Consider the following 72089-nt stretch of genomic DNA (forward strand, 5'->3'; position numbering starts at 1 on the left):
CACAATTACCCGCATTTCATAATAAAGTAAAAAAAAAGTAAAGTAATCTTAAGGCTACTTAACTAATCACTAGAAAAAACTTATCTAAACAAAATGTATCGGATGTCTTTTCAAGAAAACAAAGCTTGAAAGCAGTTACGTGAAGCTTCTGGCCACCTATTATATCAGAAAGTACATTTATCAACCGACAATTGGTTAAACTGAAACGCAAATAGTTGGAAAGACTTGGAGAAATTACATAAAAATAGGCACATAAGAAAGGTGATAAATGAATGTTAGAACTTTTTAAAGCTGAAAAAGCGATAAGAGAAACAGAGCTACAGTCGAAACTCAACACTGAAATACTTGTAAATTCATCAAGCTAGAAACATGAAGCCACAAAACTTTCTTCTGCAATAATCTTATATTATTCAAAATGTAACTAAATTTCCCAAAGGCTTTGTAGCAAATGGCAATGCAAGCAGGCTGTGCAGGCCAACCATATAACTACGGGATCAAAATGAAATTCATGGTTCAATTGTAAGTAATAAATAAACCAAATTTCAAAGTTTGAATAAATCAAATTGAACTTCCAGTTAAGACAGCTTGACTGAAGCTTGCATACCAATTAGTACAGCTACTAATATACTACAAAAAATTATCAGTTCCAGATCATGCTTCTAATTATTAACGTTAACTACCTAAATCCCATACTTGAAACTTGATGTTGTTGTATTGACAGTTTCTGCATTAAACCCAATCGCTGCCAGAAAAAAAAAAACCGATTAAAACCCAAAATAAGAACAACAAGGAATTGAAAGAGAGGAGGCAAAGGCAAACCCACTTGGAATTGTAGAGACTACTTCACCCATCTGAAGCCGATCTGTCGGAAGATACCAAAATAATACAAATTACACCAATAAACAGCAACCCACTATCACCAAATAAAAGGGAAAACAAATCAAAAAGCGATATGTATTTTAGAACAGATCGAAATGTTACAGAGAATGGTAGTTTTGCCGGCATTGTCAAGGCCGAGTACGAGGATCGAGCTTCTCTGTTCCCGAAAAGAGAGGAGAACATCCGAGTAAGGCAATCCCATTTCCCCCCAATTGATTCCTTTAGCATTACTGCCTCTAATCACCACTATTAGTGTGCAGTGAGTAGCTGTTCCCTATATTTGTTTTGGTCATCAACTTGGTATCAGATGTAATTTTGTACCTATTTCCTAATACAATTTTTCTGTTTCAGTTATGTATCTCATTCAAATTGATTCAAGTTAATTCAAATAAATTATTTATTGTCAATATTAATTAGAATTAAAAAATAAATTTCAAATCGTTTTAAATCAATAAATTAAATTAATGTATAATTAGATCAAAAGTAAATTTGAGTATCAAATAAATTTTAAAAAAATCATGTACCAATTATGTATATAAGATTGAATTTAAAAATCAATTTTTAAAGATACATGACATCAATTGATTGATTAAAATATCATATTAATAAAAAATTAATTTTATTAAAATTTTAAATTTAAACAATTTTACGGGGCTAAATATAAAAAAAAAATTAAAACTAACTAAAAATTTTAGATTATTTTTTATTAATTTAAAGTAAATACAAAGTAATATTATTAGCGATGGAACCCATCTCATAAAATACTTTAGACTAAATTTAAAAGATAAAATATGAATTAACTCATAAAAGAATTCAGTACCAGGCCTTCAAATGCGTCGACCGACAAAATGAACCTAACTACACGAAAACATGAATGCCTCAGCTATTGTGCCCATCTAAGGGCCGAATAGGAGAAATAATAGTGGTACACCCCGAGCCCAAGGGTCTATTATGGACAACCGAGCTATGGTAGATCCATTCAATTTTATTAATCACTCCTCTCTTTTAGGGTAATTCAAAATTAATTAATGTTTATTAAATTGTCGTTGTAATTCATAACGAATTAGATGATATCATTTATTAAATATTTGAATTTTTTTATTTATCTTTAATAAATTTGTAAATTATCGCTTGTATGCAGGGATGGACTTAGGCAGGAGTAGGAGTGGGTGGTCGTTCCCTTAAAAAATATAAAATTATTATATATTTTAAGTTTTTTCTATGTATTTTCTATTGAAAATTTATTTTTACATCCTAGAATTTTATTCGAAAAATTTTATAAGTTCAAGTTCATTCTCTCAAAACAAAATCTTATATTCGTCCCTACTCGTGTGCATTGATGATGTACCAATATAAATTCAATTCAAGAAGATTTCATTATTCAACGATGTTTTAATCATTTGAAGAAAAAATTAAAAAAAGAGAATGAATTAAAAATCATACTTAAGAAAGAATAATCTTCCATTTCAGACAACCCTAATCTAGTGTCTATATCTGGAGTCCAACAACGTCCATGACAAATTATCGAAGTCGGTGACGTTCTCATCATTTATGAAGCTCGCGTCTCTCTGTTCCAAGTAACAGCTAGATTCCGCGAGACTTGAACATCGCACATTGCACTAATCGGGCGCATACTGAAATATCCCAACTTTGGAAATTGCGAAATACTAAAATATTGAGTTAATTTGAACGACACAAATGGTGGAGTCGAGTCACCGCGCAGTCGGGACACGGGCAGGGCACCATCCCCAGCCGCTTAATTACTTGTCCCCGCACTTGTCTCCTGCTTGCTACAGAAAACTGCTTGCAATGCAACTGCATACTTTGTGAATCAACGTCCCTCTGCCTCTTCGTCTTTCAATTTTCTTTTAACAACACTAAAACTATAACTCTGGAGGAATATGTGCTTTTGATTTCGATATATTTGTCTTTCCTTGATTCCTCTATTTATAATTCATAAAAAAAGGATCATTATTCCCATCATATTTTTATATCATATCTCACTTCTTTTTTCCTCTTGTTTCTCAGCCGATTTGTGCTTGGCAAATACACCACCAGGGACTTTGAGTAGTTGAAGTTGCTTTGTTTTATGGAATTTGAATGTGATTTGAGAAGAGAACTCGATTTTTCTCATCAAAATTTACATTTTCCGACTATCAAAATCGATCAAAACAAAAAGTGGAAGAAGAAAGAAGGGAAAAAATCAAAAACAGTGAAAAACCTCTCACTATCTCCAAAGAGAAACAAAACAAAAAAGAAAAAAGAAGAGAAACTGAGAGGTAAGAGCTAAGCTCACTGGTTTAATTTTGGTCTGGGGTTGGTTGGCTGGCATGGTTCTCGTGGTTTTCCGAGTTCTCTGTTATAGTTGACAATCGTTCTTCATCGTCCCTGCCCATCTCTTCTTTCACTTTCTCACCATTAGCAGGTTTCTCTGGTCCTTCATTTTCCTCGGGTTTACCATATTTATCACCGAACGTGGAAACTTTAGTGCATACAGGAGTAGCCAAGAACGTGGGATTCTCGTCGCCAGCCATTATAACCAGAATCTTCTCCTCATAAACCTTCACCGGCTTGGTTGATTCACTCTCATTTCCACCGCTTTCGACATCCCTTTCGGCGTGACCTCCTTCAGCGTGGTTGTCCAAGCGACCGGAAAGTCGCCAGTAGGAGCAAGCTAAGATCAAGAGAGCAAACGTAATGAGACCCAGCATGGCTGCTAGGCCTCCGAAGAGGTATGGCACGGGTGAGTGCCATGGAGAGCGAGGTTGCGCCTTTTCCGGCGGTGACAATGAAGGCATAGTTGCTGCTTCTGCTGTGTTACCGCTGCTAATAGGCCTCATCTTTAATGTTTCTTTATAGACTTCGATTTGTTGTCAATGGAGAAGGTAGTCGTTTGGTTAAGTAGAGGAGAAGAAGATGAAGAGTGTGAACCTGCAAAGCTGAGAAGGCGACGACTGCTATTTATAAGTGGGGAAACTGAGGGAAATCAAAAATTAAATTAAATTAAATTAAATTAAATTAATTTCTTTATAAAAATAAATCTGCTTTTGATTAGGTTTGGGTCACGGGCTTGGCCCCGTTTATATGTTGTTTTTCACCCACTCTAATAACGATGGTAGGGACCAGGGTGCGCTGTGATGTTGGCTCCGCTGCATCCGGGTAGAGACCCTAATGGACCATGGTGCGTTTGTGGTCGGGCCCGAAGGCTAAGGAGAATTGGATCCACAGTGCTGGTGTGGGTCCCGACGAGCCACCAATGGCGGCTATGTGTCATGGGAGTATAAGCATATTAGGCATTGGCATTTTCCATGGATAAATTTGTATTGGCCATTACGATTTTAAAAACAGTACACTAAGCTGAAAGAAGTTCCTTATAACTAACCTGATTTTAAAGTTGGTAGATGCTGATTCTATTATTTCATTTCAAATCTTTAAAGGTGCCCATTTTCGACTTTTAAACGACAAAAAAAAATCTAATAATTTAATAAAAATAATAATACAACAATTCATCGTTGATTGAATTTACGAAAATATTTATTTTATATATAAATTTAATCAGGTTGTTTAATTTAAATGGAGATGACATATGTTGACACGGCACTTGTATGTATCGTTTTATGATTTATTGAAATTATAAAAAAAACTATATAACTAATGTATATATTCTATTTTGAAAAATGCAAATCTCAATTTCTTCATACTAAACCCCACCAAAATTCACTATTGAAGGTAGATTAACGTTAATCCAAAAGGCATTGATGCTTCATGTGCAACTCAACATGAGTTGACGTAAATAAGATCAAAGTGACGAATCTCATGCTCCTGTTGTTATTATGGAATCAAAAATTAATCGATTTGGACATAATCCGATGATGTTGTTGTTACTTGACATAGAATGGGAAATTGATTCATTGTGCTTGATTGTGAAACAATATTCTTTAACCCCAATATATAATTTTAGTGTGGATCCCTAGCAGCATATTGACTTGTTTGCTGATGACGCTAACCATAATACTCGGGAAGATTGTGATCTGTAAATTGACCTTCCTTTTATCATGCCAAATTGTCAAACTACATCACAAAAAAAATGTTTAGATTACAAAGGTTTAATTAAAAGGAATATTAAATGCAAAACTCTATGTTTAATTAATTAAATACTGATTGAATAAAGATATTATCATTTGAATATATATTATTATAATAATCATCGTAGAATTTAAACAAATGATGATTAATTAAACATCATGTCATCATCGAAAGGCATAGTGTTATAACGTCAGTGCGGTGTCTTGACAATCTATTATTTTTTGCGTTTATAGAGAAAATTGATCGTAGTGGTATTCACTTTGAATACTTAACATTTTTTTTATTAAACTAAGTTGTTATAAAGTAGTATATCTTTTAAATATTCTCAATCATTTAATAATGACCATTGTATCATTCTGCAGCTGTTGATATTCGAACTCGTTACCTCTAGAAACAATAATTATTTCTTTAACCATTGAGATAAGTTGATTCGTGTTTGAAAACTTAATATGATTGGAGAGGAGTGTTGAATTAATCCACTGTGCCAGTTATTACAAGAGGGACGGAGGCACTCGGATCTTTCGTCTATAATTGGGGGGGTCCATACAATATTTTAGGGGCATTAAATCCAAATTGCTGAGATCAACCACAATCCACAATCATTTAATCAAATAATAAAAGGATAAACGATGAGAGCAATAGCTTTGTGGGGAAAGTGGGTGGCAATATTAGGATGCCATGAATGTATTGTGGCTTTCCATTCATTTCGTGATTAACAGCTTTGTCATTTAATCTCATCGTGTCTTCATCTCCATGGTCATCATTTAATCTCATCGTGTCTTCATCTCCATGGTCATCATTTAATCTTATCGTGTCTTCATCTCCATGGTCAAACTCAATTATAGGACTCCAAATGCTAAGTTTCTTGATGGGCAAAAAAGGGTCAGGTGTTTTCTTAAAATTGAAAATTATATATTCACCACACGATATGTCAATGCCAAAGTATGCGTTGGCATGCATGGTTTTAAAAAAAGGTCAATGACATGTGAACAGTTGAGTGCAAAGACCATATTTCCCTTCAAAAGTCAAACAACATTTGGTATGATCAAATGAGGTTTCGGCAAGGGGAAAGTTTGAAACCGAATTATTGAGTCCAACCTACGCATCACCAGGAAGAATAATGAGTCGGCCTGGACATTAAATGAACGAAATTTAGTTGGGTGACTCACAGGAAATAGGTTCACCCGTGAAATCTAGTTGGACCAACTCATCATTCTGAGAGTGATTTTGCATTGACTAGCATTTATTGACATCACAGCCACCACTGAGTTATTCACATTTTACAGGTAAGATATTTGATCAGTCAGCTATATTGCCTTTCAGCTTCAGCTTCAACTACGGTGGTAGTGGTAAATAATTGACAAATTGATGGGGTCGTTGTCCTGATGAAAGTTCCCCAACAACATAAATTATGGTAATGAGCGTCCCCTTCAAATTCCTAGTTGTCATATCCGTACATTAGTTATATTGATCAAGTCTTCCCAATTTTTCCTTTCCTTGCCCTTAGCAAGGCTACGGTGGAACCTGGAAACTATTCTTGCACGCAATAAATATAATACAATTATATTATAAAAATCAAATACAGGAAGCATCCCCATTTATTCATTTCCAGGCCATTATTTGGCAGTATTAAGTCTTTTCCTCTCTCTTCATCATTTGGCATCATTGAACTTTGATTGAAGTATGGATAATAAAACCAATGAACAAATTACTATAATACTGACATCATAAAATGTAAAATATAACTAAATTAAATAGATAGTAGCCTAAATAGATAATTTTACTTTTTTTATTGTAATTTTTTAATCGTTATTTCTTTTTTAATTTTTTTCACTAAATAGATAATATCCTAAATGTTTTGATCAAATTAAATAAAATTCAAATCATAATTAATAGAAATAAAAAAATTCCTATATTTATATTAAACCCTAAGATGTCAACTATAATTTTTTCTGATAAATCTAAAATATATATAAAATAATATCTATTAAAAAAACTCTAAATCGCTATGTCAACCACAACTTGATTTATTGAATATATATAAACCAGCATATGAGAACATAAAAACCAATTCAATAAATTAATGCTCAAAATGAATTTTGTTTGGGAATTATGATTTGAAGTTCAACGTCAATCAAAATCATATAAAAATGTATATTTTTTCTTCTTAATTGTCTTTTATTGGGACATCATTCATCTCTTTTCTTTTTAAATCTTTTTTTAATGATGACGATGTTAATTTTAATATTAATTGTTAAATGTCAACTATCAGTATTTTTTATTGTCATTTATTTTTTTATATCACATCTTTATTTTATTTTTTAATTTTCAATAAGTGTTCTTGTATGACACATTTTCATTTGTCATTATAGTGTTTTTTCTTTTACTTTCTCGTTTGATTGTTGTTTTTATTTATCCTTTTAAGGGTTGATTTAATATCTTCATGACTGATCAAGATGTCACTTATTTGTTATATTGTTGATTTTCTCTGCTTTAGACCTCGAATTGGATTTGGATACTTATTATGTATTTGTGGATATATTTTCACGTCGCTCGAGTTTGATTTGTGATTTGTCAATGGTCTTTCAGTAGTTTGATCTCCTTTTGTGATTCGTTTACCCATTGGATCAGATCTGCTAGGCTCTATCTTTATTTGAGTTTATTGGTTAGATTTTAATATTTTATTGTATAAGTCCCATGTGATTTTAAATTACTAGTTTTGTTTCAATAATTATAGGGAATTATATTAATCGTGTGTTTAATTTACGATTATGCTTATAAATATTTATTGTGATTTAAGATATTTTTTATTTTGAATCAAATTAGTGGTTTCTATAAAAAAAATTAATGCTCAAAATTATACATATTGGAGTTAGTGGGGGGTCTGATCAGAATTAAGTTCCCCCAAATTAAGCAAATGTAAATCTAGTTATGGTAAAATGCCATATTAAACTTGGCATGATAACACTAGATAGAAGGATCTATTAAGCAAAAAATAGGGAACTGATCAGGTGGAAGATGAGTCACGATGGGACCCAAGAAATAGTAGAGGATAAAGAGGATGTTGGAGATGTTGGCGTTAGGGATTAAAAAAAAATCTGATCTATTGAATTTTTGTCTAGATTTGATTTAATAGATTGACCATTTTAATTATTTTTTCAATTTTTTTGAAGTTAGGGTTGATTTTAACAATAATTTATTTTTGATTCATTATAAAATATTAACAAAGTATTATTATTATACATAAAATATTTAATATATTTACTAAAATATTAATTTTTTATTTTAGCATTCGTACTTTTAGTTACGAATATATATGCTTTTCAAGATGAAAATGTGTTCACTCTAAAATCTAATTTTTTTGTTAGTTGTTATTTTCACTTATGATGTTCATTTTAAAATTTTGTTTGAAATCAGTTGAAGTCAAATTAATTTAAAAGCACATTAAATCGAGTTAGAAAACAAAATCCAACTCATTTTCTGCCCTAACACAGTCCCTAATTGAAATACAATCACAACAGCATAAAACAAGTTAAATAAATAAATAAAGTTAGTTCACCTTAATTTAATAAAAAAATTGTTATAGAATCAGTAAAGTTAATTAGGAAAACTTGTTGTAGTTTAGTTCTTTGTACAATGTTATAAATCAACAAATATAAGATATATGTATTCATTCTTTTTATTATAAATTAGATATTACAAACAAAAGTGCATTATTCAATTTCTTTTAATTGTGATTATCTATTTTTTTATAAGGTGCACTCATAGATGGATCGAAGGAACTGATGGGATAATTGTATCTCTCAAAATTTAAAATTATTGTATATTTTAGATTTTTTATATATTTTTGATTAAAAAAATATTTTTTCCCTATAATTTAAAAAATGCATCTCCTAAAATCATAGAAGTTTATCCTTTAACATACAATTTTACTTCTATTGTTGAGTGTACTATGAAATAGTTGAAGACCCCACGAAGGTAGAGTAGTTCCATCCAACACCACCACCATGGAACACTTTATGCTTTGTCTGCCACCCTATCCGCCTGGCAGGTTTAATTGCTCTAGGGCTTTGGCGCATTTCACTTGCCCTCACCTAATTTCCCTTGTTGGATGGAAATGAATTCATAGCTAATCATCCAATAAATATTCCGTACAGCGACTGACCGACAAGGAGCCAGCCACCGCACTTGAACCTATGGGTCCCTTCATTAATCGTGAGCGACTGTTCCTCAATTATTTTCCTTACCTTTCTTCTGAATATATATATATGTCCTTTACATCTGTAATTAATTACCAAATAAGTGCCTTTTATATTTTTTTTCTCATCCAGGTGCCTAACGTTATAAACGTTAGTACTTTAGGAGTTCGGACCGTTAACGACATTGGTTTTCTCGTTAAGTGACACATGTCACAACCTGATAATTTTAAAAAATTTATATAAAATTAAAAAAATAAAATTATATATATATTTTAAGAAGAACACAAATTTTGAAATAACCCTTAAACTTTAAAAACTTTCATTTCAACCCCTAAATCCACGCCAACCGTAGCCCTTTGCTGTCGAAAAAGCTCCACCCGACCTCACCTCCTCCCCCCGGAGACCAAAACTGTAATACCCCAAATTTCGGTTAGTGACTAAAATGTAGTTTTTAAAAGTTTGGTGGCTAAAGTATAAATATTATAAAAGTTTAGGGACCAAAAATGTTAATTTTGAAAAATTATATATTTTAGCCCTTAAATGAACCATTTGTCTTAAAATAAGAATTTTCGTGGAAATTATATTTTTTGTACGATATTTGTATTAAAAGCTATAAAGCGATAAAGTTCGATATAGAAATCGGATAATCAGATCGAATCAAAATTTCAAGAAATTTTGAAGTATGTTAGATAAAGGTTGGAAATGTTATTTTCATATTTTAAATCAATGAAATTTAGTATGGATCAATGGAATCGAAGTTAATTTTTTAGATTTGGCCGAACAATGGAAATTTAGTGGACTAAAATGCAATTTTTGAAAATTGCAAGGCCAAAGTAGAAATTCAAAGTCAAATTGGTTCATCTTTGACTAAGTAATATTTTAATGGAATATATTGCAATGGCATATTGTAATTATCAAGTTTCATGAATGGTATTTTTGGAATTTCTCTTTAAATGAATTTAAAATTCATTTATATTAGATTAAATCAAGTGTTTTAATCCACAAATTACTAGAAAAATAAAGAAAATTTTCAGCCATTTCAAGTTTTCGTGAGCTCCGTCACCACCACAGTGAGATTTTAAAGCTATACACTGATTTTGAATTAAACTATTAGATAGATAATTAATCTACATGAAATTCTCTATCATTTGGTATAAATATTACATGGTGAACATACCTATTTTATGAGATTAAAAAATGAGGGTTTATGTAGGGTTTATGGATTTTGAAGAATTGATGAAGGATTTTTACGTTATTGAAGTTGTAGAATAATTCTAAGGCATGTGTGTTGATTAAAATAATGAGTAGAGCCGTATAGTGTTTCGGCAATGTCTAGGGTTTTATGAAATTTGTTGATTTTGGTTTAATTTGATGTTGTGATGGTTAGAATAGCATGAATTTGATGTAAGAAAGTTGAATTCATGCTTGAAATTGGATGGAAATCAAGCTCAAATGCACTATGTAGGTTCGAGCACAGGGGGGAAATTAGGGGGGAAATATTGAAAAATTTCCTATAGTCTAGAATTGATATCGAAAGTGTTCTATGTGCTCTGGAGATCAATTTGGAATTGTGGACATTATTGCATAATGTGTATTGAGGTTTTCAATTCTGAATTTAAGTTAGTTAATGATCAAGGGTCAAAGTACAAATTTGGTAACTATGGTGATGGAAATCAAATAGTCTCAATAGTTGGGACTTAATTGTGAATTTTTAAAAGTGATGGTATTATTTTGTTAAAAAAATTACAATGCTGGAAAATTTGTTAGCATGCTGATTTTTAGAGTTTAAATATTAGTTTGGGATCAAATTGCAAGTTGTTCAAATAGATGGTTGAATTCGAAAAGTCTAAGAAAATAGAGGATGAAATTGCAAGCTTTTAAATGTTAAGGTATTGAATTTAGTATATCAAGGTGCTGGAAATTTTAGTAAATTATGTGAAAATGCTCATAATGGTGAAGGGCCATTATGAATTAAATTGAAAAGTAGATATGAATTCTAAAAATAATTCATAAATTGTGACTCGATTGTGAATTGGCAAAAGGTGAAGGATGGACGATGAAAATAAATGTTTATGGAATCGAATTAGCATTTTTAAGAAGTTTGAAATTTTAATGGAGAATATGATCTAGTTCTTTACCGATTTAAGTATCAAATTTATATTTATCGAATTTTATATTTAAGCTTAGATTATGTTAGTTCAATACTGATATATAGTTTGAATATTTTATGTTATTATATGACATTGTCAGATCACGATAAATCTAGTGATCCTAGTAACTCTAAAGGGAAGGGAAAAAATGCGGGATTGAGAAGACTATCATGGAAAATGTTCGATAGCGAGGCAAATGTGAGTGCATATTTAATTTGTTTTTATGTTATTGAACGAACATTGGCTTGTGATGAACCAATGACAGAGGTACTATGGTAAGAAGTGATTCCTAAATATTATAAAATTTGTGATTCATGTATAAATATTCATTTTAAGTTAATAGAATTATGGAATAAGCTAAATATGTTAATTAAGGAAAGCTGCATAGAAATTATGATTTGAAGTTTAGAAAATCACTATAAATTATACATAAGTGATTAGAGGATGATCTCTATGCCGTTGGATTCGTATATCAGTCAAGTTTTGTTCAAAACAAACATATACTATTTTCGAGAAGTATATAAAATTATACGAAATTTTAATCGAGGATTGGTCTGAAAACAGGACAACAAATTCTGCTCAAAATAGTTTCTGTAAGTCAACTTTGAAAATTTGGTATAAATTGTATAAATTGAACTAGAAGAAGTGTCTTATATGGTTAGATTCTTACTCAAGTTTTTCTATTGGTATAAACATAATAATTTTTAAATATGTAGATTAATACATAATAATACTTCTTTGAATGTAGTGCAAACTGTCCGAGTATGGAATTTTGATAAATGTTGTAGTAAAGCTTAGTGAATTTATAAGTAAAGTGTCAAAGTGAGTGCAATTAGTTTATTTAATTAATATGATTTAGGACAACTTGTAATAAGTAAACGCCGTATTATTTTAACGTATGTTTTCTAATTTAAAATGTGAATTATTTCCATAATATTTATTTAAAAGTTTTACCATGGTTTAGGGTATGAAATGCTCAATGTATGATTTTATCATGATAAGTTGAAATGCTCTCATTTGAAAATGTTGATTATTAAATGAATATGTTATTATACTAAAACCCATTGTATGTTGTATTGAGAGTCGTAGGTACACATTGCATGGCAAGAAGTAGAGTCAATTTCAAGTTAAGACAAGTAGGTACATCCGTGTTCATTACGTATTGCACCGTTGGCACATATGTTATGATTTGCACTTGGAATGCATCTTATGATGATTATTACGATTGGCACAATGAAGTGCCTAGTGCGCACCTTATGTTCAACTCACGTACCTTGTATTCTCTTATATATATATTGAGCTATAAAAGTAAATATGAAAATTATGACAAGTATATGAAAGAAAAGAATATCAAAATGAAATGAACGTTCTGAAATATGTACGAATGAAAAGAATATGAATTGTTTATGATATTTGATGTTGAGTTACATGTTTTTTGATAAAATCACAAGATAATGATTTTCAGGTTTTCAAGAGGAAATCAACTTTAATAGCTCGATTTGAAAGTTTAAATGTTTTTATTTAAACTACAGTTTTATGTTATAATACTTTATAAAATTTATGTTTTATATCACATTAGCTATGTTACCGCCTCACTAAGTTTTACTTAGCACGTGTTAATTTTTATGCGTAGGTTTAGATAGGAAAGGAACGTGAAGTGAGGAGCCTCTTGAGCATCTTTTCAGTAAATCATACCTAATATCAGTATTAATAAGACATATTATCTCTGACTTTTTAGTGGCATGAATATCGTATTAGTCAATTTGTTTTTATCAGTTTTATTTTAAATGGCCTGTAATAGTAACTAGGACCATTTTATTTAGCTAGCTTAGTTATATCCGAGTTTATGTTTAACATATATTAAAATTATTTTTAAATTAAGCAATATTTAGGCAGTTTTAAATAGTTTGTGAAACAACACTAAATTGCCTAATTGTTGCCTAAAACTGGATAGTTTTTGAATGATTAAATATTATTTTATGATTTTACATTATTAATGAAATAGTTTAAAGTTGAAAAATGAAGGTTTTTGAAAAGAAACAAAATTTTAAGCATTTATGATCAATGAATGTCTGTAATGTTGCTGTAACATCTTTAACTCGTATCTTGAGACATATACGTGTTATGGGTGTTACAAAAACCCCTATGAAATTGTGACAGGTTGACGACCGATCGACTACAAATCAACGTTTTAAATCCTGCAAACCTTGGGATCAAAATCACGATCTCACGCGCTTTCGATGGTGAATCAGCAACAACTACGACGACATATAACTAAGATGATGACAATGAGTACGTCGGCGACTGATTAAAGTTAAGATTTGGATTTTGGGTTGTTTTATAATATAAGAAAATTTGTTTTTTTTTAAATATAATAATATTTTTAATATTTTAAAAAAATAAATTTAAAATTATCAGATTGTGACACATGTCACTTAACGAGAAAAACTAACACTGTTAATGGCCCGGGCACCTAAATGCTAACGTTTGTAAAATTAGACACTGGGATAGGTAAAAAAATGTAGACACTTATTTGACAGAAAATATATAGTTTGGGCATTAAGCCTTAATTATATTATTTACATTAAAAAAATTCTCTTCCTTTCTACTTGTCTTGCACTATTTTCATGCTTTGTTTTTTTACTTGTAATTGCTTAATCAATTATTATTCGTTTCTGTTCATCCTAAGCCACTTGAGCATGAAAAATGCCCATTATATTTTTATATTATTCTTGATTGAGTGAATATAATCAGATTCCACTTTTGTACTTATAGCCCCTCTCCCTTTATTAACCAAAATCTTCTGTTATCTTTAGATCACGAATTCATGATATTCTCAATTATATTTAATGGTTTTACCACTGGTTTAGAAAAGGTTAATGACAGTTACAAATACAATATATGACTATCATATATCTATACATCATACCATGTAATATATTACATGATAAGCATGAAATTACTCTTAACACTATACACGTAAGTTATATTTAAATCTTTATTATATGTGATATCTTATTATTAATATACAAAATTTTAGAATTATAATAATTCACACGAACATCGTCAACTGCTTTATGAGGTTCCGATGCTTAAACCAGCACATCTCGTTTTGGTGTCATCGAGCGATTAGCATGATAAGACATGTACTAATGAAGTACTCATTGAAAACATTAAAAAAAATTAGGGATTTGTTTGACGTTAAATATAGTTTATTATTATATTAGATAACGAGTAAAGTAGTGGATGGGGCACTTTGTATTGGGCCATATGCATTAATTCACTAATTCCAATCGAAGGTTAGCGTCCAAACTAATCTATTAAACTTAGACTTTAGGCTTGTTGGAATCTTTTGTCACAACACACAATAGAAGGAAAGAAAGAAAGGTAACATGGATCACTTAATTATTACTTAAGTTATAAATGGATATATTTTAGAAAAGTACATAATTTAATCATTCAATTAAAATATTGTCATAAACGGGATACTATGTTGTTAAATTTGAAACAAAAATCTAATGTGACGTGATATAATAACAATTTTAATTTCTAAAATTAATACGTTCTTTTAATTTGATCCTAGTTCATAATAATTCAATAAATTTAACCGTACTCCATATTTACAAATCTTATCAATTTAATAGTTTTTTACGGTACTTTAAAACGAAACAAGTCAACCAGATCGAAGTAGTAGTTGGATAACTGTAAGACATGTAATATAATATTAGGAATTTGAGCTTGTAAGATCAAGTTTGAATACTACCACCGTCATTCTTGGTGGACAATATGTAAATTTCTATGTAAATCTCAATTGAATTAGGTATACCCCGACCCTTGACTGGGAGAGCCACCCTAATCTAAACTTTTTTTGTAAAAAAAAAATAGATATTAAATTAATAATTTTTTTACATAAGATTATTAATTATTCTAAATTATGATGCATAAGTTTTGAGATTAAACTATTGTTATAAAATTATAAATTAATAAGTTTTGAGATTATTATTACGTTAATTGCTTATTATCTATTTACGTTTGTAATATTTTTTATTGAGAGACTAATTTATAATTTTAGAAAAACAATTAATTTATAATCAAAATATAATCAAATTACCTGAGGTGTGTCTATTATATCTGTCGCTTTCATGGGAGGTTCAAGTAAAATTAAAGGACCGACTTTATGACATAAGAGAATCGATTGAAAGGAAATGACATAATAATGGTTGCACAATTCTTTATTCTTTGTCACTCTAATTTGTTAAATTTAGTTTGCATCGACATGTGTATAGGCATGAAGCACTCGATTCTTATGCTCACCACCCTGCTACCTGCAGCGGCTTGTGTCTCTATCATGCTTTTACCGACGTACAGTGGTAGGCCACTTCAGGTTTCTGTTTATAGTTTATACACGTCTTTCATACATTTACCGGACAACCTGGAACTTTATAATTATAATCTCCTAAATGTGCCACTGCCTTGAATTGCAACTATCTCAAATTGGTTGCCCAAAAAAAATATCTCAAATTAGACTTTTTCGTACGTGAGTGACACATCTTCACGCACACAAATGTTCCATAATGTACTGTGAAGTGTTGGGATTGAGGCCCATTAGTTGAGTTCAAAAATGGACGTAATACATCTGATATCCCTATATTATATTTAAATAGTTATTTTGATTATTAAAATTTTAAGTTTACAAAGGAATAAGTAAAATTATTGAATGTTGTAAAATGATCATTGTAATATTATTATAATTTATAAACGTAAAATTTAAATAGATTTAAGGACTATTTTGTAAGATTTGATAAAATTTAGTGATCATTTTGTATTGGTTGAATAGAAGTTAATGACCCTTTTATAACGATTTGATTAATTTCATGAATATTTTATAATTTTTAATGTTAAACGACTAAAGATCATTTATTATAAATAAGTGATAAATCTATTAAACGATCTAGTGATAAAATGAAGTGTTCTCTTTAGAGGTTCCGGATTTAACTAGCTATCTGCAGGACGTGTGTACGTCCATAATTCAATTGATTAAATAAATCTAAACAAATATTATTTTATAATCATTTTAAACTAATGATAAAATTATAGATAAATGACTATAAAGTATTTTATCCGAAAAAGAACACTATTTTTTCCTCGTTCATTTTCCTATACATGGTCTGTTTTAGGGTCGGTCCAAGAATAATACCGAAGCTAACCCTATTTTGTTAAGAAAATATTTTCTACAGGCTAAAAACGAGCCACATATATTACCCTACTGTCGTTGCCATTACGCGCCATGTGTACTCCCTTCTCGTGCCAGCCTGAGTTATGAGAGAGACTTTTACCTCCGATTTGTGAATCGAACTTTCAGAAAATCCCAATCGACAAAGGAAAGCGAGCAGTGTTTTGGAATAAGCTCCATGGCTTCACGGTTGATTCATTCCAGACTCTCACTCTCTAGAATCTAGTAAGTTCGTATTCTCTCTTCTGCTTCATTGATTCGTGTTTTCATTTTTATATTTTTACGGTTAGATTGTTCTACTAGATACTGGAATTCGATCCTTCATAAAATGTTACAAACTATAGATTATTCTGTATTTTCTGTTTTTCCATTTTTGGAAATTCGAATTCCTCTGATCAGGCTATAATGTTAGGTTTGATTTTGTTCTGTGGAGATGAAAATGTTAAATTTATTTTCTATTGTTGTTGCTATATATGGATTGAGTAATTTATTTTTTGGACCTTCTCCTTTGTAATTATTCAGTGTAATGGCTGGGAACAAGAATGGGAGATTTCTTTCAACTGAGTCAAACAAGGTTAATGAACCTTTTAAAGTTGAAGAAGCAGTGACTGTAAATGTACCTCCTCCTCCTTCTGAGAAGGTGCTAGTTACAACTTAGACTGTTAATTTTGTAATGTTGGCTTCATTTTATTTTATTATTATGTATTGTTTCATTTCAGTTGCTTGTGTTGGGTGGAAATGGATTTGTTGGCTCTCATATCTGCAGGGAAGCTTTGAATCGTGGTCTGAGTGTCGCCAGCCTCAGCAGGTATTTCAATTTTCTTAAAAGTTCCTGCTAAAAATGACCTTTCCCCAGAAATCCTTTATAGTACGTTAAATTTATTTGAAATAATGTTTATTTCTCATGTGGGTCTGCTTCAGTAATGGAGCACTTGAACTATGGTGCTTACAACTATTTTATCTTGCAAAATGTAGATCAATAAAAATTTTAATTGTTGCTCAATTTGTTTTAAAACTTGAATTTTCAATTTATTTTAGAAAGTGACCAGTCCTTTAACTTTGTACACTTTAGCTGGAAATATTCATCTAGGTGCTTTCTGTTGTTATATGATCTATAATACAAATGTTGCTTATTTATTTTGCCCCTTATATTTCCTTTGCTTGTTGCAAATAAGCTCAACTCGATCTGCTGTGCTCTCTCCCGTTTTTCCATTTTCATCAATTACTTGTATTGCTTCAATTCATTAGTTTGATTTTCTTTCGATTAGGTCAGGCGGATCATCTTTACATGACTCTTGGGCTAAGGATGTAACATGGCATAAAGGTTTCTATTCACTTTGCTAGATGTTATTAGTTGCATGCTGTGACGTATCTAACATGTTAATTCTGTTCAGGGAGCCTTCTATCGTCCGAATCGTGGAAGGAAGCTCTTGAAGGAGTTACATCTGTTGTATGTAGTCCTTTGATTCTGCAGATGAATTAACATCCAAAAATCAATCTGAGCTACCTTTACTTTCACGCCATACACAATGGTTCCATAATTTAATTCTGGCATTCATATTAAAATATCCTTGTTTGCTTACAATTCAATTTGGATCTTACTCTCTTCTTTGATATTCTTTTTCCTGCTAATTAACTTCATCTTTTCTAGATCTCTTGCATTGGCGGTTTTGGGTCTAATTCATATATGTATAAGATTAATGGGACTGCAAATATCAATGCTATCAGAGCTGCTGCGGAGAAAGGTATATGAATCATTGATCTGTGATGTGTCTATATAGGGAAAGCTGATTTGTCTCCTTTTATGACAAACTTCATCCTTTCCGGAAAAAGAAAAGAGAAAGGGGGAAAATAGAAAAAACTTCGAAGTGTTTCAGTTTTTTTAATTCTTTGCGCTTTTCATTTTATTTTTCCTCTAGGCGTTTGCCACAAGATCGTGGACCTAGCCTTGTTTCTGTTGGGTTGACCCTTTATATGTTGTTTACAGGCGTGAAAAGGTTCGTTTATATCTCAGCTGCTGATTTTGGCTTGGCAAACTATTTCCTGAAAGGATATTATGAGGGGAAGGTACGCGTTTCTCTTTTGCTCATGGTTCCTAATTGCCATTTGTTCAGGCGTGTATTTTATGTACTAGTTGGCGGGTTTTATTCTTAGCTTTCTGCTCAAGATGTGGTAGGTTAGCACATTCGCTGAAAATTTTATTTTGACAAGTAATGTGATAATGGCTCAAGAAGTTTTGTGCTTATTATCTTCTCTCTGATATGGAGATTTCTTGTTCTTGTCTCGTTTTGGCAAACAGAGAGCTGCAGAGACAGAGTTGCTTACTAAATTTCCATATGGAGGTCGGTTTCCTGATTTACATTGCTTCTTATTCACTTATTGCTATGATAAGCTCTTGTAAATTTTAATTTGGATTGTATTCTAGTAATATCATATGAAATTATCACCATCTGGTAGTGTTATGGTTCTCTGCATCACTTAAGAATTTCCATTTCATATTGCAGGAGTGATTTTGAGGCCTGGCTTTATTCATGGGACTCGCAGTGTTGGAAGCATAAAGTTACCTCTAGGTGTTATTGGTTCACCTCTAGAAATGGTAAATGCATATATTCTAACTCTTTTTCTTTTGTCTGTTGTCTTCATTTGATCTATAACCTGACCTAAAACTGCAAAATAATCGACTCCAATGATGCATCCTAGTTTTTAAGGAGTTAGTGAAAGTAATCAGCATTCAACGTGTAACGAAATGTGCCTAGGTTAGCTTTAATGATGGCATGTCGTAAGCTTGAGCTTGAATGTCGCTGTTCAAGAAACTGTCTCAAAAGTCATAAAGCTAAGGTTTCTTCCTTCTCTGCAGGTTCTCCAACATGCAAAACCATTGAACCAGATACCACTGGTTGGTCCGTTGTTCACTCCTCCAGTTAATGTTACTGCTGTCGCCAAGGTTGCAGTGAGAGCGGCAACTGATCCTGTTTTCCCACCGGGCATCGTTGATGTCTACGGGATACGACGATTTAGCCAGCAAATGTCAAGATAGATTATTAGTTGAACTTGGGAGTTTTGCGTTTGTTTCCTATTATTCAAAAGAAAAGAGCTCGGTATCAAGAGGTTAAAGGTGTACGTGGCTGATTGTAAATTCGTGGGTGGTCGTTGCGTTAAGAGAGTGAACAAAACAAGGTCAATAGTTCACTGATACAATAAAATATGTCAGGGATTGACTTCTATTATAGTGATTGAATTTTTCTGAATCTTCTAATCTTGGAAGAGAGAGGCTGGTTCTTTCTGTCGATTTAACCTATGAATTAAGCACGTTTCATGGTTAGACAAAGGAAACACAGTTTCCCTCCTTTTAACTCGATACATAATTAATAAGAAGTAATGTGCACAAGACTTGTTCTAATATCATCAATTTAAAGCCATAATAGTTTCAAGTTTGATTTTTGAATAATCAGTACCTTCATTCTTTAATAGAATAGTAAGGACAGTTGTGCGCAATTTGAATCAGTTTGATTAATCGATTAGTGATCGGGGTTAGTAATTTTTTTAAAATGTAGTCAATCAGTAAATCTAATTTGAATTTAATTAATTAATCACTTAGTCAAAACTAATAATAACAGATATTAAATGTTACACGTATATAAACGAGACAAAATACAACACCCGTATAAATAGGTTATTTGGCCCAATTGAGCAAACAATTTAATAATTAGCTTAGTACATATATCTAATTCGTCATTGAGTGATGAGTTTTAATAAAAAATATTTTATTCAAATTTTTTACTCCGATGTGATAAAATTCAATAAGAAAATTATATTTTATTAAAACTGGTCACCTCGACGTGACGGTTTAAATGAAAAATATTTTTATTGAACTCGTAACGTCGAGATGAGAGAGTTTCATAAACACGGTAGAAAATGTCGTAGATCCCAAAATAAATTTCTGTTTGCTTTATTTTTCCCAAATAATTTACTTGTTTGCCCTAGGCCGAAAAAACTTTATATATATACGTAAGGGTCAAATATTTGGAGTTCGGAGTTTATTTTTTTACTGACTTATGGTGTATTTTACCGATGTATATAAGTAAAAAAAAAAAGCATTTTGCCTTAATTTTTTAGTGTAAAGAATAGCTTTGATAACTCATTCAAGAGGCATAATCTAGACATTGCAGAAAAAAATCATAGACGACATTTAACTTTACAATCTTATATTAATGAGATGGTAATGGCTGAGAAGAAGATGATGATACATCGACAAAACTTTCCTAACATACTGTCATTTTATACACACATGGCGTTAATTTACAAGGAGGAATCCATCATGGAAAATATTGTTCAAGACACTCTTTAAGTTTTTGGAAAGTTACAGGCTTCGATACAAACGAGTCCATGCCGTTTGCAAAACACTCGTCAGCACTCTCCGACAGTGCATTTGCAGTCATCTGCATTTATGCAGACATTTTTTGTATTAGTGTATGCATGAATTTGAGACTTATCTTCTATGATAATAAGAGCTAAACTTGATTATTCAAGGGCAGTAAAAGTGATGAACTTACTGCAATTATGGGGATACGCTTTGGAGGCGTACAATCTGGTTGAAATGAATCGGAGAGCAAAGTTTGTTCTATCCCTGCCTTTACTGCTGCGTCCCAGTTACCCGGTTTCTTCGAAGGAACGAATCAATCTCGTTGCTTGAAGGCCATCCATGACTGGCATGCACACATCCTGGGAGAAAATAATTTAGCAGCTTTCAGAACTCAATTGTGTATGATATTTCATCTTTTGGACGGTACAACTTTAGCAGATTTAGAACCAGACTCATGTATACAGGAGGGAAGCCTGGGAAGGAATTACCATCAGGACGAGATCATAACTGTGACACTGAACTGCACGGACAGCTTCGACACCATTGTTCACAACATCTATTGTGTGGCCCAACTGCTTCATCATGTTCTTCGTCACCATTACGTTAATCTTGTTATCTTCCACCAGTAGGATCTTAGGCTTTGAGATAGAATCTGGTACTCCTTGACTGCTGTTAATTATGGGCTGAGAACTGCTGTCAGATCTCTCCTGCCTCTTAGGCGGTAGCTGAGGCTCACTTATCTTCATTTTCACATCCATATCTCTGCTCGTCTCCGAGCAACCTGAGACATCTCTGGTAGAAGCTTTGTTCTCAGCATTTACGTCATTTTGATGATGCTTGTCTCTGCAAATTGCACCTCCGTTTTCGCGGTCTGGGCTATGACTAAATGAACTTTCAGGCACGGATGATATCTCAACCGCTTCAGCCACAGAACAAGCATCTTCAACTAAATCCGTTTCCTTTGTTCGACCATTACTCGTGGGGAATGAATAACAAGTCTCTGGCAACCCATTAAGTTTATGTGAACCTGCATAGCCGATATTATGTGGTAATAATTTTTGGGTTCTGCTGGGTCCAGTATGTGGCTGGAATTGGAAAAAACCGGCCATTGCATCATCATTTATAGCACCATGATCATCTCTATCTGAGAGATCATCAGGGTCATCAGAATGATCAGATGATAGAGAAACCTTGTAAGGGAGGATAAATGTAAATGTAGAACCACAATGCACCCGGCTAGACACTGTAAGACGGCCACCCATTAGCTCAACCTACACAAAACACATAGATTGTTACGATATCGAGTTTAAATTAGACCTACTGGGACTTATATCATAATTATCTGATCCGCTAAACTGGTTCATTAACCAGAACATAGAAGAGGGAAGGCTATTATATCAGTTGTAGTGGGGAATTTCAAAACCAAATAAAACATCATTGTTGATGGAAGGAAGAATTCACCAGCTGTTTACATATTGCAAGCCCCAGTCCTGTTCCACCATACTTTCGGGCATGATCAGCACTGACTTGCATGTACTTCTTAAAGAGTGTGGGTAAAGCATTTTCTGTCACACAAAGATAGGAAAATTCATTTAGTTTTCCCCATCCTGAATCAACTTATATATCTAACAAAATCTCAGATTTCTTGTGATAATGTAGATGATTAAAGACAAACATTCATGCGTACCTGGTATTCCAATCCCAGTGTCATATACGTCACAGCATATCCACACTGTTGTTTCAGGTAATTCTTCTTCTTCCTCAATTGCATCTATTGTTCCATTCCTTAATGAAGTACCAGGTTCACTTTGTGAATGGTTTTGGCAAGAACCTTTGTGTTTCTTACCATTATATCCTCTCTGATCACTGCTTGTTTGAGACAATGATGTACATATCTCTTCTTTGGCTACATTAGTTGTGGATTTCTTAGCAGTGGATCCATCAGATACAATCTGAGATGCTTCTTTTGCAAAAGGCGGCTCTGGAACTACGTTGAGTTTTACTCCTACCTTACCTTCATGTGTAAATTTTATCGCATTGCTGAAGAAGAAAGGTTGTTTTACTCAACATGCGAGAAATGGACGTTATGAATAGTAAATAATTCATAAATATCTTCTACGCATAATTGTTAGAGCCATTCATTTCCAAAATCCAAAACACACACGATTTTACAGTTGCAGGAACATGTCATTTAATTCTCAGAATAATCAGTTATATGGTCCATATTAAAGCTATCAAGTGCAACCTGTCCATTACAAACAGTGTTTTCATGATAATTCATAGGAAAATTGATACATAAATTGGGACTTGTCATAGTTCCATACCTGATCAAGTTGGTGAGAATTTGTCGAATTCTTAGCACATCTCCTATGACCTGAAATCAGTGAATAAAGCTCCTGAATATGTGGATGGTGAAAAAGGGACTTTAATGTTAAATATAATACTCGATGGAAATGTGTCATAAGACTCTCACCTCAATAGGAACATCATCTGCCACATTTCCTTCCAAGGTAAGAATCTTTTGCAATGATGCTGCAGCTGTCTGGAGAACATGCTTTACCACCTCTCTTGGTCGGAATTTTGTAGATTCCAACTTCATGACACCTGATGAAACGGAGAAGATAAATTTAGAAATTCCAACATCCGAGAATAATAACCTGTCCTGAGTGAGAGAATAAAATTTTCAGACAAAAAAAATTACGATGCGATTGTGAATCTGAAACAGAAATACAACTTTCTAAACATGCATTACGATGTAATTTTTGGACCAGATCTCTCATACTTGTTGCTATATATGGTAGTACACTGTTCAACTTCTAATCAGCTCTAAGAAAACAACATTCAAAGTTTTAAATTGAAAACGTCACGAGTATGAGCTTTCCATGCAATTTAGGGGCTAAAATCCATACCTGATTCAACCTTGGAAAGATCAAGGATGTCATTTATAAGTTGAAGGACCAAATCTCCTGAAGATAACATGACATTTAACAACTGTCTCTGCTCTCGATCAAGTTTCGTTGTGGCCAGGATCTCAGCTATGCTAACAACCCCAGATAGAGGAGATCTAATCTCATGAGACATGGTTGCCAACATCTGTTTTGCACGCATTGTCTCCTCTAGAGGATGTGTAAAAAGAAGGCAAAGTAGAGTTGCTTCAGTTCTTTAAAAAAGGGATAGCTTAAGAGAAATTCACAAACATTTAGCGGTCACCCTAGTAAAAAAAACCTGTTATATGTATGGTTCTGTTGAGTTCTGTTTCCTTGGCCTTTTGTACTGCAATCTCCTCTCGAACCTTTATCATCTTTTCTCTTTTCCTTACCTATTGTGCAATCAGAAACATAAATGCCCATTTTTCTCCATCTCAATTAATAACTTATACAACCAATATGAACAAACTGAATATACCTGATCTGTTATATCCATACCCATATAATTTATACCAATCGTCTCCCCTGCCTTGCTAAAAACAGGTTCCACATATATCAAAAATGTCTTTGACCCAAATAGTTCTGTCTCGAACGTGATTTCCCTTTTTGAAGGTAACCCTTTATCCAGCACTTCCTTTTTAAAATCCTGAGACTCCTTTACGCCAGATCCAGTAAAAATTTCCACATCTGTTTTTCCTAGAATGTCCTGAAAGGAGAACCAATTAAGTTTCAGGTAAATCTTATGCCACTTCATAAATAAAAGGACAGCAAAAGATGAGGGAGGTGACTGGTGAGTTACAAAGGAAGCAAAAAACTTTAATGTGAGGGCAACCATGCTAGTGACCAACACTTCAACAAAAGATTACCAAACCTTGAATAAGAACTTCTGTTGCAATAAATTACCTCCTCTTGCAAACTTGGGAAATGGTTATAAATAAAGCGATAACGCAGCTCTTTATCCTGAATTTGATCAAAATAAGTTTCATTAGTTGAAAGATCATACTTCAGAATATGTGGACAATTGACTTGAATTAATTATTTGATGATATATCTTCTGCTAAAAAATCTATTTAACAACTTTTAAATTAACATTAGGTAGCATATTCTATCACTAGAACTTTGTTGATTACCTGATGTCCAAACACAACTGGTGCAGTTTGAAGTACAAAATGTAAAAAATTATCTGCTCTTTTGAGAATCTGGGACAACTCTTCTACTGGCGAGGACTGCTTTTCCAGATTTTTTATGATTTCCTGTAACTTTTCCTTTAGTAGTTGCTCTCTCTGCAAGCTGGTTTCCAACATTTTCTCCAAATGCATGGCTCTCTGTTTCCAGTATATGACAGTATCATACTCGGCATTAATTTCAACTCTTTCACTTGGAACCACAATTTTATTTTTTCTCCGAGGAACTTCTTGCCATATATCATAAATTCCATCCAGTATGGAAATCGAGCGTTTATCTCCTCCATACCTTTCCTCCTCGAAACGATGTTCCTCCAATATCTCTAATTTCTTAAGCTCAGATTCCTGCCTTTGCCTGCTTAAATTGTCAAGTTCTTCTCTAAGAAGACGAACAGCGTTCGCTTGCTTATATTCCCAGTGTTTAACAAGGTATGCTAACTGAGACGAGCCCTTGTTAGTATAATTAGTTAGCTCTATAAGATGTTGGAAATCAACTATAGTTGGCTCGCCCACAATTGTTACCTCCTCCAACATATCTTGGTCACCTCTTGGCTTTTCTACATTAAACTGCTTTCCAGCTTCGTGCCCTATGTCTTCAGGCCACATGGAAGAAAGGACTTCGACATCCATGTCTTCGATTTGATCGGCTTCCATCTCACAAACCATTGAAATCACTTAATTACAACCTTTTTGAATTGAAATGCTCAAAACATAAATTAACATCAATAGATAACCAAGCTGCCCTTCAATACTCCCTTGTAGGCTTTTGCAATGTCTCTATAGAGCATCTTTTAATCAGAGCAAATCCTGCACGAGAATTTTATATCAGGAATGTCCTCTTTCCATACTAAGTTTAGCCTTTGACATAAAAAGATTGATTCTAAGATTTGTCCAGCCTGAGTATTTAGTTTCAAATCAAATTTTATTTGAAAGCAAATTGACAAAGATGTGCAGTTCGTCGAAAAGACAAAATTGTCAATTCTAGAAAAACCATCGGAAAACAAATAGAATAGAATAGATATGTTGACCGATGGGGGAAAACATCAACTGGAGACCGAAAAAACTGTAGAAAATTTCCTGATTCGGTGGAAGTCATATAAATTCCAGAAGTTGATAGTTCATATATTGAAAAGTTGAAAGCAAAAGGCTTTCAAATTTTCAGGCGAAAGGAATCAAATTCATCAGAGGAAGCGCTGAAGCTTAAATTTGGCTTCAAAGCATAAACTTCCATTGATCGTTAACAACAGCTGAATTATCACATTCCAAACAAGTAGTATAAGGGAAGTCAAATTCGAATCTGATTTCAAAACAATGGAGCTGGAGATTCATCAAACATAACAACCGAAAACAGTTCCAACGACAAATAGGAGAAAGTTTAGTGAACAAACACAATAACCGTTTTTATTATTATTATGAAACCGAATCAGTCAATCAATCAAAGATTAAGAAAACACATACAAACACAATAGTAAGCTAACCTTTGAGATTGAATCACATCCACCAGCAACTCGAGGAGAAAGAACAAGCAAAAGGCTGACAATAGCAGCCAAAAACTCAAAACATTTTCCACTGTGGATCTGAGGAACACCTTTTCTCTTCAGATATTCCGTCAACAGCCTTCAAATGCTAAGCAGAAACTGTTTTTTTAATTCAAAAACCTCGAGAAGAAAGGTCGAAGCGGCTAAGTCTAAGAGAGGAGAGAGAAAAGGAAAACAGACAGAGTTAATTTAAGAGAGAGGGAGGGGAGCATTTGTCTGGAAAGAAAAACAAAAATGTAGCAGGGAAGGGGGAAGCCATGTGCGATCGGAGGTCAATAACAATAGATAATTCTCTCCCTAGTATTTTATATGTATACCTTAGCTGCATCTCCTTTGTTTTTAGAGGTTATATATTAAAAATGTCTTCTGCTTCAAGGGAAGAAAAGTGAATGATTGAGAGCTGATTATAAGTAGTCATTGTTGTAGTGGATTATAAGTGTGTTCTTTTTCCTGCTAAATAAGGGGACAAAAAATATATTAATAAAATCATGAAAATAAATAACTTTGAAGAATTGAGAGATAGGCAGGGGAGAGAGAGAGAGAGAGAGAGAGGAAGGGGGCGTTTTTTTAAATTAAGCGAGCTTTTATTGCTCCTTTTCCCCCGCACAACCTTTACCACCATGCCAAGGTGACGCGATGGGACAGCGTGTAGATTGACGCGCAAAGATGCTGCTTGGTGCTGAGTGCTGTCGTCCCATGATAATTCAATCTAGTTTATACATTATAGTTAAATCTATTTATTTTTAAATAAAATCCAATATAAATACATGTGCATGTAGAGAAAGTGGTAAACTAACTCAAAAAAAAAATGGTAAATTGATGTAGTGAAACAAACCGAGAGGAGAACGGTACAGTTTATGCTTTAGAGACGAACGCATTGATATTGATATCATGAGTCGAATTAAGGGGAGTGAAAGATACTTCTAATCACGTTTAAGATTCCTTGACGAGCAAGACCATAATTACTTGTGGTACTATCTCTGTGGAAAGGTTGAAGAAAAAAAGGCCAAATAGAAAATTTTGAAGTGAATACAACTAGTTGATAAAAGTTTGTTGGATAGACATGTAGTGTTTTTAAATTAGTGTTGAGGCCATTAATTAAAGGCGATAATGCTCCTACTTTATCCAACTAAACTAAGCGGTATTCTCCTTTGCAGTTCAGTCTGCTTTTCCAATTTCTTATAAAAAATGAAAATAGGAGACAATTGTCTAATAGCATACGACAGCGGCTCCAATGTGACAAACCGCTGACCAATACCCATTACGCCACGTCATCCTCACCATGCCACTTGATGTGCATAACATAACCAGCAAATGGCAGTTGTCTTTAGTTTCTAACAAATTCCACACTTGCCTTTCCAGGTAAATTTTGCTCATGGCTGCTTTCGACCGGAGAAGTATGATACCGACGTCAAACTCCCAACTTGCATTATTATTCTTTCTTTCTTTCTTTCTTTCTAAAAAAGGTCTGAATGCAGAGCCGACGACTTCTATGATATATTATTTTAACTAGTAAAGATAGGGAATAAATCAGACAGTTAAGTACTCACTAGATTGGATGAGAAATGAACTAAAATAGTAAATTTATTTTATTTGATATATAAACACTCAAATCGGTTTAGATGATAACAATATATATATATATGTGAAGGTTTTGACTTTTATTATTCTTGTGAATAAAAAAAATACTATTGATATTTAGATATTTTATTAACTGTATAACTTAAATGTCACTGATTTGAGCATGCATACATTTGAAATTATAGGCATGTGTAATGTTATACATGTAGAAATTATTGTTGATAAAATGAAGTAACCTAGGCTTTATAGATATGATACCTTATGGAGACGCAATTTTATTAAACAATCTCATTGATCACAAGGCAGACAGGTTATCTATCCTTTTCTCAAGTCGAGGATGATTGAGTTGGACGAAGTTATTCCATGTAACAAATGTTTTTGGCGATCCAAGCTCATTATAAAGATTTACGCAAGTAATATATTACTTTCTTTGTGCCATTAAAGATATTTTTTATTTACTTTTTAAAAGTAAAATTTTTAAACTTACCAGGATTATTTTAAATATTTTTTTTAAAAAATAAATTTTATTAAATATAAATTTCGAAACTACTTGATTAAAGATTTTTAAAATATGTTTTATATTATTTTTATTTATAATAAAATTTAAATAATAATGAGTCAAAATTAAAAAATATCAAAAAAGTCAATAAAAACATTTTAAATGGATTTATTATTATTATTATTATTATATCGTCCTCGTTTAAACGTTAAACAAAAAGCAGCCTGTTTGGTGGGTAGGAAACTGGAGTGCGGGAGGAAGAATGGGGGATGACGGTTCGCCAGCACATCTTCGACACTGGTTTATTTTATTTGATTGGTTCAAGTTACTATATATGCTCCCTCAACCTCAAGTAGCCAAGCCATTATAATAGCCATTATGAAGGGAACTAATTTTTGGCATCTACAGACACGCTCAAATGCAAGTTGGTGCTTCAATAGACTGCTGAAATTAAGGGCTGAAGCGCAACCTATCATTTCAGCCGGTATTACTCAGATCCGAGACACATGGGAAGAGGTTCAGAAGAAGGGGGAAAAGGTTTCTTGGCAGAAACTAGTCTGATTTCCACAACACATTCCGAAACACAGCTTGATAGCGTGGATGGCTCACTTGGATAGACTTCCAACAAGAGTAAGACTTCAACGAATGGCATCACCACTGAAGGAAATTGTGTTCTATGCAACAATGCTTTAGAAACAAGGGACCATTTGTTCTTCCACTATTCGACTTCTGCTTTCTTATGGGACGCGATATTGAACCTGAATGAATTGAGTAACTCTGTAGCATCATGGGGTGACATGGAAACGTGGGCTTGTGAGGTATGGAAAGGAAAATCTCTTCTCACCACAATATTGAAGCTAGCAAGGTGTGCTCTTATCTACACTCTTTTGGAGGAAAGGAATCGAAGAATGTTCTAAGGTCGTACTCGATCACCAGAAGATCTTCTTAAAGTTATAAAGGAAGTCGTAGGAATACAATTAAGAGGAAAAAATATTAATAGAATTGAAACTGTTAACTTCACCCTGTATAATTCTTGGGGTATTATCTAACTGATCATTTCTTTTTGTATAGATGTATATAGGCTTTTGTTGGTGATTGGTTTGTTGAACTCTGATTCATTGGGTAATAATATTTGAATTATCTAAAAATAAAAATAAAAAAGACAGTCTTTTTATTTATCCATTCTTTCCCTTTTTGGCTAAATCTATTTTTTGATCCAATATAGGATTTTTTTTCACCGCACGAGGGTGAGTTGTTTTGCACATCACTAAATAGGAAGTGGAAAAACGTATACTATGAAGTTGTTCTCCCTTAAAGCTCTGCCGAATACCCTGATTTAATTTATCGTTTTTAAAAAACTAGTAAAGAATTAAAGAGGAAAAGAAACTTCAATAATATCGGATTGAAAGGAAGATTTAGCCAAAAGAAAAAGAAGGAATTAATGGAGAAATAAAAGTAGTGACGTCAAAATACTCGAACTCTACGGGTTTTGACCTAAGCTGACCCTATAGGAAAGATTTTTTTTGTTAGATTTCGAGGACCGGGGCAGGGCGTGTTATATAATTTGGGGGCGGGACGGGACTGGGCTTAAGGTGGAAAAACCGAAACGACCTGATCCAATACAAATTATTATTTTATCTTTTTATACATATAATATAATTTAAGGGTTTTTTATTTTTATATTATTAAAATATATTCTTTAATTATTAAAATAATAATATTTTTACAAAATTTATTATTTTAATAGTTTAAAATATAATAAATAACTATAAATATATTATTATAAAAATATTATTTTAATTATTTAAAATTAATATATTCAGATCGGTTGGGATCGAGGGTTTTGATCTGAAATTCGAGAAAGGGTAAAGGCGAAGAAAATTTAAAATTTATCGAGGTAAAACAAGATCAAGTTTAAGGAATATATTTTTGGGTCGGAGTCGGGAATGCAGAAAAACGACCCCACCCTACCACGTGCCTATCCCTAAATAAAAGGGTGTCTTTTTATTATTATTATTATTATTATGTCAGATGACAAAATTTTTTTTGGAGGGACACACGAGTACAAAGAGGATAGATGATTTTGATTAAAATGCAATAAAAATCACCTGCCATAAGTTTTTTCGCTGACCCTTTTCACTGTACCATATTAATGGCTCCTGATTCCGACCAATTAAAAGAATTCATATTAATTTTTTTTCATGTCATTTCTACACTGAGATTTTATTTTTCAAATCGATCAGTTTCTTCATTTAATGTATATAACAGTTAAAATTAAAATGAGATATATGTTTAGGATTTTCCTTAATTCTCTTTTCTTCTCCAACAACACATATCAACATTCGTTATCAAGTGAAGATTCAGTAAAATGGTTTAGAACAAATAAACTTTGAATATTTGACGTCTTTTCTTTCTGGTCATTTATAAGTTTAGATTATGTTAACTTTACATGATGCAGTTAATATAATGAAAGAAACATTGTACGATAGAAGTGTTGATGAGCATGGCTTTGTAGATTTCGGTCGAAGTGGATGAATGCGTCGACAGAAAGAAACAAAGAGATTTTTAAGTGCTCTAAACAAGTAATATGAGTTGCAGCAGGAAGATTGCTCTGCATATCTATACAAAGTTAAATAATATTTTTCGTGCTCACCTTTAAATTATCATATTTTTTCAAGTTTTGCTTTTAATCCTTCATGAAAAAATTGACAATGAAGAAGATTTTCTGTATTAATGGTAAAGTTTTAAATTGCAGGCAAAGGAACTTTTTTTACTTAAAAGAATGAAGAAACTAGGAAAGAAACAAATTATGATAGAAGTATATAATTATTAGAAAATAAAAATATAAGAATATGTTATACAAGGAGAGATATCGGTGAATTATAAATCCCTGCAACCACAAAATATATATATAAAAAAAAAAGCAAATAAATATGGGAATGAAATCCAAACGCACAAATCCCGGATGTTACCCATTCGGGTCTACCTTTAAATTTCAGTTGGCAGACAACTTGCAGACAAATTTTTTTGTTTTTGCCTATGCCTTACCCTTTCCCCATCTTCTGTTACGAAATATTCATCCCATCGCTTTCTCAATTCTCAATCCTTCCATTTTGTTTATGAAAAGAATAAACTACGCTAACAGTGGTTATATTATTAGTAAGATCATGCTTTTTACCAATATAGATATATCATTTTTGTCATTTACAAACATTGAAAACTAAATATATTATTTATTGATCACTTAGCAACCACGACATTTACAGTATATTGACTGCAATTCTACAAATTATTAGTCCAATAATAAACATGTAAATTGTTTATAAGTTTAAATAACGAAGACGTATTAATAAGTCCATAATCGTGGGTATAGTTTTTTTTTTTAATTTGTTCCATTTTGTTAGTTTATTCAACTTGTTTTCTCTCACCTCTTTCTCATCATTGTGTCTATTAACGCTAAGCACATAAACAGCGAATAAACTGCATGAAAAAGCACTCCGCTAATCTTCATGTCAAATATTCATGATAGCGATGAAGATAAATAATGGAGGCCTAATTATGCTCTAAGACCCAAACTCTTTGCACGTTTAAAATATATATATTGTTAATTTACTCATTGCAAATATTACATGCATGAAAAGTCAACTCTGTATATAAATTTATTTATAGACAAACATGGGAAGTGAAAATTATGTTTTTATTCAGTTGCTTTAAAATCTTATTTTCCTTTTATATTAATATTCATATATGCCAATTTTTTTTTTACTTACATGGTTAATTTTATCTATAAAATTTTAAATTGATCACGAGAACAATTTTCATTTAAATATTATATAATTCAATTTAAAAGATGATAATTAATGGTTTTAGAGTCATTTATAAGAGATCACCTTGAGCACCAGCTCAGCGCAATGGCAGAACATAAGCTCTACTAGAGGGGTCATGACCCCCAAAATTTTTACAAATCCGGATTGAATTTTAATTTTTTTTATATTCTTAATCAAACTCTTCCTAATTTTTATAAAAATTTTATTAAGTCTCTCAAAATTTCAAAAAATTTAGTTAGACCCTATTTTGGAAAAATATAAACTAAACGCTTCAAAATTTTTAAAATTCTTAATTTAAACCTTTAATGTTTTTAAAGTTTTCAGTTGTCCCCCACAAACTCTATCACCAACTTCCGCATTAGTTTAGGGCTCACTTTCTATTTTAGTTATTAAGTGTTTCTATTTTTTCACAATTTGATAAAATTTCCTCGCTTATCTTAATTATTAAGGGTGTCTATTTTTTTCAATTTTATAAATTTGTCCCCACTTTCTACCTTAATTATTAAGGACTTCTATTTTTACAATTTTATTAAATAATCTTTACTCTCTACCTTTATGATTGAAGGCCCTTGATTTTTTTTTAATTTCATAAAATGACCCCACTTTCTACCTTTATAACAAAGGGCTCCTATTTTTTTTAAAAAAAAATTCTATACAATTATCAATTTCTCATTGCTTTCTCTATCTCACTCTCATTAATTCATTCAAGTTTGAATTAATTTAATAGTATTTTTCTCTCTTTTCTAAATCTTATTCTTTAATTTATCAAATATCCTTTAACTGTTAATCTTCTTCCATCTTAATCTAACGATAAAATAATATACTATTTTTCATTTTTTTTTATTTATTGTTCAAAATCAAGCTCCATATCATATTCACTTTATTTTTTTTAATTCTCTCTTAGTTATATTTAAGGTGTTTTCTTAACAAAACGATGAAAAAATGTTTGACAAAATTTAATCATTTTTCTATGATTTATTCATATAATATTAAATTGATTATTTAGAGTAATAGAATATACTTTTATTTTTAAGTTTTAGCTCAAAGCTCCAGAAATATTTGAGATAGCTCTAGGTGTTATCAAGAATCTTAATTTTTAAATAAAAAATATAGGAACTAAACTTCAAACATGTGGAGAGTACAATGAGTAAGAGCAGAATTAGAGTTAATATATCTCTTCCTGCTCCCTCCCGAATTCTTTGCTTTTGGGGTTTATAAAAATGGGTTGAGTGGGCAGCACCACTCCGGGTTTCCTGCCTACTATGGCCCTAACCCTAACGCTTCTCATCTTTGCTTTGACGTGACAGATAAGCTGCATGTCCTTATCAGTGTCTTTACCATGTTATAAAACAAAAAGCCTTTGCAAAAAAGGTCAAGGTTTGCTTTGACGAGTGATGACCAAAGCAAGCATGAACATTCATGGAACTATAGCCTTTTCTCGCCATCTCTTTCTTTAAATGAGGCTGTCCGTCCTCTCTATAATGCAAGAAAAAGAAATAGTTTTTGGTTAAATTAAACCAGTGACAACCCAACTATAGTCTCTTTTCATTTTGATCACCATTTTTGAATTTTTGTCAATCAAGTCATCCAACTATTTAAATGCATTCAATCATGCCACTTACTATTAACATTTAACGGAAAGACTGACGTTGCAGTTAATAAAAAGGTATAATTATAAATTTGATCCTCAATATTTATATATTCTTTCATTTTGGTCATATTTTTAATTCTATTTAATAAATTTGATTCTCCAATTAGGTGGTGACATGTGTCACTACCAGATTGGAGCATATTTTATTAATTCTAGTTATTTATTTTATTTTATTTTGTATCCAATTCGGTGGTGACACTATGAATAGAATCAACGTTCCAAAATTCACTTGGGAGTGTTTAAACCACTGGGCTATAACCTTCACTAAGTATTATTTTACATTATTTTATATATTATGTTTCTAACTGAACATAAGAAAACAAATTGTTGAAAGGATTTGAAACTAAAACTTTTGTTATATTTGGGAGCAGTCCTACTACGGCACCAACACTCATATTTGAATTATATTTTACAATATATTATATTTAGCTTGAATTATAACGGAAACAATAATAAATTTAATATTTTAAAATTAAATTTGAAAAGTATAAAAATAAATTTAATATTTTTAAAATGATTTTAAAAATTAAAAACTAGTTTCACTAAATCTTGATTTCAGATTTTAAACTATATTTATTTTTAACAAAATTAACATTTTTTTATTAAAAACAATTAAATAATCTTATATATATATATATATCATTTCTTTAAAAAAATAAATAGTTTTAAAAATATAAAAATCTAAATTTTACTTTTTATTTTTTATTTTTTAAAAATAATTTAATGATATATATAATGTAAATTTTAATCAAATATAAGGCTTGACTTAATGGTAAAATTCTCGCACTCCATCTTAAAATTTCAAGTTTAAATCCCTCTACAAGCATGTTAATTTCATTTTTTTCCCTGCTATTAGGCATAACATATTATATATAAAAAAAATTAAATTGTTAGTAAATTGGGGGCTTAGCCTAGTGGTTTAGTCTTTCTTGCAAGTTAATTAAATAATTAAAATGAATAAAATATGCTCCAATCTAGTAGTAAGACGTGTCACCACCTAATTGGAGAATCAAATTTATTAAATTGAATCAAAACTATGTCCAATTGAAATAATATATAAATATTAAGGATCAAATGTGTAATTATATCATTTTCATTAACTGCCACATCAGCATTTTTGTTAAATGTTAACGCCAACTGCCTGATTGAATGTATTTAAATAGTTGGATGACATGATTGACAAAAATTCAAAAATGATGGTCAAAATGAAAATGTGCTATGCTTGGGTGGTCACTGGTATAGTTTACCCTAGTTTTTTTGGGTGATATTTAATTGTAAAATATCAATTTAGAAAATAATATTATATATATAATGGAGAAATATAGGTGGAAGAGCGATGGGAGTATACAGAACGATTGTGTCTTTTTCTAATCTTTTGCATTAGTAGATACCTTCCCCTTTCCATATGAAACAATTCTTAATTAATGAAGAAAACAAGGCATTAATTCTTAAAAATGAGAGGGAACTTAAGCAGGATTCCGTGAACCAAATTAATTAGGTTGGTGTATTACCAATTATTGCACCCGTAGGCCATAACAATGTTATTGTCTTCCACATGTGATTTTTCTTTTTGATTAAGATTAACGATTTAACTACTTGAGATACTTAATACAACAAATCTTAGAGGCCAAAACAGTGGGCTGCTTTTACTAAACCTAATACACGGAGGAAACACTAACAAAAGTTTTCCTACGTTTCTCTTTATAATAAATAGTAAGTGTAGATATGTGTAGAGTAAGGTCAATTTTTTTGTTAAATTGAATATAATTGAAATATTATATACTCTTTCATTTACTATTCAATTTGACTCGAGTCTGACCTTATTCTAAAATAAAATTAGATTCAATCCAAACCTTTTTTTTAAATCCCTACATAATTAACCCTAGTTGTTCTCTCCCTCCGTTGTCTCCCTTTATTTTTTTTCCCTTTACGGTTTATGTTATTTTCTATTGATCAAATCAACTTCTTCTTCATTTCTTTAGCCGCCAGCGACATCAGTTTTGATGTTGGTTGTCGACCGTCAGTTGTCTTTTTTCTTTGTTTTTTTTAGTTTTTTAATAAGAATAATTATGTCTTTATGACTTGTTTATCTCTGCCTTTTGGTAGTTTTTGCCGTTTAACTATTTTTTCATTTATCTTTTTTTTTATCAGGATTGGATTTGGCATCGTCACAACTGATCAATATGACACTTATTTGTTATCATGATGATCTTCCCTGATTTGGACCCTCAAATTGATTTGAATACACATTTTGCGTTCGTGGATAGTTTTCTCACGTCGCTCGGCTCTGATGTGCGATTTGTCAGTGGTCTTTCAGTAGTTTCATCCCATTTTGTGATTCGTTTGCCAATATAATCAGATTTGTTCGTATCTTTATTTTGTTCAAATTTTTTGATTAGGTTTTTTAACCTTTCCTTCTTTAGTCATTGTGTTATCTAAGTGGCTAGTTTTTGTGTTAATAATTATTGGAAAATTTCCTAATTATAATTTAGTTTACAGTTATACTTGTAAATCTTCATTAAAATTATGGCTATTTTCTATTTATTTATTTTTATAAAATTAACAGCTTTTTATAAAATAAAAAATCCCTACATAATAGACATTCAAAGTTTAATATTCTTATCCTTTTCAACACATTACAAACTTTATTAGAATGTAAATTTGAACATGGTTCGAATTAAAAGAAACAAATCAAATATTTATAAATGTCTGAATTTATATTATTTATTATCATCTCGTCTTCGAGTAATATTCTTTTTAAAGATATGTTATTATATTTGGCACATAGGATGAAAAAACGTGAGAATACTTTTTTTATAATAATTAAACTTCAAAATAGAAAAATGATCATAAATATTAATTACATAATTAACAATTTTTTTATCTTTTTTTTTATCTTCCTATCACACATAATATAGGCACGAATCGATTGACCTTAGTGGTTAAGAGATTTGTTAATATCTCTAAAGATCAAGAGTTCGAGCATCACCAAGAATATGAGCGATCATTGCTAATTTTTGAAAATCTTTGAACATATATTGCATCGTATTTACCCATATTAATCTCCAAAAAATCATAATAAAGAGAGTAAAGGTTAAGCGTATAATATTCTCTCTATAAAACTAAAAGGTTGGTAATTCTCATTACAATGAAGGGAGTATATAATATTCATGTCCCATTTCATTGTTTCCATTGTACACGAAGGGTACTAATTTTAGTATTAGACAGGTGGTAACCATGTGGGTACTTGACATGTGACAGTGGGTCGGTCACATTTGACCTTTATTTAAATAATTTAATTGTCCTACCTTCTATATTAAAAATCGAATAAAAACAACATTTTGGTCAATGCCTCAACCAAAAACATCTTTAATTAAACCAACAAAAGGGCCAATGACAAAGGTAGCTTAATGCTAATACATATAAGTACGTAGTGTAGAAGAAATCATCCCACACTTTCCTCCTACCAAAGTTCAGTTTGGGCTGTTTCTATTTATCATCAGCTGAATGAAGCCCACACTTTGTCCATAAATATTTACGGATGCTGTTCGTTTTGTCATGAATATAATACGCTGTGTTTAGGAGGGAAAAAGTAGAGACGACAACCAGAGACGAGTTGGGTTAAAATTTCGATCAATCTAATTTTATTTGAAAAGTATATTCCCTTTATTCGAATTTGATTTAGTTTAAAAGGACCGTATATTATTTAAAATTTGATCTAAATTTTAAGATAAAATATGTATTTGTTTTGACTCGACCTGATATAAATACAATGGTGGGTGTATATATGGGTCATGGAGGATACGTGCCCGCCCTAAACTTTAAATTTAGTTTGTTAGGTACATAATTTTTTAAATATGTGTATACCCTAAAATTAATTTGTTCTTACCCTAAATTAATTTGTGCCTTACCTCGAATTATTTTAAGAAAACCAAATATTATTACAAACTATTTTTCTTCAGGCCAAAAAATTCATTCACCAGGCCTGAATAAAATTAAAACTTTAAAATATAAATTGTTGAGAAACAAATCCTTTTTACACTCCAGACCCAATACATTTTTCCAAACGCGTTACTTGAAAAGTCCATTTCCAATTAGATAAATCCAAAAAAATATATTCCAAATCGGGTCAACCCAACCCCAAATCCACCCAGGCCTATTCTCATCTCCTATTTTCATTTCTAAAGTGGATGGAACCCAACTCACCCACGACTAGAATATCCTACAGAAAATTATTGAACTAAATCGATCGTTTGAATTTTGAAGACAAAAAATCTACAAAAAGACAAGGAGTTGACACTAGCAGTAGAATCTAAGAAAAAAAAGGATAGAGGGTTGAAAGTCAAACCCTTTTTTTTGAGATTTTTTGGTGAACAACATGTTTAGTCGTAAATCCGTATGCTGAGTAACACCGCAATGGCAAATGGACAAGAATGCCCCGAGACCATCTCAATCAGACGACAGATCTTTAAGCTTTTGATGATAACACCCATGGTAAAATTAGATTACAATTAAAAATATATTGAAATGCTAATTTAAATCATTTAATCAAAAACTAAAAAATTTATTTTTGAGATTTTGTTTTTCGTCGCTATAGGTGCCCTTTTTTATTCCTTTCAATTAGGTCCTCAACTCACGAAAATTATCAATAATTGAACCTTGTAATTCTTTATTCTTCCGATTTGAACCATATTTACCTTAGAGTAATGAAAAATGGATCCTTTCTTTTATAATATTTTCAATTAAATACCATATATATAGATTAACTGGTTACCATTTAAAAGTAGACCCTTTAATTATCAATTAAATTTAACATAATAATACCAAATATGAAGATAGAATCATGGAAATAAAAAGCATAAACATTGCCGCTGGGTAGCTCTATGCATTGTGTCGCAACCGTCTTTCGGTTGGGCCCCGGAATTGGGCTTCGACTTAGGAAAATGGATTGGGAGTCGCCACCGATTATTTTTAAAAATAAATAGGTTAATCGGATACCTATATCTTACCTGATCTGCGTTTTACCAAAGATATGTCGGACTCGGGAGTCGGTTACAGCTAAGGAAGGATAGCACCTTGAACTGCCCTTTCGGTACTATGTAATTTCCAGTTGTCTTTAATTAAGACGTTTGCTTATTTGGGTACATCCTCGAGACCATGCCTCTTTTTTATTCCTTTCAATTAGGTCCTCAACTCACGAAAATTATCAATTATTGAACCTTGTAATTCTTTATTCTTCCGATTTGAACCATATTTACCTTAGAGTAATGAAAAAGGGATCCTTTCTTTTATAATATTTCATTAAATACCATATATATGATTAACTGGTTACCATTTAAAAGTAGACCCTTTAATTATCAATTAATTTAACGTAATAATACCAATATGAGATAGAATCATATAAAAGATAAATTTGTATTATGATTGAAAAATTAATGTTCCTTGTATGTGTGCAATTAGATAAATTCTGTGTTATATTAATAAATAAAAATATTTTATTATGTATGTTCCTTTATGTTAATTGATATAAAACTGAAATAATTTTAATATTAAATATAAATAGTGAATAAATTTTGTTATGTAATAGAGATGAAAATAATGGAAATATATATTACTCCAATAAATAAAATCATTTCACGTTTAATATTTTATGTACGTTTTTTATGATACATACTAAATATGAAGATAAAACTCATGAAAATAATATCAGTACAAAAAAGGAGGAGTAATTTTGTTCTCTAACAAAAATACAAATCATGAAATATATACTAATAAAGATCTTTGAGACAATGAAGCATCTTGTGTATTCGATTATTATTCACTTTTGAAATTAACATTGGTTTTACCGGTTGTAACCGCAACAATAAAAAGAACATTACTTCGATGCACTTTATAAAGAATCGACCGTCCAACCGTATGAGAGATGAAAGATTTAATGATTGCTTAGTTACTTTTATTGAGAAAAATATATTTGATAATGTAGATAATGAAAAAATAATACATCATATTATATTTGATAATGTAGATAATGAAAAAATAATACAACACATCACAATATGATGCCTAGAAAGGAATAACTGTAAAATTTATTTTTAACTTTATTTTTTTTGTAAGAATTGATATTATAATTAAAATAATATTAGTATATTAAATTCTTTTGTGTTGTTAATATATGTATATGTCCATCCTCAAAAAAAATTTCTGGATCAACCACTATATATATATATATATATAATTTTTATTCAATAAAATAATAATTTAATTGAAAAATGTAAAGATATATATTATTATAATTATGCATTAATATATAAAATATTATATTATTATCTCTGATCAAATTAGATCTAATAATCATCATACTTTACTATACTCAATCTGATTTGAATCTAACTTTTTGAAAATTTAATCTTATTGAATCAGATTAAATTAGAAGTCATAGAATGTAAATTAAATTAGCATCCCAGAAAAGAGAGTCGTAAATGGTTTTTTGGTTTTCATGCAGATCCCTAGGTTATTTTGTTGTAAAAAAATATGCATCCCATGTGTGGTGCATTTATTGGCCTAGTAAGTAGAGCAAATGAGTCTTCTTGTCCTGTGCTTTTGGTATGGTGTTGCCACCTTTTCAAGCGGTTGATATCTTTGCACTTATGGTTGTCATGTTTTCTTGTTTATTTGCAGGGTTTCTGGTCGCTAATCATGTCTTGGAACCTAGATGGAGGGGGGAAGGTGAACAGAAACCAATGAGAACCGAGGGGAGCATTGTCCAAGGTGTTGAAAAAAATCGATAATTTTGTAGTTTTGAATGAGAAATTGATTTAAACGTTGAGGAAAATGTGAAACTAATTGTTGGTTCTTAAATGTGCAATCATGCACGATGTGGTAACATGAATGTCCGAACTAATATAACTCTTTGTGGGCTTGCAAATATTTTAATCCAAATGTGAGATATTTTCCTCAAATTGAGAATATCCTTTCAAAATCTATTTTAAAATTAAAATGATAAATATTAAAAGGTTCTTTTAATCAAAACATCAATTTTGGAAATTGCTTAATTGTTTGATTCTCATTAATGTTTCATTAGGTAAAAAAATTTCAATTGTTCACAATGTGAACTCCCTATAAATACCATGTTAATCTACTAGATTAAAAAAATAAAAAACAACTCAAAAACCAATTCAAATGAATTTTTTCTCTCTAGTTTTTTGTGATAGGTGAAGACAATGAATAGTTTGTGATCTCGGCAGTTGTACTACTGTGCGCTGATCATCTTGTTGTTGTATCATGGGAGACAGACGACCAAAGATCTCGAGCATCAATGAGTGAATGAAAATATATTTTAAGAAAACTACGTAATTGCATGACTCAACTTATTTATATTCATATATTTATGATTTTCTATTCATATTATTTAATCAAATATTTTTCATGTTATTAATTGTGTTTGTTTTATTATTGATTAATGTACACGAATTTTACGATGAGATCCTGCCGAGGAATTGAATGTTGTTTGCCGCGACTCGTATGAATCACCATGGAAGCAAATAATGATCTATAAAGTATTTGATTTTTTTTCTTTTTGTCTTTGATTGTTATACCTCTATCAATCTTAAGACATGTTCTATCTTCTACATTTTTGAAAAAATCCGAGACGATTCGGAAATATTGGAAAAAGTGTGAAAAACAAATAAAACCGTTTTTAAGATTTATCATGTCGTTTTAACGGGTTTGCTAAAAGTGGACAAATCTATTTAAATAAAAATTGTCATTAAAGTAACGTTGGTTACTAAGTTTGAAACGTTGTTTTTGTTCGATAATAAAAATCGAAAATAAGAGAGATTGATTTGAATCTGCGCAATGATATATGAACTTTTTGTAAATTGTTTTGCAAGCTCACGTAGGAATCAACTTTTGTAAATACAAAAATAAATGTGATTAGCGCATGGTGATTTGGCTTTTTTACAAATAAAATAATAAATGTGATTCTTTAGTTATGGAAAAAAAAAATAAAGTTTCATATGTGGTTATTGCCTATAAATGTAGAGATATTATTGGAGAATATCCTTATGATATGATTTCGCCCATAAAAGTGCACGTGATTAATCATGATATAATTTTTATGGTATTATTATCATATAACCTTTTGCCTATTAATATGGAATATTAAATATGACATGAATAAATAATACATTTGGTATTTATAATTATTATTAAATGTTATAATAATTATTGTTTGTGTTTTTGGAACCAATATAAATTTTATTATTGTACTAAAAATTTCTTTTGAGAAATTTTGTAGATACAAACGGATTTAAAGTTAATCGAAGGCTTTTGATTATTGGGTTGTCAAAAGTAAAATCAAATAATTAGTTCCTTTTTATTATTGTGTTGCTAAAAGTAAAATCAAATGATTAGTTCATTTCGATTATTGAATTTCCAAAATTAAAAATCAAATGATTAGTACATTTTGATTATTGGATTGGTAAAATTAAAGGATTAATTCCTTTTGATTGCTAGTTGTTAAACAGAATCGAGTTGTTGTGATATATTTGTTTCGGGTTTTAATGTTACTAATCTCGTCGGTTAACAGAATAAAAAAAAATTACTTGATTTATTTTTCGTTAGAATCTTGTGTTGATTCTAACTTTGTAAGAAAAATATATTGTTGAATTTATTTTCTTAAGAATCTTAAATGATTCTAACTTTGTAAGGCAAATACCTTTGAAAATTTTAACTTTGTAAGAAAAAATAAATTGTCAAATTTATTTTCTTGAGAATCATGGATGATTCTATCCTTTAAAAAATTATTAAACTTATTTTCTTAAGAATCTTAAATGATTCTATTTTGTAAAAGTTAATAAATTGTTAAATTTATTTTATTGAGACCATGGATCTCCATCTCTTCCTCTCCCGATTCCCGATTTCCCTATGTTTGGTGGAAAGGAAAGTCGGACAAAGATGATCCTGTTGTAGCCATTTTCTGATAAGGGGCGTGATAAAAAGTTCCATCCTTCTTGATTGCATCAATACTCGTCCAGGTTTTCTTGCCCAGAGAACTCACTTATAGAAGAGCTTAGCTAAAAAGCCACTTTAAGAAGAAGGGCTCCAACTTTTATTTTTAACCATGGAAATCACGGGACGATTCCAAAGTTTGATTCAGCATTCAACAGATAAAAGTACAGCCAAGTGCACTGCAGCCCGATTTAAAATTCCGAAGCCTAACCGACACGTTCATCGTTTTGTTCTACAAATTCACTCGATATTCATCAACGAAAGAAGAAAACAATGGCGGTTAAACATAAAAAGGTGATTCTTGACCCTAAGCACCACAATCATTGTTCCTACAGCATATGATAAAACTTTAGAAATGAGTAAACTTAAATGCCCAAAAGATAATTGAATTGATGCTCGTCCACATTTGGCTATTAGCATTGGGAATGCAATTCGCAACATTTAATACAATAAAATAAAAATCAGAATTATAATAAACTACGTTAAGAATTAGTCGCTGGCTTTTACCCTTCAAATTAATCAATATACTGAACGAATATTAAGCAATGATGCCATAGGCAACACAGAATACATAGTCGGGTGGGAAAATCATGATTTCACTTGTGAGGATATTTCAGGCTCATCAGGTTGTGCAGCTAAAATCCAACCATCATAGAGAATACCCCAATTTAAGTACACCATATGGACACCCCGACTCCCCAAGAGAAAAAGGGGAAAAAACAGTAAACAGACTCATGAATAAAATCACCTGGATCTAGATGCAGATACTAGGAAAGTGGAAAACAAAACCAAGTTCAGAATTCAAACTTTCCGACCAAACACAAGTAGAAGACTTCAAATTCATTCTTGCTTGTCAATCTGAATGACCAAAACATACTGAAATATAGTAAGTAAACACCTTGAATCTTCCAAAATCTTTCAATTTTTTAAAGTATGAAAGGAAATTGGATCTATAGATTAGCAATCCCTCTTGCAAGGACGCTAAAACATCAACTTCAGTAGAGCAGATACAGGTACCTGACAGAAGCATTTGATGCAGCTCCGCACCCATTTAAGCTAAAGTGAAGAAATGCCATTGGTGATGAAGGTTAATCCAGCAGGAGATTCATTCAGAGGCAACAACAATCAAGTACTGAATATCCCATAGCCAGGCAACAGAGACATGTAAATCCCTTAGGCAAGGAAGCAGAAAAGTAGAGGCAGACCCAGAAGATATCAAATGGGACCCACAATGATCAAGTATTGAAGATCTCATATCCGGGCAACAAAGAAGTAAATCCTTTAGGTGTAGAAGCAGAAAAGTAACAAGGCAGACCCAGAAGACACCTCAACAGAAAAAAGAAAAGCATGAATATTTTAACAGAGTTCTGGGAATGATCTCTCGATAACTTTTTAAAGGTAAGCTTAAGCCTCTTTTTCCTAGGCATAAAATAGATTACGCTTTAGCATAGATAAAGCAGACAAAAGCATCATAAACAAAAGAATGACAGAAAGGAACTTATCCAAATCCAAGAGGCTGAGGGCGTCACCCAATTTAAAATAGTAGCATTGATGTCCAAACAAACTAAACAAGCTTAAGCCCAATCTCTACAACAAAAGTTAAATCCTTGTGCTACTTAGCTTCTACTCCTTCGGCGTTCCCCCGCACCATTTCTGCACCAAATTTGGTATCAATATATTACAAACATATACCATAATCCAAAACCACAAAAACATAAAATTGAACAGAGATAGGCATGGCTTTGAGCATGATAAAAACTGGAACTTTATTTATAAGTGAAAAATATTGCAATAAGAAGCCTTTCCAGCTACTAGAAAAAGTTCAAGGAAAATTACCCATTAGCATATGACAATTCCTCACGACCACGATATGGTGGAGACTTTCTGTAGCCATGTCCATGAGGAGAGGGACTACGACGTCTAGGAGATCGGCCACGAGGACTGTAGTTTCTGCTTCAAATTGGTAAGTTTCAATCAATCAACACAATAGCGATCAATGTTTGCTTAGGAGGCCTTACCTGCATCCATAGCTTGGGCTCCTACGATATCTAGGGCTGCGGCTACAATGTCTTCCTGAACCACCACGCGTGTGACATTCACGAGCAAAATGACCAGGCTCACCACACTGATAGCACTTCAAATCAGAACCTCCTCTTCCACCTTTTCCTCTAGAATTATGAGAAAGCTCAACTCTCCAGCTATTCTTACCTGATCCAAATTCCAAACACATTGACTTTTAAAGTTGGTAAAGAACGTTTATCTCAAATGATTAGCTAAGTTCATTAAATATGCCATTTAGAGGGGGAAATAGAAGCTTCCTGAGTAGATGGTTCAAATTAATGCATAATACTAAACAGTAAAATGTGAAAAAATAAAAAGATACGAAAAAGAATGACAAAATCAAATAGCAAGTATAATTCAGGAGGGCCCCTTCATATGAACGACAATACTAAAAATTACAGCTATAATTTAAAGCACGGTTGTGATCAAAACAGTGTACACGAATTTCCTCTGCCAATGTATACATGCAGCTGTAAGCATTAGAAAAGCACATTCTTCATAAAGCTCATATGCAAAAGTAGTAACGTAAAAAGGCATATCAAAATCAAGATTTTCATCATAAATCCAAATTCATGTCTATAAATAAAGAAATAGAAGCTTCATAACTATGTGCTTCATATCAAAATCTTTTTTTAACAAAAGATTCAAATTTGGCATCTTTCAGTTTCAATTAGAAATCATTATCAAAACTATGAAGATGTGGTTGGAATTCTGTCAAATTCACGAATTGCGTCTTTAGCGTCCCTGTGATCATCAAACTCAATGAAAGCATAACCAGGCGGCCTTCGAGCAACCCATACACTGTCAAAAAAAAAACTTAGCAAACCAAAAGAAAACAATAGATGGAATTACGACTAGTAGTTTATACCCAAAGGTAGAGAAGTATCGCGTATCACATAGCAGTTCAAAAAATGAAAAAAAAAGTAAGTTGCAACAACAACATTATACCTTCTAATAACCCCGAAGACACGAAACTCGTCTTCAAGATCCCGTTCCGAAACCCGTGGGTCAAGGTTACCCACGTACACGCGAGACATTGCTTTGAAAGTTATAAAACATTTTCAACGTTATTCAAGTTCAACAAAGAAACAACTAGATTGTTTTGCATATACTCTCTATTTATTAAATTTAGAAAAGAGAAAGAAAGAAGTGAAGTCGGAACCTGGTGACTGCACAGAGGAGGAAACAGCGGCTACCGCCTTTTGGGTCGTCGGGGGAGATTAGGGATTTTGAATTGATGAAACGGCAAAGTTAATCAGCTTCAGAGAGAATTAGGATTAGCAAGCCGGCGTACTTCCAAGGCTTACCCGCATATCTTACTTAATCCAGATTCAGATTCAGTGGAAAGCCCATCTAAGAAAAATATAATTTGGATCCATTATGGTTGAACAAAGCCCTTACTGATTGAGTAAAAGAATTTGAGAACCCATTCGAATCGTAATGCGATTGTGTTAATTGTTCATGATTTATATATATTATATATGATTATAAAAAGATGATTAATTTAGAATCAATTAATAACATAATATTATAAATATTTAAAATAATTCAACTCAACTCAACTCGAAAAAAATTTCAAATACAATTTAAATTACAAAATAGAACTCATCAATTCAACTTACTTTGAATTTTTTAAAATTTGATTCAATCTAATGATCACCTCAACCTAAACACTTATATATATATATATATATATATTTATATGTATGTATATGTGTGTTGTGTACCTTGTGATTAATAATGAGTAGTTATTTTTTTAACTCGTATTCAAGAGGAGGTGGCTCAAGCTTCTTATAAGCTGTAAAAGTGTGGGTTTCTAATATGCAGGTGACTGAAGTGATTAAAAAGGCCATGCGGCTTTACCCAACGGCAGAATTCGTGACGATGCACCGGAAGAGACTCGAATCGGGAACATTTTGGTTCCAAAAGGGGTATGCATTTACTTCTCTCTAAATGCATTGGTTAACGTTGCTAGTTTATCTTCTTAATAGATTGAGATGTGGGAACCGAATGTGTCACACCCTGAAATTGGGGTAAATAATTTTTAGAGATCAAATTGTGTGATTCTCAAAATTTTATAATAATTTTTGAAATTCCTGAAAGTTCAAAGACCCAAGCATGAGATTGTCCCTCCCTTTTAGTGATATTAATGGAAAACAAATTAAAACAAATAAGTGTTTGGTGGGATTGAAACCGTGTCCTGCAATAATGGAGCCATGCTTTTGTCAACTAGTATAGGGTCCTATTTAATACTAAATTATTAAAATTATTTTATAAACTATAGATGGCAGTAGCTAATCATCTTCTCCATTAGGGGGGAAACAAAACCAGTACCCAAAAGCCATGAAACTTCACCCTTGTTCGTCACCGGTAAGTTCATCTCCGGTCAGTCATGGCGTGCACCGTCTATATCAGTGAGATCATTGTCGTTTCGCAACCCAATCCTAACCTTCCTCTCATCATGAAACATTATCGTTAGTCATGGAAGAGGTCTCGAAAGTTCATCGGAATTCAAGCCTCTTTCTCTTTTTTTTCACCGATTCGACATCAACCGGATGGTCGTGGCTCCCATCACCGGTGCCATTGAAATCATCTCCTCGTCGCGCCTCGACGTAGTGGTCATCGATGATCTGTCGATGATTCCTTGCAAATGGATGGATGAGTATTCTGTTAGAGAGGAAAATATGAAAAGGGAAAAAGGGTGAAATCACCAAGTTAGTCATCCAGGAATTTGTAAGAACTTAACCTTGTTCATAAGTATTTGCATAATTTTATCTTCAGTTAAATAGTTTAAATTAATTCGATTTAGTCCTTGATTTTAGTAATTAAATAATATAGTGGCTTCACAAGATTTTTAGTTTTAACAATTAGGTCCCCAAATTATTAATTAGATCCTAACAAGTTATTTTTATGGCGAGAAAAATTACTGAAGTCGTATTTGTACGATAGATTATCCATGTTCGTTAGAAAAAGATTGGAAGCTAGAAATCAAGTTGGTGAGCTGGAATTCAAGAGTAATATTTTGGGTTTTGACAACGTCATAAGTTCGATTCCGAAGTCTGTTTGCCAAATTCGAACCCGGTAAGCTGTTTTTCACTATTTTATCACCCGATTCGATCCGTATTTCGGAATTAAGTTTCGTTTTTTTGTAATTTCTGTTAATATGCATCTGAAAAATTATTGGAAGATGATTTCAAGATCAAGAGCGTTTGAATGGAATTTATATGGTCGATCAGTATTGCACGGAAATTGAGGTAATACTTTACTACCTCTTTATGCTTTATGGAACATGTTGATATTGGTAAATGCATGAATAAGATAATGTTGGTCACTTTTGTGGAGTTGATTAATTTATTCACTCGATATGAATGTGGTAGAAATTCTGTAAGTGAATACGGAACGAATGTCTAATATAAGAGATTGAAAGATTGTAAGAATTAAATTATAAGTTTGTGATTAGTGATAAAGAAATCAGCCATGGACTTGTAAATTATATTTTATATCATCAAAGGTTAAATGTTAAAGGTACTTGGATGGGAAATTATGAGAATACTTCTGTAGGATAAAATTACGAAAATACCCTTATATTGTAAGATGATAAGAATTGTCTCTGGAAGTTGGTTAATAACTCTGAAAAGACATATTGATCCGATATAATTACATATGTGCATAAGAAATAATATTTTATTTAAAAAATTTGGATAACTGGTTTTTAACGCCAAAAAGGTTTGCGCAAGATGCTAGAAGTGTGTTAAGGAATAATTTCAAGATCAGAGAATATTCGGGAAAACAATTGACCATAGGATCTTTAAATTATAATTATTTTCGTTAAGAGCTAATATCGAAATTATCTGATTAAGAAATTACGAAAATGCCCTTGAGAAGTAAAATAGTCCGAGTTGACCCCAAATGAGAAAGTACTTTGAGGACTTGTACTTAACTCGATTAAGTACGAAATTGATTGTTAAGATCATGACTTAGTGCAGAAAATTTCTTGATATTCCGTTGGTAAAAATCTGAGAAAGCATTTGACTCGAAAATATCAAGTTATGAGTAAGTACCTGAAGAATAATTTATCAGAAGGTGCTCTTTTATCAGAATTGTTCGAAGGGACTGGAATAGATGATAAATTAGAATTAAATAATAAGACCGGATGGAGGGAAAATATTGAAATACCGTAGATTTGTAAAATGACAAAAATACCCCTGCAATAAAAATGACCCAAGAATATCACCAAGCTCATGAATGATTGGATATCCTCGAGCTTTGAAATGAATGGAATAAGACTGAGCATCAAAATGACCAAAATACCCTTATGACCTAGAATAAGTAAATGTATTGGATTAATTTAGTAACCCAAATAAGCATAGGTGTTGGACTACCTTTAAAAGTTATGGAACACAGCTTAAGTGAGTTGATCAATCGTAATGATATGTCAGTACCTGGACGACATATATATTACTTGAATGTGTGTTCATGTTCTCAAGTGTGGCTTGATGATAATTTTGAAAGTATTTAGCTCAGTTAAACTCTAGATCGCATTCAATATTAAGAAGTGGATATTCATTAGACAAATCAACTACGACTACCAAATTGAATTGAACGGAAGTGCAATATGTATATGAAATTCATAAGTCTGAATTACTATGGAAAACCCTGAAGTAACTATAAAGGACTTGACTGCTAAATGAACTAAGTAACTCAAAGACTGAAGATTAAGTAAAAGATTGTAATAAGTTTGGAAACTCGGATGAACTTATATGATGTATCGTCCCTATGAATTATAAACCACAAATCAAGTACGTCAGCATTTCCTGGTATACTTGAAACATGGAAATGAAGTAAAGACCATTAAAATATTTGTTTGTCTCCTTAAGATCTATTCAATGATGACTCAAAAGATGATATGTGGATAAGAATATTTGTATTAAAGAGTAAATACCATGGAAGGTTAAAGAATTGACAAGTTGATAAGTATTGGTTATGGGGAGCTATTCATCTGGAGTTGTTCGATAATCGGATTAATCATTATAGATTGTAAAGATTCTGAATACCTTCAGATTTCGTAGAGCTTCAGAAAAGTGTCTGAATAAGATGATCCCGATAAATCATATCATGAATAACTGATGATTCTGTCAGTTAATGAACTTTTCAAATAGTGATTCTAACTTCCGACATTCTATCGGTAAACTGAAGATTTGTATTTCTCTACCCGATAAGATTATCTAATATCTCTAAATAATATCCATAAACTCTGGTGTGTTCCCTACTCACATGAATATTTTATCTGATTTTCGATTTGAATTCTGATCTGATATTTGACATGGATTCTGATATGATATCTGACATGAATTCTGATATGATACTTGACTTGGATTCTGATCTGATACTTGATCTGGATTTTGATATAATACTTAACCTGATTTATGTTTTGATTTTTGATATATCCGTTTACGGACGAACATATTTTACTTGGGGTAATGTTGGAAGAAGTATACCTGGAGGCTCATCGGCTGTGTGCTCAGGGCCTTACTTATTGGCTCCTCGGCTGTGTGCTCAAGGTCTTATTGGACTTGACGGTGGGTATATGGTTCTGGGGAACCTACACATTTTGGACTTGACGAATGGGGATATATATATATATATATGTTTTAAAAAGATATGAAAAGTTACATGATTTTTGGGAACACACTAGAAAACCTATTCTGATCCCCTGAACCTAAACATCCCAAATATTTTCCATCAGAACTGAATACTACATGTTAATACTTGAAATATCAATGGGACCTCAACTCAGCTAAAGAAATTTGTAGATATCTGAACCAATGAGGAAATATATGTTTATTTGTATATGCACGTTCTTCAGCATCATCTAGTAATTCTGTATTACTGAGCTTTCAAAAGTTCACTCTGTTACTCACCTTTTCAGGTTAAAAGAATCGTACCATTGCATCTATCGACATCAGTAAGGAAGATCTTCCGGTGTTGCTTGCAGAGTATGGTACCTGTGATTAGGGGGCATGTAATTGTATTTTGTTTTATATACAAGTCTGAAAATCTGTTTTATTTCGAATATTGATAATTTTTATTTTGTACTCATAAATGATTTTATGAGTTTACAAGTTTTAAGAAAAATTTTAAAATTTCCGCTATTTTTACCGTGGGTCGCTCCAATGGCCCTAATATGACAACCCATATCGGATCGGATTACCCGTATCGGTCTGGGGGTTACAGAATGCACTGAAGTCCATCTGTTAAATAAAGGTTAGATTAGATGGGAACAAATTGTAAGTGAAAACATATGCCAACTATGTACATAGAAAGAACACTACTTAAAAAATGCAGCATTTCTGTTTGTGTAGTATAACTTGTAGACAAATCACTTGACTACAGTAAGCATCATACAACCTTCGGTTGGTTCAAACTGAATAATCCTTATACTATGTCCGAAATAATTGTAACAAGAATTTTCTTCTCCTTATTGGACATAACCAAGCTACCTGAGGAGTGCATGCAAATAAAAACGGCAAAATCACAATTGCCTGGTTGAGCTAAAATGAATCAATGGATCATGTTCAGAAATTCGGGAAAATTGGTATTGGAGCCAAGTATGCATTTCAAGCAAAATCATGGTTGCCTCTCCTTGCTGAACTTTTTTCACAAAATCAACGGGTAGCCTGCACAAAAGCAAGACCATAAACTCAAGTATGAGAAGCATGGTCTTGTAAGAAAACAGGACAGAAAATCAATAAACAAGATGGAATATGAGAATAACGCATGTCCCATACAGGATTTACAGGTATATATCATTGAGATATGGCGAAAACCGGGGATGTTAAACATAAACTTGTCCACAAAGCACAATCATACAACTACATGAAATAACTACTTATTGGAAAAGGGCCACTAACCACATTGACTTGTCAAAATACAAAAGCTGCCAACAATGTATGCAATACAGCCCAATAGATCATAATGCCAAGTCGTAAGGCTGGTTGTCGCATGAGAGCCCGATCACAAGAAACCCTGGCACATTACATAAACATAGTTACGTGATGAAAAGCTTCTTTTGGAGTGTAAATAAATAAATAAATCTCAGTCCAAATGAACTTTGCACTACTTTAGATGAAAACAAACTGAAGAGAAGAAATGACTCCTACCATAAGCCATCTATCATATCGGTTATTGGTCTTGAAAACCTTGGAACAACCCTTGATGTGGTAAGTGATTTGAAACCATGAACTGAGAAAACAAAAATTAAAATGCAAGGATTAAAAGACATGCATTTAATCAAAAGTTATCTTCACGTGAAACAGAAATAAGTATAATGATATAAAAAATTTAAATAGGAAAGGATACCTTTATCTTCGTCTTCGTCTTCTAACCTATTATTATCACCATCATCCGTGTCTATTGGAATAGCAACTTGATCAATATTGACTTTCCGCAAACTACGCACTTGGGATGCTGTAGAGGTCCCTGCTATTGCCCTCTTGTTTATCTACACAGATAGTCAGCAAAATTGATAACTCAATATATGTAAACATATTGATTGTGCTATTGATTGTGCAGAAGCATAACTGATTAAAGTGAACTGGAAAGATCAAAACATGTAACAACTTTTAAAATCATTATTATTTGTTAATGTAACAGACTTCTTTAGAAGCAAAATTATCAAATGCTGATATATTTGCCGGATGAATTTTTATTCTATAGCTTGATCTCATTGCATCTATGTTTGTTTCATGAAACCAGCCAAGATGTCTACCTCCCAGAGTAAAATGTGAGACATTGATAAGAAAATAGAGAAACAGCAAACTGTTAGATAGAAAATAGATTTCATGGCTCGCATCTCAGTTTTGTCCATCACTAGCTTTCTGAAGGTCCTAATAGCATGATGTTCAAGAAAATTGCAAACACACCAAATAACTTACCAAAGGTTCAACCTCCAAGATTTCAGAGTTCAAACTAACTGCCTGACCCACATCTCCCGCACCTGCAAGCAAATTTAACTGGGATTCCTTCTCATGCAAAGTCTTCTTGAGAGTTTCTTCTTTGCGAGTCAACTCATCCACTTTACTCCTTTCTGCTTGCAACAACTCATCCCTATTTTTAGCAACCCCTCGAAGGTCCTCCAGTTCAGATATCATAGAGCTAATCCTCTTATGTATTATTTCCTTGTATTCAGGCACCTGACTATGCTTTGTATCAAAATGAGGATCAGGTAAGCCAACCTGAGGGACAATCGATTCAAACCAAATCAGAAACTCATTTATCTCATCTGAGTCTTTTTTATTGCCAATTTGTGATGCGGCAAGAACATCATTGGTGCATCTTGTGACTTCTTGTCTTAAGAAGGAAATCTCAGAATCCCGATCTTGTAGTTGTGATTGCAGCTGTTCAACCTGGTTAATAAGACTTTCTGATAGGGCACGAAGCTCATCAAACTTGCTCACGGTGATGGAAAGCTTTTTCACAGCCTTTCCATGAGAAACTTCAAGGTTCTGTAAATCTGTGTTCTTCTGTTGCAGTACTTTTTCCAGTTCCTCAATCTTCTTCGTCAACTCTTCCATTTGGACCTCCTCCTCATCAAGTGCTTGCATAAGGGCTTCAATTTCTGTCAGTGAAGAGCATTCACAAATGAAGATTCCAAAACAAAATAAATATGCAAGGAAAATATAAAGTAGGATTCAAACAATGAAACATGCCTTTGTCTTTCGACGATAATACATTTGTCAGTGATTTGATTCTATCCTGCAATTCCACTGTGTTGGCTTGCACATCCTGCAGTTCTTTTACTCTTCGCTGCAGTGAAGTTTGTTCTTCCCTCATTACTTCCAGTTCTTTCTCCAAATCATACACAAGGGTTTTTGAGGATTGAAGATCTCGTGAGTAATTCGCGGCAGACGCTTCAGCTAACTTGATTTGATCAACAAGCTCCATGCATATCCTCTCTTTCTGGATATCCTTCTCCTGAAGCTCTTTCTGCAAAGTTGCTATGGTCATTTTCATTTCCCTTTGGCTTCCTTCAGTAATCTCTGCTTTCATATTCAAAAAATCTTTCACTGTTGAAAAAAGTTTATCTGCCATAGTCTTGATATTTTCTTCAGAGGCAACACTATTTTGTCCACTGAAAGAAAGTACTCCAGCTGATATTACAGGCTTCCTGTTAGTCACCAGATCTGCAGCAGCCAAATTATTTCCTAACAGCTCGGCATTTTGATTTTCAATCTCCAAGACAGAATTAGAACATGCTTCATAAAGCAAGGCAATGTTTCTTCTCAGCACAACAATCTCCATGTCTTTCTCTTTCCCAACTGATTCTATATGCATAATGTTTCTCTTCATAGCTTCAAATGATTCTGTCATAGAATTTCGTTCTCTGCACAAGATCCCCAATACATTCCATATCCCATGACCTTTCTCTTGCAATGATTTTGACTGCACAATCAACTTTTCTTTCAGTGCAGTAATTTCAGTTCTCAAATCTTGCAGGTGATGCCAGATTAAACCACAAACTTCAACTATTGCATTGTCATCCAAAGGGTCCTGCATATTGACAGCTGGCCAAGTATCCACAAATTGAATGTTATCCTGAAGAGGAAACCAAGAAATAAAATAAAATTAACATCCTATTCATGAAATACCCCAAAGAGACAAAATGTGATTACTTTTTTGGCCAATCAAAAGGTTTTTTGTCCAATATAGTTTACTTGCATGTAACTCAAGGAGAAAGAAAATGGTAGCAATACGGGAAGTACTACCAACAATTGGTTGCAGAAGGAAAATACAAAAGGAACATGACAGAGACAAACCACCATGTTTCCCGAAAATGGCATACCCCAAACTGAAAGCACAAAGGAAAGACGAGTCATATGTTACCTTGTCCTGTAAATTACTGGATGTACTGTACGGTGAGCCAGACACATCTTGGGAATCACCCCCTTCGACGCATAATTTAATGTTAACCTCCAAATTTTGCAGAAATTCCAAGTCCTTTGAGAAAACATTAGATAATAGGTTATGAACATCATTGACACCCTTACTCAGAGCATTTATACTAGATTGAAACATCATTAATTCAGAATATTGTTTGCTTCTTTCTTCAGAGTGATTTGTAGATAACTTTTCAAGACGTGAGAGAATTTCAACTTTTGCAGCCTCTGAGACATCCTTTTCTTTAATGACTTCCGTAAGTTCACTGGAAAGTTTTGCTACATCTTCCTGAAGAGTGTCGTTTCTCTCTTGCACTTCATTCAACTCTGCAAGCAGTAGCTCAGCAGCTCTCTTTGACTTCCATGACTCTTGTTCTGAAGAAGCTGCAGCTGCACGCAAATCTTGGAAGATTTTCTCAATTCGTCCCAACTTCTCTACTGGATCAAAGATATTAATAATTTCACCACCAACATCAATGTCAGCTATTGCATTTGATATCCTGCTCAAAATATGCCCTTTCTCCTCCAACATATGCTCAGTTTCTGACAGTTGGTTCCTCAGGTACAAACTATCTGCTTCTAAGGCTTTTATTCTTTCAGGGTAAACAGAGGAGTCCCTCATCTTCAATTCATAATCAGCCAGAGCATTTTCCCGGTGGCTGAGCTCAGATTTCATGCATTCCAGCTTGACATTCATCTCTTCAATGGTTTTTTTCAGACTATCCCGCTGCTGCACCAAAGATTTCCCTTTTCTAACAGCAACATTTAATTTTTCTCTAAGAGAAGCCGACTTCTGCTCTTCTTGGTTCAGGAGCTCTTGCAATTCCTGCCTTTTTGTTTCAAGTGTTTGAACTTCAAGAAGCAAAGATTGATGCTTCCCAAAGATTTCATCTCTTTCCTCCTTTCGCTTGCATCAATTCATGCAGCATTGCCTCCAGCTCTTTCTTTAAAGAAGCTACATCCTCCTCAGTATTCAGTGTGTGTCTGCTTTGAGCTTCATCAAGGGTTGCATCACCTGGCTTGGTCTCCACAAGTTCAGGACACAGAGACTTGAGATTAGCATAATTCTCTATAAGCTTCTTCAATAATCCTTCCAAGCATGCAGTACTACTGCCACCTGAAACCAAATCTTCAGCATCAGCGTCCTGTAATACATCAGAAACTAAGTGCTGCAATCTCCTTATTTCACCATCCATCTCAAGAAGATGTTCCTCCTCCTCAATCCTCTTAACCAATTCTTCTTGCAAACTAGTAACTCTAATATGAAGTTTTTCATTCTCAACTTCAAAATGAGCTGCCTTTGCCAAAAGGTTATGATGATTAGAAGTTGTAGTCTCCAATCTTTCAGAAAGCTGATCCCTCTCAAGCATAACTGATTGAAGGTCTGCCTCAAGACTAGATACTCTCTTTTCTGATTCTTCCAAATCAGTAGCTAGTGACCCACTATAATTTTCAAGACTATCAATCTTCTTCTGCAAAGAATTTCTTTCATGATTAGCATCTGAAAGAGCATCCCTCTCCAGCATAACTGATTGAAGGTCAGCCTCAAGACTAGATACTCTATTTTCTGACTCTTTCAAATCAGCAGCTAGTGACCCACAATAATTTTCAAGATTATCAATCTTCTTCTGCAAAGAATTTTTTTCATGATTAGCTTCTGAAAGTGCCACTCCTAACCATTCAATCTTTTCTTCAGGTTCCATGGACCGCAATTGTGAAGGCATATAGATTCCATCCAAAAGTTCCTCCCATTTTTGCACCAAGTGGTTCCTCTCCATTAAGGACTGTTCCAGCATTTCATTTTGTTCTGCCAACCCACAAAATTTGCTCTGAAGGTCCTCATATTTTTTTCTCAAGTCCTCCCCTAATGTTGAGCCTTGTTGAGCATCTTCTTTCCAGGTATCCACAGAAACAACACCTGCATCAGAATGTAAACCTCCTATTGAACTTTGTTGTTCCCAATCAGTGGGAGGCAAAGAATTACCAGCGGTGCACCTTGCTAGCCAATCAACCTTTTCAATAATATCTCTAGAATGAAAATGTTCAGGCAGATCCAGTTCTTCTAAAATTTCTTCAATTCTCTGCAGTACGGAGTCTTTGAGAAGAAACGATTCTCTTAATGCAGTAGCTGAATTGCGAATGTATGAAAGTTCAGATTCCAGAGCATCCACACGCTCACCTGCCTCTGAGTAAGTATGCAGTTTTATTTCTAATTCCTGAATCCGGGCATCTTTTGCTCGTAATTCCTGAGAGCATTTCTCTAGTTCAGCAGATGTCTCTACAAGTGACTGCTTAAGGGCATCACGCTGAACAACCAAACCTTTTCCCTTTGCCACAGCTATGCTAAGCTTTTCCCTAACAGAAAACTCGCTGCTCTGACTGTTCAAGTTCACTTATTTTCTGTTGTAACTCAGAATGTGCAGTCACAAGGACTTCCTTTTCCTGGAGCAGGCTCTCTTTCAGTGTGAGGATTTCCAGTTCCTGCTGAAGCCTCAATGAATCTAACTGATGTATCTTTTCCTCTAATTCTGTCAATTCAATCACCTTAGATCCAGACTCCTTTTTGCAATCACTTGCCTGCTTAACAAGTTCTTTGTATTTCTTAACAAGCAAACAAACTAACAATTCAAAGCTGGAAGCAGGCGCTTTATCTGATTCAGTTCCATAGTCTTCCAGTTCTACAACATTCGCAACATGTTCTATAAGCTTTTGAATGGTATTTGAATCAAGGCATTCTCTGCTCATTTCCTCGATGTCTCTTGTCCTATTCATCAATTCTGAATTAAGCTGCTCATTAACAGACAGGAGATGTAGCCTTTCACCCAAAACATTCTCCAGTTTTTCAATGAAGATTGTATACTTACTATAATCTAAGAGATCGGGAAGCTCCTCAACTTGTGGGTTTATCTGAGCCTCACCCAATGCGCATGAATCAATCACAAGTTTCTTTAGGCCATTGTATATATCCTGTAGCATCCGTGTCAGAAATTCGTTCGTCCTGAGCAAATCATTATACTTCTCATTCACTTCTTTGTGTGAACTAGATACTGCATCATGACCTGCATGAGCTGCTTGTAGTTTCTCCTGCAGATCTTGGATTGACTTAATGGCAGAATTAACAGATGTCGCAACCTGGCTACTTGTATATAAAATATCATTGCTGTTATTTGAGAAGCTAGAGTTGGAAACCCTCCCAACATACTCATCAAGCCTCCCGACTGTTTCAACAATCTGAGTAACCTGAGATTTCCATTCTAGTTCAAATGTCAAAGCCCTCTCAGATGCTTCCTTCTGTGAACGTTCTAACTGTTGAATCAAATCAGAAGCCATCTCATCTGACTTTTTCTGTAGATCAGAAAAGTGACCCTGCATTTCTGTAAGTCTCAACTGATACTCACTCAATTTCTGAGAAAGCTCAGCATTTTCTGAACTACAGCCACTTTCTTGCTTCTTTAGAGCTTCATAAAGAAGCTCAAGTTCATTGTTCTTAGCTTCAATTAAAATTGCATGCTGCTTAGTAGCTTCATATAGAACCTCCAGCTCAACGTTGCTTGCTTCAAGATTATCACTGTATTCCTTCAAAGCTTCATGTAGAACCATGAGCTCCCCAAATGTCAAATTAACAGATTTTCTACGATCCCTCTCTCCTCTATATAAGGAACTGGCATTATCAGCATCCTGAACCATAAGCTTAAGTACTGCCCTCAGATCTTCTGTCATCTCCTTAGTAGAAATAAACAACAGGTCCCCCAGCGATTGACATTCAATCAAACCTCTTTCCTCAACCTCAGCTTCATCATGAGGCATCTTTGACTCAAAGGCTTGAATTAGTTTCGATACTCCGGGCACAGCTACTTTACTGTTGGACCGCTGTAATGACACTGAGTGGGAGTGCATCTGTTCAATTGCCTTTCCAAGGTTTTGAAATATTCTTTCAGCCTCCGTCAAGTGTTCCTTCAAGACTAGAAAACCAGAACAATCATCAAATATTTCCTGCTCAAACAGCTCAAGTGACAGCCCACCAGCATCAATAGGTAAGGCTTTCTCCAATATCACAGTGGATAATTCAGGATCTCGCTTCCAAGGGATCTGACAGCAATGTTCATTTTCAGTAGCATTTTCATGAACCCCACCACCCACTTCCAGATTTTCTACTTGAATCCCAGCTTCAACATTGCGGGTTTCCCTACTATCAATTTCTGCAATCCTGACCCTGTCTGCATCTAGACTGGCATTGAGTAAACTATTTTCCTCCATTAGTTTCTCAAGGCGTACTGTTACTTCTTTTAGCTCAGCCTCAAGTTGCATGTGTTGCCCATGTTCTGTAGCTAACTGCTCCTGAAGAACATGCAGCTCAGAAGCAAGTCTCTTGTTCTCATGGAAAAAATACTCCTTGTCCTCCTCAAGCTTCTTTCTCTCCTCTGTAACTAAAACAAGGTTCCCATTCAAGTTGGACTTCTCATCTTGTAAAGCCTGAAGTTCAGACTTGCACTCTCCTAGCTCATCTACAAGGCATGCATTCCTCTCAAGAACCTTGTTGATGGAAGAGCGAAGCACGGATATCTCATCAATAAGCTGCAGACAACGTTGATCGGATTCCATATGAAGATCAGACTGCTCAGCAAGCTGCAAGTACGATATATCTTTTGTATAAGTTGTGAGATATAATTCCTCTTTCACTTTCTCAAATAAACCAGGATGGTAATATGGTGCTAAACTATCAGGCCCAACATCTGCGGTAGAAACTAATACTTGCAAGTATAGCAGATGCCTATATTCATCTTCATCCAGACTTCTTATCACCTCTACCAGCTGAGATAGTCTGACTGGTGAACCATCTCTGAGAAGACAGGGTCGGATCTGATAAGCTTGCCCGTTTTGTCAGATGAGATCTTTCATGACTATCATCCCGAGACACAAAGGACCCCTTAGGTAAATGTTGCTGTTTTTCTTCTGAAGTCTTGTCATCACCATAATCAACAGATGGAGAGCACATTTCTTGTTCTTCTTCAACATGTGAACAAGATATTACTCCTTCAGCATGTTTATCTGTCAACTGATAATTAGCAGCCAAACTTTCATCTGCCTGGGAACTGCAGGCAACCGCGGTAGATAGAGATGCATCATCTAAACTGATGGACTGTTCTGCCTCACTGGATTGCCCCTCCACACTAGTTACTTCTGAAATAGCCCCTTCAAAAGGTTTAACACAGTCAACATGCTCGGACAACGGAAGTTCACCATCAACTTCAAACTTTCTTTCACCACTTCTATCAAATTGGTTCAACCCCAAACCATCAGCTTCCTGCATTGACCCTACCCAGCAACAAACAAGAACTTAATTATTCATCAAACCATACATAACTCATCCGAAATTTACCCAATGCAATCGCTTAACACAGTATATGAGAAAAGAAATTAAAAACTATGTACCAAGTGAAGAAGAGCACAACCTACATCTGTACCTGATGATCTTCCCTTTGCTTGAGATAAGGACATATCAGGAAAATCTTGTGAAAACAGTGGATTGTGCCCTATTTCCTTGTTAGCATCTTCCAAATCTAGTTTAACCACTGTCCCTTCTATGGCAACAACTGACGTAGATGGATGTGGCAGAATACCATGTTTTCTTCCCCCTTCAGAAACCGATTTATCTGCAGTTGAGGAAGGTATTTCTGTGCTCATCATACTGTTAACACACGGGGTACTTTCCCCTCCATTAGAGGCTGAAGAATCAATATCACGTTCACCAAGGGCTACAACCTCAGTGGGTACCCAGCATTATGGGGTACTACAGTTTCAACATTTCCTGCAACAGATATAGTAAGCTCTGGTGATGAAACAACTGCAGTAGAATAAAGCCCAGAAGGCAGTAAACTCTCTGACGACTGTGACACATCCAAGTCAACGGCAGTAGATTCCCCTTCAGAGAACTGTGGCGGGACTGTTGGTTTGGAAACAGAAGATGCTGCATCAGCATCAGATTTGTTGGATTTTCTGGAAGACTTTCCTCGACTGCTACTTCCTTTACCATCCTTCTTCTGGCGAAATTGTTGAAGCTGAAAAATATGACATTAAATGATATATTAACCAAACCTACCTTAAAAACAGACAAAGAACTTGCATCTCATATGCTAAAAACAAAATGGCTATACTAGTAAATAAAGGAAACTAAAACACCAAAACTTAAAATCCTATGGAATGTTCAGAATATGAAAGACAAATTTGATTTTCTTCAGCTCTTTTCTTTTTTTTAAAAACACTAAACTAAACATGGGTTGACGAAACACTAGAAATCAGTTGCCAGGGTGGTAACAAATCAAAATCAGTAGGACCATGATGGCGAACAACGGAATTCCTACCTCAAAGAAAAATATAATTGTTGAAGAGAAAGAACATAACCAGACAGCCAATCCAATTGGTAAAAAGGAGATCAAAGCCCAAAATCAAGGATGAAAAAGTAAATATAATGGAAACCTTTTGACGTCCGGCGGCGAGCAGATCAGTACGATTCATGCTCTTGTCCATCCGATCTGCTCCTTTTTTCTCCCACTCTGGTGACTCCGGAAATCAAAACCAAGACTCAACTACCATCAGGATCTCCCTCTTAACTACGCCCACAACAAACAATCTTGAATGAAAATAACGAAAACAATTACTATCAATTTATATAAACATTGAATCCACCAATAGGCTCAGTGTTCGACCATGTCAGTTGAAGGTTGTTGAAAGTACATACGTATGTGTGTAACTTTAATGGGAAAATTTAGCAAGATGAATAACTTAGTTTGGTTTTCTTTTCCAACATTTTCAAGTAACCGAAAATAAAACAGAATCGTCAATCCCAGTATTCAAAAAATAAGCTGCTAAATATTCAAATCCTGAACCAGAAAATCACAAAGAAGGCAAATTTGATTGATGGCCAAAAAAATGTTGAGAGATTTCAATATCAATACCTGAAATTTCCGTGCTTCGCAAAATGAATTACTTAATTGCCTTTTCTTTTTCTAACATTTTTTCAAGAAATCAAAAATAAAACAAAAGCCTATATAAATTCAAAAAAGAAAGAACAAAATATTATAATCCTGAACCAGAGAATCATAAAAAAAAAGACAAATCTGATTGCCGACAAAAATAATTGTTGAAGGATTGCAATAGCAAATACCTGGAATTGCCGCGATCTGGTCGATAACGTGGCGCCGTAGATGAGGTTTTTTTGGTACCGAATTTTGCTTCAGATTTCGTAAGTTATGCGAACTTGTGCGGGTGCCTGTAATTTGTGTTCGTATATTTTATTTTATTTTCTTTTCCCACTTAGATCTAAAGCAAACTTCTGCATCCTTGTGTAGCTGAAATGTCCAACTCCGATAACTTTCGCGGCTTGCTTACTTGCCTGCAACGTTTATGTGCTGGATTTGGTTGATGTTGAAACCCAGATTGACGGCAATGGCCCAATAGAGCTAATATTCGTGTCCAAATCATCCTCTTAAAGAGCTTCGATCCCAAAATCTGACGGTTGAAGGCCCATTTAAGGATGGCATATTCGGATTAGGATGGTCTAGCATTAGACGAAAAGCCCGATTACTTGACTAAAAACATGTCCCTACAAAAAGGATAGTATCGAAATCTCATCTTAATATTTGATAAAATAATTATCTTGAATCTTATTTTTTAAATAATTAATTTATATTTTAAACAAATATTAAACTAATACTAATTATATATAAACAAATAAATAGTTGTTTAATTTACTGTTTTATTTCTAAATGAAATGAAAAATTAATATTATTATTAGAAAATCGGTCGAGAAACAAGTACCTATGCTAATTGAATTGCTCTCCTAGTAAACAATAAGGCTTTTAAGGGATTAATTGGAAGCAAATTTTGAGTATACACGTAGAGTTTAAAAAACAACCAAATCAATTTATTTATTTATTATTATTATAAAGTTTATTAAGACTGTTTATTAATTATCAATTTATTGAGCCATAAAAGGTGTTTAGATTAAGTGGTTTCGGCAAAGAGAATGTTGTTTTTCTTAGAAAAATCGGATTCAAACAACTGTATCTACAAATGGTGTATACATTATCAATAATTAAAAAAATTATAAACAAATATTGTCTTATAAACGTTTAATATACCTTAATATACTTTAAAAAGTCATTAAAAAGAACATCCCTAAAATTAAATAGAGGAAAAAGAGAGCCTTAAGTCAGTTGATTATAAAAAAAATTGATTAATTTCAAACAGACCATTCAATATACCTCAATTAACTGTTAACTGATGACAATGTTCTAAGGTAGCTTCTGTCTCAAAGCCATCTTTTTTTCTCTTGACGAAGTCAGTGGTAAGTGAAACTAGAATCTTTATTCTCAATGGTAGATTATACCAATTGTCACTAAACCATTGAGTTTATTTTATTTTGACCACTAAACTAAAAATAGTATAAATTTTATCACTAATGTTACAATTTAGTAACAATCTAGTCATTATTCGTTAAACTAATAAGTAATAATCCAGAATTGACATATCTATTTCTAAATTAATAACATTTGTAAATTTTATAATACTAAACAATTCAATAAATTTAAATATATAAATTTTAAGATAAATTATTTATTTAGTCACTCATATATATATTTTCTATGACGGATGACTAAAATAAAAATTACAATATTAAATATAATTTAAAAAAATAAATGATCAAAATAATAAATAAATGACTAAATATATAATTTACTCTAAATCTTATCTACTCAATTCTTATAATTGTGAGTTTATGTGTGTGATTTTTTTTATTGCCCTCCAGTTCCTAGGCTTCGCCCTGATTAATATGGATCAACCTGGGTCGCACACCTGATTTTGGTGGGTGAGTCACCCATCGGGGATTTTCTGCATACACAATGACTCGAACCTGAGACATTGCTTAAGCGATATCAAACTGCTTACCACTTGAATCAATCCCGTTGGTTAGGTGTGAGATTTAGTCTAACTAAAAACTCGAAAATTGTAGGGTTTTGTTGAGGAAAAAATGAATGATGAAGACTATTAGTATGTGTTTATAAAAATTTAAAATTCAAACTGTTATTTAACATTTGTAATAATTTTGTTAATGTTATAAGAATTTATTAAGTTAATTTGGTGGTTGAGTGTTTAGCTTTGTTCCTAAAGGTATTTGGTATGAATCTCATAGAAAGAATTATTTTCCATCAACAAAATGACATCGTTTTGAGCTTTTTGAGTATCAAAACGATCGTGTCAAAACGACGTTGTTTTGATGAGGGAGTCACGTTATCGCGGTCATAGAATGGAGATGTCATGTCGTCATCCCATTAATGAATTAACAACGGATGACATAATTGTAGTTAAACATAAACATTATTATTAAAATTGATAAAATTAAAACCATAATGACATAAATGACTCCAAAATTAAAAATTAAAAATATTTGAAGTAGTTTATTATAAAAAAAAAACCAAAAAAAATTACACTCAAGGATAAAATAGATTATTGGTATTATTTGAAGAAAGGGCATAGGTTTGGTAACGGATAAGCATAGGTAGGGATAATTAAGATGACAGGGCAGCCATGGGTCATTTCTCAAATTGACCGAACTGCATCCAATTATAAATCTATTAAATTAATTGATCAAACCCAGGCCTTAGAATATCTGCCTGCCAACAGGGAAAAGTCCACCATCCGCAAGATTATTATATTGCCAGTTCTTGTCCAATTTCTTTCTCAATTTATCATCCGCTCCTTTATAAAAATTAACTAATGGAATTAATTTAATCGACAGTCAAATTCTTGAATTTGGTGTGGGGATGCTTCTTCAAAGTTTATCAAGTTATTACGTGATCATTACCATGGACAATAATGTGCTTAATAATCAATGGCACTGATCTTTATAAAATTCAGTTTTTATTGTGTACGAATTCAACCATTAACACCCACCACGTTAACTTGTCACAGATTTTATAAAATCCTATCTTGCAATAAAAGGATTTTAATTTTACGTCGTGCCAATAATTTAGACGGATAAATTATTTAATTTAACCGAACAGCTTAAATTTTATTTCGAAATCTATAGTATTTATTAAATAGAGGGTGGCGATAAGTTTCAAAATAAAATATTTTTTATTAAAATTTGTTAATCATAGTAGCAATTATAAATTTGTGGGCCACCCCCCAAGTAATTATTCCACGTGGAGCATTGATCTAATTTTGCCTTTACTTCATGGTTCAAGTGTTAGGTTACGAGATGTTATTTATATGAGTGAAGTACATATAATGTGTTATTTTATTAAGCCGCTTAATTATTGAAAGTTATAAAATGTTCATTTCATTATAGGATGTGCATTGTTGAGTACTTAAACTATATAAAGTTACAAAATTATCATTCAACTATTTATATGTTCTAAATCTTTTTTTTTAAAAAACTAACTTTCATCTGATCTGGACGTTAACATGCTGAATGTTTGAGATTATATGATCAAATTTTATCATATGTCATTTAGTAGATTAACGTTAAGCTCAGGCTACTGTTAATTTTTAAACAAAAAAAATACTAGTTTAAACATATGAATAGTCTAGTGATTTTTGTGTAACTTTTAATAGTCAATGAACTCAACAAAACAACTCTATAGTCGAAAGACCATTTTATAATATTTAATAGTTGAATACTCAACAAAATAATATCATATTATTAGGGATCAGTCGTATACTTTACCATATTTATACTTTATTATTAATTATTTATGAATGAGTTGATGTCGTAATTAATGAATATAAACTTAATTGATTTAAACATTATTATTCTAAATATAAATTATAGATTTTTAAATATTATTTTATATGATTGAATTGAAAGGATTATAGATTTTTTTTTTAAAAAAAAAGAGAGAATGTGGATATAGTACACACTTGGATTTTTTAAATAATGTTATCAAATTTATTAAAGTGTAGACTTTATTTCATACAAATTGATTACAAATATTCCACCGAAGATAAGTTTTCCATTAATAACGAATAATACGGCTTTAGTTCCATGATAAGATGTTGAAAGGTGTATATTAAGAAGGTGTCAACCCGCGTACTAAGTTCTTAGCCTCCCCTATTTCGCCGGCGGCACATATTAGCGTTAAACCTCGCCCCTTCCTTTCTGTATAACATATGGTTACGTATACACTATATATAGCATAACATCGTACAAATGAAAAGCCATTTTTATATTTTATCCAACCTAACCTAATCTCATTTTAATACTATCCCTTGTCGTGTTTTCTTGTTTTGTTTATCCATCTCTCTCTCTCTCTCTCTCTCTCTAACTAGCTAGGAGCTGAAGAGCTTTGCTTCCCTCTTAAGAATTGACTATCAAATAATGGAGGGACTATAGATAAATACCCTTCTCCTTGTTGGTCCCCTGAGGGCACTTCATTGTTTTATCCTTCTCATCTTTTTCTTTGTTTCTCTCTGAGGACAAAAAGGGCTGAAGAAGTGGATTTTGTGGGGGGAGAAATGGAGGTTCTCGTGGGCCTCACGTTCGGCATGGAGGCCGCTACGTCGGCGGCGGCTACGGCGACGTTTGTTAGAGAGCGGCAGCCTGAGGAGAAGAATAAAGGCTCCTCCTCTTGCTTTTTTCTCAAGGAGGATGTCGACGTGTCATCGGAGAGTTCGCCGTCGATCGGATCGTCGGGAGGCAGCGATGATGAAGAGGAAGACGACGTAGTTTCATCTATGGCAAGTGGAAGCTTGGGATCGTTGGGTTCTCTAGAGGATTCTCTTCCGATCAAGTTAGCATCTCTCTCCATCTCCTCTTTTGTTTTTCAAAACTTTTCGCTCACTTCGTCAAACAATCTGTTAGATGGAATATCTTAAACTCAAATTGGATCCAATCTTTTGATAGGAGGGGACTGTCGAATCACTATGCGGGAAAATCAAAGTCATTCGCGAATCTGTTAGATGTAAGCACGGTAAAAGAAGTGGAAAAAGCTGAGAATCCATTCAACAAAAGGAGGAGGATTTTGCTTGCAAACAAACGGTGCAGGTCCAGGAAGACATCTTTCTATTCATGGCAAAACCCCAACTCCATGCCTCTTCTTGCTCTGAACGAAGACGATGAAGAAACGCCATCAACATCGTCAAATGATGATAACCCGGCAACAATAAAATCTGAATCGCAGCAAAGCGAGCTCAAGGTCACTCACAAGTCGCAGAGTTGTTTTTCTTTAACAGATCTACAAGTACAAGTTGAACCTCAATAGCACTTCTTTTTTAAACATCAAGATGCATGCTTCATGTTAGTTTATATATGGTTAAGGAAATATATTATCAGAAATATTAATTTTTTTAATATTTTTCGGTAAAACGTTACTTAAAACATTATTTTTTTTATTAGAAATGTTAATTTTACTAACTAATTTATGGTATAACTCAATATTAACATTTTTGGTAAAAAAAAATAATATTTTAATTAACGTTTTACCGAAAATATTAAACATTTTACGTAGAGTCCAACATTAACATTTTCAGTAAAAAAAAAATTAATGTTTTAGATAACGTTTTACCAAAAATGTTAAAAAATATTAACATTTTCAATAATGTATTTCTTTAGTAGTATATTAAGACTAACATACTTAGCCCAATTCTTCATGGTTTAGATTATTATTCCTTGTGTTGTTTGTTGTTGCCCCTTTTTCTTCGCTATTTTACTCGAAGAAAAACAAAAATTTTAAGTAACTTGATATATAAAGAGTGACACGTATTATAAATTAAACCTTAAAATTAAAATTATTTTATATTAGTCTTTCAACTATTACCCACATTTTGAATTAGTCTTTAAACTTCAAGATATTCTATATCAATCCTTAACTGTGGATATCATTCCATGTTGATCATTTCGTTAACATATGACCTAAAAAAATATTATATTTTTGAAGGTCATAATAATATTTTAGAAGGTTACAAATTTAATTTTGAAAATCTTCAAAAGAATAATAAAATTAACAATATATTAACGGAAAGACCAAAATAAAATGATATTGATAGTTTGAGGATTGCTATAAAATACTTTAAATTTTAACGACTAATTTAGGATAAGGGTTGGAATTTGAGGATTAATATTAAATATTTTAAAGTTTAGAGATTAATTTAAAATTAAGGATTATAATTTAGGGACACAAATGTACAATTTTCTCATGTATAAATAAAAAAAGATTTTTGCAAAAAAAATCACATTTACTTTATTATATTTAGACTTTTTTTTTTAATTTCAAAAGGATTGACACGTAGGAATATAATTTATATATTGATGGGTATGGATGTATGCACATGTCATGTTCATAAATTAGGTTTAAACTATTGGGTTCTTGTGTGTTTGGGTTGTATGATATTAAATAATTTAAATGGATGATGGATGACATTTCCCTTCGTCCATTTACAGAAGGAAACCCCAAATGGACCAATTTTCTCTTTAAATATTAATTATTATACTATAAAAATATAAGAGTTTAATGCATATTTGACCACTGAATTTCCCAGTTTTGTTACTTTAACCCTTAAAGAATTTTTTGTATCATTTTAGCCATTGAACTTACAAACTATTAACACCACCGTCAACACTAAGAAGGATCAATCCAGCCCTGCTAAAGCCATGGCTACGGACATATATACACTCTCAACATGAGGAGCCACTCGAGGCAATCAGACAACCAACTTGTCAAAATCATCGAACACATCCTATAAAAACCAAGGTAATCAAGTGGATACGTTCAGTGACCAAATATGCATTTAACCTTAATTATAATTACAATGGAGTAGTATCTTATTTCAATTTGTAGATGCCATCTGAATTTTCTGACTACTCTTCCAAGATAGACGTAGCGACAGCCGGAAAACTAGGGGTGTTTAATGAGTTGAGCAGCTCGTGAGCAGTTCGAACTCGACTCGGTCAAAACTCGGTAAAAGCTCGATTCGGGTTGATTCGACTCGAGACCTTAACGAAATGAGTTGAATAAAATCCAACTCGACTCGATAAATTCGCGAGCAGCTTGTTAATTTTTCAGTAATTATTTTAAAAAACTATTTCATTAAAAAATTAATAATTTACTAATAGATAATAAAAACATGATAAATAACTAATATATTAATTTATAGTATTAGTAAATTTTACTTATAGTTAAAAAATGAGATAAAAATTTTAGTGAGCTTAACGAGCAATGAGCATGAGTTGAACAAGTTTTTTAAACAAGCACGAGTTGAGCAAAATTTTAAAAAGCTTAACAAGTCGAGCAACAAAATATTTTAACAAGCACGAATTGAGTACTGCCCAACTCGCGATCGACTCGATCAATAATCACCCTTAGACAACGGAGGATATTCCTTTTTCCTTTTTTAATGGGTAGTCATTTAAGAATATGGAGAAACTCAATGAATTGGAAATTCTAAAATAGAAATCTTAATTTAAGATACAGGAAGGTATGGAGTATAGTGAGAAAATTAGTTAATATTTTGTCGTCAATCTTATTTTCACATAATTATGTTAAATATTAAAAAGTTGTAATAACTTTTGTAATCTGATCATTCTTGACTCAGCGAAGCTCCAGCCGCCGCCAAAATTACTCCCCGATTTCTGAGAATAACGACCACGTGCTTATATATGCAGTTGATTATCAATTCCTATGAAGCTGCACATTTTGTGGATGAAGAAACCTGAACTTTCATAAGGTGAAATTTTGGAAGCGGCATTACCAGAGAACCATTCTGGAAGACGGTGGACGGTTATTTATCTAATGCTTGATTTAATATGGAGCAACATTACTAAGGAAAGCTCCGAATTGAGTAGTGCCATTATTATAAAAAAAAACCCACAAAAAGGAATCCTGTTTTAACATCGACAAAAAGCATCTCTCTTTTCTAATCAATGTTCATTGACCCTTTTACTGTAGAAATTTGTAACTCCGAATACAACAGTGTCGGACTCTTGAAACCGGTACTACCCCTAGATACAGAGAACACAACAAATATGAAGGTGTCTATCTTCTAAAATGAGAGCAAATTACCTGCATTTTTAGATCAGTATTTTTCTTTTTTGCATTTCAAAGGAGATTGAGACAGGCAGCGGCTGACAAACTAAAACAACTAAACAAGAATGACTTCCAGTATTGGTGGAACAACTGGCGTCAAAATTCGGCGCACGATCAACTGCTTCCCTTTTGTTTTAGAGTGATCTTATCCCCTAGACTGAGGGCAATACCCTGGGTCTTGCTCCTTATCCTGATGTACCCACTAAGCTTTCCATCTGCTTGTTTCTCAACACTCAAGTTTACCAAGGCATCCTCCCCAAACACACTTTTTGCATACAGGTTAGCGGCTAGGAATCCACACTCATCGTCTAGCGCAGATCTGAAACACATTCCAGCCAACAAAAAAGGAGTGACATAAAAGAATGCATTAATAAAAATACAGATGGAATAGATTTACAACTGGGTTCAACTGCAAATTCTAAGAAATTTATTGAGTCACAAGTCAAAAAAACCATAAAATAGATGCATTCTGAAAACCAATATGATGTTAATTTGTTATTTTACAAATTAAGCATGAAATATTCATTTTCAGAACGACGTGACATGTAAATTAAGCCCACCGTCGCATTAAAATTGTAAAATCTTTGTATGCAGAAACCATTAACTCATTGGTTTGTTTTGTAATTCTATGTATATTTCTCAGTGAAGTAAAACTTACACCGGAGTGAGACACTTCATGTTGGTTGACTTGATAATATGTTCAAGGAATTCCTTCTCATCTTGGATTACTGTGTTAACAGCAACCTGAATCACAAAAATCAATAGTGAAAAATAATATTGACACAACAATAGGGATAGAAACTGTTAGATTAGTCCTAGGGGAACTTATGATATACAAAGTGAACTCAATTAGCGGTGAGAGGGGAATAAGTGGTAATCAAACACTATGCAAGGTCATGAACTACATATAAAATTGAACTAAGATAATTGCATTCCGAATAGCATACTGAACACATTATATTAAAGCATAGTATGGTATCAATGTTGGGATATCTAAAGGAATGAGGGTCGCTGCTGAGGATGCAAGCTGGTAATAACAGAAATAGTTCAACAAATACCTTGTTTTCCCATTCAAATTCAGCCCACATAGTTCTGAATGCAGCATCAGAACATACAGCAGGAGAAATATAATCCATGATATCAATATGAATGTCATTAAGAACAACAACATTTCTTTCGAGCACATTTGATGTCTCATAAACAATGTTGCCAAATATGACTCCAGTCTCAGTTGACGAGACCTTGATGTTTGCCTTTATTTGTTTACTAGATTCAGGAGCTAGGGTATAATTTTGCGGACGCTCCACAAGTTTCAGATCACCCATAGTTGCCAACTCCAAGCACAAATTCTGAAGAGTTTCCTTGGTCCGGTTGATAACTGTGATATCAAGAACAATATCATAGTGATGAACAGTTACATAGGCTTCTGCATATACTGGATCACTAAATCCAGTAAGTTGAAGAATGCGGTTGAGCTTATTTGCATCATCAGCATCGTTGATGAACTCTCCAGTTGCACGTTTTAAATCATCTTGAACCTCATCCTCCAACTCCAGCTGACTCATACCCTGGAAGTTCAAAAAAAAAATCAGAAACAAAAAAAATTCCAGAAACAAATACGTAATTTCATGAGAAAAAAATCCGAGAATCAATAACCATGAGATGTACAAAAACAAGGTGGTAAGGCAATAAATTCTAGCCAAACAAACAAAATACAACCATACAAACTTAAGAAAAACAAGCTGATAAGGCAATAAATTCTATCCAAACAAACAAAATACAACTATACAAGCTTAAGAAAATGCATATATGACCAAATATGGTACAATAAACTTGGTATAAACCAAGACGTTAAACATACTCATAAGATAATGGGCAATAAAA

At 32.8% G+C, this 72089-nt stretch overlaps 6 protein-coding genes, 1 long non-coding RNA gene and 2 pseudogenes across 9 annotated transcripts in view; 2 read left to right on the forward strand and 7 right to left on the reverse strand.

Annotated features, from left to right (window-relative positions):
- The window catches only part of LOC120194033, a 2261-nt gene extending 1204 nt beyond the window's left edge, over positions 1-1057 (reverse strand). The window contains exons 1-3 of the long non-coding RNA XR_005522928.1: positions 982-1057; positions 824-862; positions 681-742 (exon numbers count right to left, since the gene is read on the reverse strand). This is a non-coding gene — a long non-coding RNA (uncharacterized LOC120194033). The remainder of the gene's footprint in view (positions 1-680; positions 743-823; positions 863-981) is intronic.
- Positions 1058-3079: 2022 nt separating this feature from the next.
- Positions 3080-3821, reverse strand: LOC120193890 (protein GLUTAMINE DUMPER 5-like). Its single transcript, XM_039196313.1, has one exon. It carries the CDS (start codon positions 3717-3719, stop codon positions 3180-3182), a length of 540 nt encoding a protein of 179 aa, XP_039052244.1. The 5' UTR covers positions 3720-3821; the 3' UTR covers positions 3080-3179.
- Positions 3822-16645: 12824 nt separating this feature from the next.
- Positions 16646-19795, forward strand: LOC120193968 (uncharacterized protein At1g32220, chloroplastic-like). Its single transcript, XM_039196377.1, has 10 exons — positions 16646-16772; positions 17070-17187; positions 17267-17355; positions 17816-17871; positions 17942-17997; positions 18199-18292; positions 18535-18614; positions 18847-18889; positions 19052-19143; positions 19405-19795. The coding sequence occupies exons 1-10, from the start codon at positions 16726-16728 to the stop codon at positions 19582-19584; spliced, it is 855 nt and encodes a 284-aa protein (XP_039052308.1). The 5' UTR covers positions 16646-16725; the 3' UTR covers positions 19585-19795.
- A 998-nt stretch (positions 19796-20793) lies between these two features.
- LOC120194434 lies at positions 20794-26806 on the reverse strand (annotated as a pseudogene).
- A 17716-nt stretch (positions 26807-44522) lies between these two features.
- Positions 44523-46482, reverse strand: LOC120194435 (serine/arginine-rich splicing factor RSZ22-like). Its single transcript, XM_039196748.1, has 6 exons — positions 46346-46482; positions 46136-46243; positions 45901-45988; positions 45145-45335; positions 44963-45076; positions 44523-44779 (listed from the first exon to the last, which is right to left on the reverse strand). The coding sequence occupies exons 2-6, from the start codon at positions 46222-46224 to the stop codon at positions 44743-44745; spliced, it is 519 nt and encodes a 172-aa protein (XP_039052679.1). The 5' UTR covers positions 46225-46243; positions 46346-46482; the 3' UTR covers positions 44523-44742.
- A 5021-nt stretch (positions 46483-51503) lies between these two features.
- Positions 51504-59724, reverse strand: LOC120194232 (sporulation-specific protein 15-like). Its single transcript, XM_039196606.1, has 9 exons — positions 57550-59724; positions 56082-57497; positions 55070-56029; positions 53896-54781; positions 53122-53804; positions 52547-52688; positions 52348-52429; positions 52099-52213; positions 51504-51864 (listed from the first exon to the last, which is right to left on the reverse strand). The coding sequence occupies exons 1-8, from the start codon at positions 59722-59724 to the stop codon at positions 52111-52113; spliced, it is 6447 nt and encodes a 2148-aa protein (XP_039052537.1). The 3' UTR covers positions 51504-51864; positions 52099-52110.
- Positions 59725-59894: 170 nt separating this feature from the next.
- On the reverse strand, positions 59895-62483 carry LOC120193848. Of its 3 annotated transcripts, none has more exons than XM_039196275.1 (4): positions 62288-62483; positions 61600-61728; positions 60576-61181; positions 59895-60438 (listed from the first exon to the last, which is right to left on the reverse strand). In XM_039196275.1, exons 3-4 carry the CDS (start codon positions 60808-60810, stop codon positions 59906-59908), a joined length of 768 nt encoding a protein of 255 aa, XP_039052206.1. In that variant the 5' UTR covers positions 60811-61181; positions 61600-61728; positions 62288-62483; the 3' UTR covers positions 59895-59905. The 3 variants fall into 3 exon arrangements, with proteins under 3 accessions (XP_039052206.1, XP_039052207.1, XP_039052205.1); XM_039196276.1 differs by having other exon boundaries at positions 60588-61181; positions 61600-61733; XM_039196274.1 differs by having other exon boundaries at positions 61600-61733.
- A 3947-nt stretch (positions 62484-66430) lies between these two features.
- On the forward strand, positions 66431-67411 carry LOC120193849. Its single transcript, XM_039196277.1, has 2 exons — positions 66431-66914; positions 67028-67411. Exons 1-2 carry the CDS (start codon positions 66640-66642, stop codon positions 67383-67385), a joined length of 633 nt encoding a protein of 210 aa, XP_039052208.1. The 5' UTR covers positions 66431-66639; the 3' UTR covers positions 67386-67411.
- Positions 67412-70193: 2782 nt separating this feature from the next.
- LOC120194019 overlaps positions 70194-72089 on the reverse strand; it is a 5167-nt pseudogene continuing 3271 nt past the window's right edge.

This window comes from Hibiscus syriacus, unplaced genomic scaffold (genome assembly GCF_006381635.1).
Source record: "Hibiscus syriacus cultivar Baekdansim isolate YM2019G1 unplaced genomic scaffold, ASM638163v2 tig00116997_pilon, whole genome shotgun sequence".
NCBI classification, from domain to species: Eukaryota; Viridiplantae; Streptophyta; class Magnoliopsida; order Malvales; family Malvaceae; genus Hibiscus; species Hibiscus syriacus.

Coding starts and splice junctions, on each gene's coding strand:
- LOC120194232 (XM_039196606.1), bottom strand. CDS start 59,724: ATGGAATCCGATCAACGTTGTCTGCAGCTTATTGATGAGATATCCGTG. Junction 53,805..53,895: donor ATTATCGTCGAAAGACAAAG/GCATGTTTCATT, acceptor CTTCACTGACAG/AAATTGAAGCCCTTATGCAA. Junction 52,689..53,121: donor TCTTGGAGGTTGAACCTTTG/GTAAGTTATTTG, acceptor CTATCTGTGTAG/ATAAACAAGAGGGCAATAGC.
- LOC120193890 (XM_039196313.1), bottom strand. CDS start 3,719: ATGAGGCCTATTAGCAGCGGTAACACAGCAGAAGCAGCAACTATGCCT.
- LOC120194435 (XM_039196748.1), bottom strand. CDS start 46,224: ATGTCTCGCGTGTACGTGGGTAACCTTGACCCACGGGTTTCGGAACGG. Junction 45,077..45,144: donor AGCCCAAGCTATGGATGCAG/GTAAGGCCTCCT, acceptor AATTTGAAGCAG/AAACTACAGTCCTCGTGGCC. Junction 44,780..44,962: donor GAATTGTCATATGCTAATGG/GTAATTTTCCTT, acceptor AATTTGGTGCAG/AAATGGTGCGGGGGAACGCC.
- LOC120193848 (XM_039196275.1), bottom strand. CDS start 60,810: ATGATGAGCACAGAAATACCTTCCTCAACTGCAGATAAATCGGTTTCT. Junction 60,439..60,575: donor ATCATCAGGTACAGATGTAG/GTTGTGCTCTTC, acceptor GTTGCTGGGTAG/GGTCAATGCAGGAAGCTGAT.
- LOC120193849 (XM_039196277.1), top strand. CDS start 66,640: ATGGAGGTTCTCGTGGGCCTCACGTTCGGCATGGAGGCCGCTACGTCG. Junction 66,915..67,027: donor GAGGATTCTCTTCCGATCAA/GTTAGCATCTCT, acceptor ATCTTTTGATAG/GAGGGGACTGTCGAATCACT.
- LOC120193968 (XM_039196377.1), top strand. CDS start 16,726: ATGGCTTCACGGTTGATTCATTCCAGACTCTCACTCTCTAGAATCTA. Junction 17,188..17,266: donor CTCCTCCTCCTTCTGAGAAG/GTGCTAGTTACA, acceptor GTTTCATTTCAG/TTGCTTGTGTTGGGTGGAAA. Junction 19,144..19,404: donor TTGGTTCACCTCTAGAAATG/GTAAATGCATAT, acceptor CCTTCTCTGCAG/GTTCTCCAACATGCAAAACC.